Source organism: Lathyrus oleraceus, chromosome 1, assembly GCF_024323335.1.
Source record: "Lathyrus oleraceus cultivar Zhongwan6 chromosome 1, CAAS_Psat_ZW6_1.0, whole genome shotgun sequence".
Lineage (NCBI taxonomy): Eukaryota > Viridiplantae > Streptophyta > Magnoliopsida > Fabales > Fabaceae > Lathyrus > Lathyrus oleraceus.
Window position 1 is genome coordinate 90,175,939 of NC_066579.1, and position 72,089 is coordinate 90,248,027.

The window sequence follows — 72,089 nt, forward strand, 5'->3', positions numbered from 1 at the left end:
ATTCGGATATGTGTAATCAACGATAGCCCTTATTGGATCTTCAAAATTTGAAATTAATAATTCTTTTGGAATTTCTATATCAACCAATCCATCATTTGGTTCAGAAATCTTACCATCACCAACTTGCAATATCCATTTTGAGAATTTTGCTAGTTCATCAGAACTTGTATTATCCCTTCCATGTCGAAGTCTCATATTCTTTGTGAGCTTTAGAACCTGACAATATTCCCAAACATAGGATGAGCTAATAGATGCATGGACAATATCAGAACGACTTGCTCTAGGAACAACTGGAAGAATCTGTCGGAAATCTCCTCCGAAAACAACAACCTTTCCACCAAAAATTGCATTTTGGAAACCCTTTTTGCTCATGACATCTTTTAGGGTTTTATCCAATGCCTCAAAGCAGTGCCTATAAGACATAGGTGCTTCATCCCATATTATGACATCGGTGGCTTCAAGTAGTTGTGAATGATCAGTGTCTTTGTCGATATTGCAAGTTGAGTTGTCAAGTGTTGGCACGGGTATTTTGAACTTTGAATGTGCGGTTCTTCCACCTGGCAATAATAATGATGCTATCCCACTTGAAGCAACAATAAGAACAATTTTTTCCTGTGAACGAAGGGCACTTGATAGTGTTCTCCACATGAAAGTTTTGCCGGTTCCTCCGTAACCATGTAAAAAAAAAACACCTCCTCTTTTTTTGTTGACAACATCCATGATGGTATGATATATTGCAAGTTGTTCATCTTTAAATTATCAAGTTATAATTATAAGTAGAAAAAATATAAGATATTTTTAAATTCATAATAAAAATAAAATATGTCACCTGTAAGTGCATGAAAAAGCTCTTCGAAATTCTTTTGCTCTTTCTCAGCATTGTAATCAAGTTCGTCGTAAATCAGCCGGTTGCCAACATGCTTTGTGACATAGCTATCCGGATATGGCATACATGTAAATTCATGTAAACTTCTTCTATTTGATTGCATCATATTTTCAATCTCAATGAGTGTCAAATTCTTTAACTCAGTGTCTGATAGTTGCAGTTCTGTCAACATTTTATAAGCAGTTATATAGTAACAATTTGAATATATATCATAAAATACATATACAACCTGAAAGTGTATATCTAATATTATTACAAAAATTTCAACGGATAGCATTAGATAAGTAGTTAGATTCAGCTTAGAAACATTATTCTAAAATTTGAAGATCAAATTCAACACAAAATTGTATTTTAATTAGTTAGGAATATGAATGCATATAATGTTCCTGTAAGGAACAACATACTTACAAAATGTAGGATATATATGAATTGTTAGGTAATATTTAACAAATAGGTATTGTATGTATCTTAATCATGTCTGTCATTAGTTACTTAATAGTTAACGTATAATGTATGATGTAATATTAATCAAATTCTGTTTACACTTAGTTTTATGATGCGCAGAGCTAATTAATTAATATAAAACATATGGGTCAACACAAATTCATATATGAAAGATATAAAATATTTTGATAATTAGTAAAGACATTCTCTATAAAATAAAATAAGTTAAATAAATATTCAGACTATTGCATATAGTGCAGACCAAAACTATTTCTTCAAAGGAAAAACAAATAATGGAAATTTACCTCTTCTATTAGTATTCTGTCTCTGTTGATATAAAATACCGTCAGATAAAGTCCTCCAGGTTTGTTCCCAAACATGACGTGGCCTATTCACTGTACCGGATAGCAACATCGTAACAAATAACTTTCTCAAAAAATGTCCAGAACCCCAATCTTTTACTTCATTTATCGCTGCAACATATTCACTGTCATCGTTAAGAAATCCCATATGGAAGCATGCATCCCTAAAGCTATCTTGAACCTTTCCATCAACGAATTTTATATCTTCATAGCAAGTAGGGCCCTTGACAACTGTCAGCATCATTCTCAAATAATACAACTCACCGGTACTTGGAGGAACCCAAATTAGGCGGCCAATAGTATGACCCCTTTTTCGTGGTCTCCACCGTCTATATCTTCTATCATATACAAACTTCGTCAGAAATTGAGAGTAAGTTAAATTTTGTGCCTCAAAGTATATTTTGTTTGCTTCCATCCACGCCGTAAACATTGATTCTTTCACACTTGGTTTGTCAAGCACCTCATCAATCAATTCATAATCAGTATAGTAAACAGAATTATCTCCCTCAAGATGGAAGTACAACCTCTCAACTGCTGGTGACCTACAATGAATAGGAAATGAAAAAAGCCTCCAACACGCTTCACTTGGTGAGACATATCTACAATCAAGATATTGCTTGATTTCATCAACATTTCTTATGACCGAAGTTCCATCAGATTCAGTTTGGACAACCGCAGCAGTAATTCTATCATAACCTTTGTTAATATACTTGAATAAGTACTTAATAGAAGTACTCTGATTACACCACTCCATATTGACGTGTGCTTGATATTTTTTCAACAAATATGGATTATAAGGAACTACATACATGTTATCAAGTTGAACTTGTTTTTTCATAACCGTATTACCGGTTTCTCTTCTTCGGTACATAGGATATCCATCTTGATCAACAATGGTTTGGGGCTGAAACTTTTTGGGAAAGTATTTTGAGCACTTTCCATCTTTCATGCAGGGTGAAGACCTGTTTGCTATACCACATGGACCATGTATCATATGTGTCTTTACCAAATCATATAGTGGCTTATCATCTTGTTCTGTTGGTATCTCTGCTGAAATGATCTTGTCTATATCATCTGGAGTTGGATACTTGCTGGAGGGATGCAAGAATAGAAGGATATGGGAATGTGGTAAACCCCGCTTTTGAAATTCAATTGTGTATATATCTGCAATAAAATGAGTTTATCATTAAATATTCGGATAATACGTATATCATTAGATAAAATAATTAGAATTAAAACTTACATGCAACAACTCTCCCTAACACATGCTTTTTTGTTAGATCACACAACAACTCATCAAACTTAATCTTGAAGACTCTAGAAATGATATCCGGACGATCTTGAGAATTCAAGTTATTTTTGGCAACCAATCTCTGAATTTCAGGCCAGTTAGGATTGCAAGTAAATGTGATAAAAAGATCCGGAAAACCAAAGTGACTACAAATAGCCATGCCATCAAAATAAAGTTGTTCCATGAACCTTCGACTTCCAACATAAGTCGACGGTAAAACGACTCTTTTACCTTTGTTGGAACCTTGAGTGTTGGCATTCTGTTCTCCATCATTCAAATTGCCATATTTAGAAACACGCAACCTTTTTTGATGTTTTCTTATATAATTTAATCTTTGGGACTCCATCATCGTAAATCCATCAACCAAGAATTGTTGAAACAACCTTCTTGACAGTAATAGTGTTTGTGCTTCATTATTCCTAGATTGAATCCTAAAAGCAAGCCATTCTCTAATTGTAAGCTTATTCCTCTTCATTGGTTTTTTTGAATTAGTTTCCCTAAGAAGAACGCCAACTCTAAATCCATCTTCACCGTAAGGAAACAACAGTGGATACTGGTATGACAAATAACTTGGATGAAACTCACTTATTCTTTTCAGTTGTCCACTCTGTCTCTCAAGAAGAATGTCTCTTTTATAACCTGTATCAACATCACCAACGATAAGTGCGGCGACCTCTGAAACAGTTGGATGGTTGTAGATCCTGCCGTCTGTTGATCTGTCAGAGACTAATTTCAACTTAAGATCAGGTAAACTGCAATTTTTCAATCTATCTGCTGCCATCCTAAAAGACTTAGCATGTGTGTTGAACTTATCTAACATAAACTTCAATCTTTTAACAGTATCTGGAATAATATAGGGGTTGTTCCTGCATATTGATTTTCCAAAGGTTAGTCTATTCAAAATCTATTAATAGTATACTGTGATGGCATATTTTTTAGAATTATGGAATTTTTAATCATGAAGTAAATCGTATGAAGAATATAAACTCACCCTATTGCTTCAATTCTATTCTGAACCTCATTGTCGGTGTCGAAAATGTATAGTTGAGCAAACTTTGGAGATTCTCCAGGTAAAGGAAGCATGCTCCCAATCCGATAGCAGACTTGTCCATGTATTCTTAGATTAGGTGGTCCCCTTCCATCTTGAAATCTGTTGTCGACCTTCATACCCGATGATGTAAAAGCAAATATCATGTTGTACAATCGACAATATTGCTGATAATTTATACTTTCGCTTTCGCTATTATCAAACAATAAACGCCGAAGTAATAATGGTGGTGTTTTCAAAAGTGGCAAAACAACTTTTCCGTTTCCGCAACATAGTTGGAACTTAGGAACTGAACAATTCTTTCCTTTCTTTGTTTTTTCTTGATACCACATAAGTGCTCCACAATGTGTGCACTCAACCGTAGGATCACCAATATCAGAATAATCTATTTAAAAGAAAAGTTTTTGAATATTATAATGCATTTATTAAATTTGCTAAGTCTGTTAAATGAAAAGTTATAAGTAAAACAAATGTTAGAGTTAAACATACCAATATTGCAAGAATCAATTGATGAGGAATTGTATTGAAAGGCTTCGTCATCATCAAGACTGGAACTGGAATCATAATTTCCATCTGCAACATTAAATTCGCAAGAGCTGTCACTGATAGAATCATCAGTGGATGTATCATCAACAGAGTTATGCATAGCAATGTTAAAAATTTGGAACAGAATTGAAAGTAGATGCATCATGTACAGGAGAATTGGGTGTGGATGAAGAAGAGGGATCATGATTCTCATTGGCAAAATAATTTAAAAGTTTCACACTCGTGGATTGAATAGCACCCACATTCAGTTGTTTTTTGGATTTGTAAGCAGAAGTACTTAGTTGCGCACTCATGTTCAAGTTTCTTGCATTAGAATGTGGAGAAGTTATATTGGAAGGTGGTGTTACTAAATGAGTAAATGATGGAGTATTGATCCTGAAACTGAAGGAGAATTTGCGACCCAAAGCGCAGCGGAAATTAAAATTTCTCCTTTAGAGATCCTTACGAATGGTCATGATCAGTGATAGAATATTTACCTCTTGTGATGATCGAAACCTTTGGTGCAGATCTCTTGTGACGATCAAAACCTTTGATGCAGATCCACGAAACGATCACGAACGTTGAACGATGACAACGTCTCTACTCAGTCCACACGAACGGTTTCCTTCAATCTCAGTGCTAGCTGGTACGAATGAAGACTTTGAGTGAGAGTGAGAGAGTGAGAGAGAAAACGAAAATAATGCAACCGCAAATTTTTGCTTCTGCACAAGGGTTCTATTTATAGAACCACTTGTGTGGGCTTCAAGCTAAAAGCCCACTTAAGTGTATTTTGGCCCATATCTTATAATATGCCCAAAATCACTTAAGCCCATGGTACCTTACCATATTTCGTATTCTACTCAAGTACACAGTACCTTACGATGTTCTATAATCCACTTAAGGGCACCGTACCTTACGGTATTCCTTAGTTACTCTATCTCTCATCAATCCGTCCTTTGTGTGTGACCTTGTAGGTTTTCGTGACGTTGGCAATTATATTAAATCACACATTTAACATAATAAATAGTGAGCGGTATCTAGCAACACATCACTGCTACCCAAGACACGAAAATGTCATGTGATCTGACAATTCCTTCTGTGATAATACTTATGTGTATAATTACTGTTTTGCCCTTATGTCTATATTGAACACAAGGCATAGACCGTGTCATCCTTGTCCAGTTCAATATTGGGCCCATAGACATTTATCCTGTTATGCAGGATGGGCAAATTCCATCTAGGTCACTCATGTCCCTCAGCATGCTTTGTGGAGTACCCATCAACTGTCTTTATGGTTATCCAGTTACGGATAACGTTGGATCAGCAATAAAGCACTCGACTCTACATCTAGGATCCATAGTGGTTTCAGGTCGAAGAGTGGAATACACTATTATCACCATGAGAATAACTTATGACACCTTGCATAACTTTCTATATAGTATTCTCATAGCGGGTCAATTCGGTATAAATATTACTCTTAATATTCATACATATGTTTAAGACTTGATAACTCTTTATCCATGATCCATGAGATGTGATCATCAGTCTACAAACATAATAGTCTTAATGCTTTAATGTTATCCCACTTCACACTAAAGCTCGACTACGGATACTTTAGGAATAATGTCCTTATGTTTAATGTGTTCTCATGATTAAGTCACACTTAATACATTAAACGGACTATCTATTCCAGGGACTTTATTAATCAACCATAATAAAGAGAATGCCTTTTATTATTCGATACAAGTACCAAAATATATTGGCCTCTAGGGCTTACACCAACAGAAACAACTTGGAGAATTCTTGTCAAAGTTCTCATCATGAGATTGTGAGATTCTTCTTTGCAGAATTTGTTTTCTCCTTTCCCGTGCAAAAGCCGCAGCCTGTTTTGTAGAGACACTTTCAAAATTCTTCATTGAAATACCAGTGCCTGTTGCAATTCCAGGAGAATGTGAAAAAATATTTCTTTCATTAAGAACAGTTGAAGTTATATTAGACAGTGGTGTTCTGATGATTGGCCTCGATGGAGCGTAGTACATCTGAGAACTTAATTAAATAATTCTAATTATTATTATTCCAAAATAATAATAATAATAATAATAATAATAATAATCCAATAATCCAATTTATTTAATTAAATTAATAATTATATTATCAACTTAATTAAATAATTCTTTTTCTTTATTTGGGGTGTTACAACCCTCCCCCACTAAAAGAGTTTTCGTCCTCGAAAACATACCTCAAGCAAATAACTCTGGATAGGACTCTTTCATCTGACTCTCCAGCTCCCAAGTCACATTGCCACCTGCTGGTCCTCCCCAAGCTACCTACACTAAGGCAATCTCTTTACCCCGCAACTGCTTCAACTCTCGATCCTCAATCCTCATAGGCGATGTTTCAACAGTCAGGTTATCTCTCACCTGTACATCATCTACTTGGATCACATGCGACGGATCATGAATATACCTCCTCAACTGAGACACATGAAAAACCTCATGCAAATTCGCAAGTGACGGCGGTAAAGCGATACGATAGGCTACTCCTCCTATCCTCTCCAAAATCTGATAAGGACCAATAAATCGAGGTGTCAACTTCTTTGACTTCAAAGCTCGACCAACCCCAGTTATCGGAGTAACACGAAGAAACACGTGATCTCCCTCTCGGAACTCAAGTGACTTCCTCCTCTTATCATGATAACTCTTCTGACGACTCTGAGCAATTCTCATCTTCTCCTGAATCATCTTAATCTTTTCCGTAGTTTGTTGAACAATCTCCGGTCCAACTACAGCACTCTCACCGGACTCATACCAACACAAAGGTGTCCGACATCTCCTACCATACAAAGCTTCAAACGGCGCCATACCAATGCTCGAATGAAAACTATTGTTGTAGGTAAACTCAATCAAAGGTAAATAACAATCCCAAGCACCTCCCTTTTCCAAAACGCAAGCTCTCAAAAGATCCTCTAGTGACTGAATCGTCCTCTCAGTCTGACCATCAGTCTGCGGATGATATGCAGAGCTCAATCTCAGTTTAGTTCCCAAAGCCTTCTGCAAACCTTCCCAGAATTTCGATGTAAATCTAGGATCTCTGTCCGAAACAATACTCGACGGAATACCATGCAGACTTACAATCTTCTCAATATACAACTCAGCCAATTTCTCTAACGGATAATCCATTCTGATCGGAATGAAACGAGCCGACTTCGTCAATCTATCCACAATCACCCAAATAGCTTCAAAATTCTTACTTGTCCTCGGTAACCCAGAAACAAAATCCATACTGATACTATCCCACTTCCACTCTGGAATAGCCAACGGTTGCATTAGCCCAGACGGCTTCTGATGCTCAATCTTTGACTTCTGACAAGTCAAACAGGAATAAACAAAACTTGCAATTTCTTTCTTCATTCCCGGCCACCAAAATAACTTTTTCAAATCATGATACATCTTCGTAGCTCCAGGATGAATACTCAGGCCACTACGATGTCCTTCTTCAAGAATACTCTTCTTAAGCTCGGCAACATCCGGAATACACACCCGATTACCAAATTTCAAAACACCATTTTCATCAACTCTGAATTCACCACCTTGACCTTGATTCACTAGAGTCAACTTATCAACCAAAAGCATATCAGATTTCTGACCCTCTCTGATCTCATCCAGAATACCACTTGTCAACTTCAACATTCCCAATTTAACACTATTGTGAGTACTCTCACACACCAAACTCAAATCTCTAAACTGTTCAATTAAATCCAACTCCTTAACCATTAGCATAGACATATGCAATGATTTCCGACTCAACGCATCAGCCACTACATTTGCTTTACCCGGATGGTAATTCAAACCAAAGTCATAATCCTTCAGAAACTCTAACCATCTCCTCTGTCTCATATTCAGCTCTTTCTGATCAAACAAATACTTTAAACTTTTATGGTCACTGAAAACTTCAAATCTTGACCCATACAAGTAATGTCTCCATAACTTCAGGACAAACACCACAGCCGCCAACTCTAAATCGTGCGTCGGATAATTCCTCTCATGAATCCTCAGCTGTCTTGAAGCATAAGCTATAACCTGCTTATTCTGCATCAACACGCCACCCAAACCCAACAATGAAGCATCACAGTAAACTTCAAATGGTTCCGACGAACTCGATAATGTCAGAATAGGAGCAGTAGTCAACCTTCTCTTTAACTCTTGGAAACCTTCTTCACATTTTGAGTCCCAAACAAATGCTTGCCCCTTTCTAGTCAACATCGTCAATGGTAACGCCAACTTAGAAAATCCCTCAATGAACTTCCTATAATAACCAGCCAAACCAAGGAAACTTCGAATCTCAGCAACAGACTTCGGAGCTTCCCACTTAGATACCGCTTCTATCTTAGAAGGATCAACAACAACACCACCTCTTGAAATCACATGACCAAGAAAACTTACCTCTTCTAACCAAAATTCACACTTGGACAATTTAGCAAATAATTTCTTTTCTCGTAGAACTTCCAAAACCACTCTCAAATGCTCAGCATGCTCTTCTTCCGATTTCGAATACACCAAAATATCATCAATAAATACCACAACAAACTTGTCTAGGTACGGATGGAAAATCCTATTCATGTACTCCATAAATACTCCAGGCGCATTAGTCACACCAAAAGGCATTACGGAATACTCATAATGTCCATACCTTGTTCTGAAAGCAGTCTTCTGAATATCCTCGGTTTTCACACGGATCTGATGATACCCAGATCTCAAATCTATTTTGCTGAACACACTTGCACCAACCAACTGATCCATCAAATCATCAATCCTCGGCAAAGGATACCGATTCTTGATCGTCACTTTATTCAGTTGCCTGTAGTCCACACACAACCTCATAGTACCTTCCTTCTTCTTAACCAATAGCACTGGTGCACCCCACGGTGACACACTCGGACGAATAAATTTCTTATCCAACAGATCTTCCAACTGACTCTTCAATTCAGTTAACTCAACAGCAGACATACGGTACGGAGCCATCGATATCGGTCTAGTACCAGGTACCAAATCAATCGAGAACTCCACTTCGCGTTCTGGTGGTAATTCATTCACCTCTTCAGGAAACACGTCAGGAAAATCACGCACCACGGCTAGATCACAAATCACCATCTTATCCTTGGCCTCCAAAGTTGCTAACAGCATAAACAACTCTGCCCCATCAGCTACTTCTTCATTCACCTGCCTTGCTGATAGAAACAAACTCTTTCCTTCCTCAATCTCAGGAAAGACTACCGTCTTATCAAAACAATTGATAGAAACTCGGTTAAACACCAACCAGTTCATACCCAGAATAACATCAATCTGCACTAGTGGAAGACACACTAGGTCCATCCCAAAGTCTCTACCAAAAATACTCAAAGGACAATTTAAACAAACCGAAGTAGTAGTCACTGAACCCTTCGCAGGAGTATCAATTACCATACTTCCAAACATCTCAGATATCTCTAACTTAAGTTTCACAGCACAATCTAAAGATATAAAGGAATGAGTCGCACCTGTGTCAATAATAGCTACAAGAGGAAAGCCATTAATATAACACGTACCTCGGATCAAACGATCATCTGCAGAAGTCTCAGAACCCGATAAAGCAAAGACCTTGCCTCCTGACTGATTCCCTTTCTTCGGCTTCCGACACTGACTTCCAATATGCCCTTCTTCGCCACAATTAAAACAAATCACTTCCTTGTGCTTGCAATCAGCTATTGCATGCCCAGTCTTACCACAGCGAAAACACCGCTTCACTTCAGCAGTACATACATTACTCTTATGACCAGCCTGACCACATTTGAAGCAAACTATACCAGTAGGAGCACCTCCCCTACTAGTCCTCTGAGCCGGAGCAGCTACTTGTTTCCCTTTTCCAGCTGGAACATCATACGGCTTGCCACGGTTTTGATGTTGCTTGCCTCTGCGATCACTGACAATCTTGTAATGAGCATTATTGTCCTCTTCAAATATCCTGCAGCTATTAACCAATTCAGTGAAAATGCGTATCTTCTGATACCCAACAGCCTTCTTAATTTCAGAGCGCAATCCGTTCTCAAACTTGATGCACTTCGAAAATTCAGCACCACCACCAGTGTAATGAGGATAAAATTTGGACAACTCCACAAATTTCGCAGCATAATCAGTGACAGACATGTTTCCTTGCTTCAGCTCAAGGAACTCAATTTCCTTCTTACCACGGACATCTTCCGGATAATACTTTCTCAGGAATTCCCTACGGAATACATCCCAAGTAATGACTTCACCTGCCGCGGTCAATCTCTCGTGAGTCTCCAGCCACCAGTCATCAGCTTCGACTGCTAGCATGTGAGTACCATACCGAACCTTCTGAGCTGGAGTGCAATCCATAACACGGAAGATTCTCTCAATCTCTTTCAACCATCCCAAGGCTGCATCTGGATCATGCTTCCCTTTAAACACCGGCGGATTCTCTCTCTGAAAAGTCGCCAAGCTACGTGATCCAGCATCTCCACCAGCGTTTGGCAAGTTCTGCACAGCTTGTGCCATCGCTTGCATTGCGGCAGCCATCGCAGCGTCATTCCTTCCAGCCATTTCAACTTATCAATACAACACAACTTAACGTTAGATTGGTAACAATACACAATTGTTAGACAAAACGACACGACAACTGGCCGGACGGACCGACCTGCTCTGATACCACTAATGTAACACCCTTCTAAATACCCCAAATATTTAATTAAGACAACAACAAATAATTCATACATATCAGAGTAAATATTGCAACTCAAGGGTGTCACATAACAACTTCTTCACAAAAGTCAATATAAAATCAGTCATGCTCAATTTTATTCAACATAAAACTTCTTTAACAATACGCAGCGGATAGAATATTTCAACATCTGTAATTCATCAAAATTAACATTTATTCAACAATTCAAACATCCCGTCCCGATGTTACATCTATCAGAGCATGACCCTCTAACCACACTAGACTTCAAGCACTAGCTTCTATTCGACTCACTGCTCGTTACCTGAAAAATATAGCTGTAAAGGTGAGTTCCTCAATCGATATAACAAATATTATAATTTATCATGTTATGTTAAGTAATTCTACGCGTTAATCACCCTAATTATATCATGCATTAGGCAACGGCATAGTCAACTCAATTATCATATTCAAACACAACGTAAAGGCAACTCAATAACAACATAAAATGCAACTCAATGAGACTCGACTCTTCATGCATGTGGTACCATTTGGAGTAAAACTCCCAACTTAAAATCATTGCCAGTTTAGTGGGCATCAAGGCATAAGCCTTCAACTTTCAACTTAAAATTTTGCCAATCCAGGCCAACGTGGTGTGAGCAAAAGCCCCATATTTTTGCCAATCCAGGCCAACGTGGTGTGAGACGAAGCTCCGACTTAATGCATATGGATGTATATGACATGCACGACTTGAAACTTTAACAACATAATAGCAACAGCAACACAACAGCTTTTCAACAAAACAACTTAAATCAACTTTGGCTCATCAGCCTACAACTCAGTATTTTTCAACAAAGCAACTTAAAGTTTAACTTTTCAACATAATTGCATCAACATTTCACAACACAAACCCAACAATTTTTTATTCATCAATTTAACTGCAATAAGGCAACTACCAATTGCATTTACAACATAAAAATCAACTATTTTCCACACTGCAACAGTGTTATCAAGTTTCGCTGCTGACAAAAAAAACCATCATGCACGTCTACGAACAAAATTGAAGGCTTTGAGTCGACCGTAGGGGTCAGCTCAAAGTTCGCGGTCGGCGCAAAGGCTCTGCTCAACTGGAGGGAGTCGGCGCAAAGACCCCTTGCGTCGACGCATGGGGTCGACGCTTAACTCACGGGTCGGCGCCAAAATGCCTTGCGTCGACGCATGCAGTCGGCGCATGCCCCACGGGTCAGCGCACGCCGACCCTATGGTCGACCGCTCGCGCGCAGACTCAGATTTTTCTGAGTTGTTCCAAGTTCCGTCAGCTTCACGCAGCTCAGGTTTTCCGGCCGCTTCCGCATCTAAAACCCTTTCTAAGAAAACCTAATTTGTCTTTAATTTAGTAGTGCCGAATCAAGTTTTTAATTGTGATCCGTGCTATAGTCTAACATTTACGACTCACACAACTATCGATTCAATTTGCAGTTTTTAACACGGTTTATCCAACGTCAATTTCAGCATATACAGTCCCAATTAGGGTTAAATCAACGGCTTATCACTACCCATGACATGTTAATCTATAATACCCATTAACCGACGATAAACCCCCCTTACCTGAGATAATCCGGCAATTCTCTAAGCTTTAGCTTTTCCGTTCCTCAACCGTGCTTTTCGGCTCTTTGCCCTTTTTCCTCTTCTCTGCAGCTTCTCTGAGTTTCACGTGAAATTTCTTTGTTAAGAATGAAACCCTTTTCTTTATTCCCACTTATATATATATTCCAATTATTATTATTCCAAAATAATAATAATAATAATAATAATAATAATAATAATCCAATAATCCAATTTATTTAATTAAATTAATAATTATATTATCAACTTAATTAAATAATTCTTTTTCTTTATTTGGGGTGTTACAGTATTGGTTTTCTAATTATATATATAAGACATTATTATAATATAGAGTTATGATTAATGGTACATAGGTAGACTAAAAGACACACTTAAAAAGTAAAAAAAGTATGCATAACTCATTATAATCTTAGCATTGTAAAACGCAGAAGCATTGGAAAACATGAAAAGTTTTTGTGTGCATTAGAAGTAATATTGACACATGCAAAACCTTATAGTGACACTTATTTTATATTCTCATCATTCAATACTACAACATAGCTACACTACCTATAAGACACATTGTAATATCACATCAAACTTTCACTTTTTACAAACAATGGGCTAATCTACTTTAAATATCCAATAGAAGATTTAAAGACTAAACAAGTAAGATAAAAAATATATACTCCCTCTGACCTTATAAAAAAAATTAATTACTTATAAAAAAATTATTTTAAAATTTGCTAAAGTATAAAGAATATTTAAAAATATGTAAAGTTATACTAAAAAATTTAATTACTTATAAAAAAAATTATTTTAAAATTTGCTAAAGTATAAAGAATATTTAAAAATAATAATTTATTACTCTGTAGTTTTATAGACTATTAAATGTTGCTACAACAAAATACTGTTACAAAAGTGCTTCAATTATAAAACTTGATCCTAAAATGTGTCTCACATAAGAGATATATTATTTCCATGATGAGAATCAGGATTTAATCCAAACAACTATAACATTATTTTTGATATATTTGTTTGAAGAACCAAAAACATCATAATTGAAACGCATAAGATAGACAAAAAATCAACTTCCAAATAGTTTGGATTGTCTTGAAACATTTGTCGATTTAAAACTAAAATATAACAAAATCAAAACTATGAAATTCCATGAAATATTACAAATAACTCAATCATCATCTATCGACCATCTTCCTTTTTTACAGGTTTCATCGTCTTCGTAGAGGAAAGTTGAACACTTTCAACATCTTCTGACGCTTCAGGATTTATACGTTTACAGGGGGTCATCACAGAATTCGCAGCATTAGGGTCGAAATCAGCAGATACAGATAAAGGTTCCTGAAAATCATGTGTGTCTTCAATTAGATATTGAAAGCAGGAATATATGACAACTAATTCGATATAAGATATAAAATATAAAATATAACTTACCGATAAACTCTTCATATCATCTTGTGAGGAAGACAATGAAATTGGAATTTTCGATACATCATGCAGAGAGATAATGGAATTATTAGGGTATTTTTGTTAACTCAAATCAGAATTAAGATACAAATCAATGAGATTGAAACATTTGCCAATAATATGTTAATACATACCTCATGAGACTTGAAGGTGTCCTTAACTTTCTTACGTGAATCTTCATCGTCTTTAAAGCTAATAACCGAAAGACGATTAAATTTCGGTTGAAAAACAACTCTAATTGCCAACTCCTTCTTCAACATAGCATCAAGACCAAAAGGGAATTCTAACAGATTGTCTTCACCGGCCTAAATTTCAGCAAAAAATATACATATTAACAAAATATATTATTAGCAATTTCTTGTACAACATTTGAAGACACTCATATTACCTCCACTAATTCATTTTTCATCTGTAGAGCAGATTTTCCAATTAACTTGAAACAGTCACTATCCCAAAAGACGAAACGGGACTTGAATTTACCATCAACTCCCAACACTTCAAGCTTGTACCTATATATAAATCCCATTTAAATAGATTGAACCCAATTTATAACTCCCATTGAAACAGTTTCATAACACAACGATGAATGAATACCTTGGCACGGGTTCAGAACTTATGTGATTTGCATAGCACTTAAGTTTGCCATCTTTTACAGCGACGCTCTTGGTACATTCGGCACAACCATCGTAATACCAACCGGAATTACCAACTTCAAACTTCTCCAACTTCGCTATGGTGACACATGTTGTTTCCTGTAAAATGAATTTTCACTTATATTATATAAATAACATAAAGATTAAGAACAGATTAAAGTTTCATGTGCAGCCTGCATACTTGTTTAAGCATCGCGATCTCAGCCAAACTAATGACTTCGGCCTTCCATATAAATTTATCAAAATGGAATACTGTGAGGTTTGAGTTGTTTCAACTTGCAAACTTGATGAAGAAAGCTTTGGCAGTTCAGCATTTAGGCTGCGAGTCATTATATAAAAGAATCAATATAGAGTAAAATTCTATCACCATGTACGACATTGTACGAAAAAATCATAAGGGAAATCTGATACGCCAAGATGTTTGTGAAATACCTATCCTTTTCAGCTTCTTAATTTCAACATTACTAATATCATTAATGATCAGCTTTGTGCCACTCCAAGCATTGGATACATTTAAGGGAAAACCTCCTTCAACACCAACTAAATATCAGCATAATGAAGCAAATACATTGGGTATTTAAATTATCAACAGAACACGATAACGTTTACCTTGCGCAGCCTTTATCCTTGTGTTTTGTAATAGAACAACAATGTTCACATCTTCCCCATGGTTCTTGTAGTATTCATAAAATTGCAATGCAAAATTACCCCATAGTGTACACTGCACGACAATTTTGCTACCAATAAAAAAAACAAAGATGTTGTGGTTCAATTACACCACAACAAACAAAAGCAAAACACTTTATGATTTTTAACAGAATGGAAACCAACAAAAAGGAAATGAATACAATGTAAATAGTTTTTTGAGTATACGAACTCAAATGTTTTCATACCTCATGTCAGTGATCATAAACACAAACTTGCTTTTGTTGTTATCTGAGTTTATCTGAGTCTGCAGAATTCCAGTAACTCCTCCAACTACGTCTTCAAAAGTTTGATTAACAATGTAAGCATACATACAAGATAATCCAAATAAAATAGGTGAATAATATATATAAATATCAACGTACCAACCAATACATTAGGCTGGAATTTTCCATCAGCAATGGACGCCAAACCAAGAATGTTGAAATAATCTATAGGAATCTCCGGGAGCTCCGTTTTCTTAACATAAGTTGAACCACAAAATACCAACTTGTATCCATGAGTAGTAGACTTAAAGGAGAAATCATTGTTTGAGACTTTAAAGTTCTGCATGATATATGAAGCTCCTACGGCAAGATCGCCCACATATTTCGACACCAGATGGGATGGTACAATTGCTTGTATCATATCCAGCTTTTAATCATAAAAAATAAAAATGTGCCAAATTTGTTTCAGATAATCATTAACTATATAGAAATAAGTACGAAAATTAAAACATAAACAACTAACAGTGAAAATAATACCTTAGAATCAACCAAAATTAGTTCAAGGTGTTCTTTGTTTGACGAACTTCTCACAGTCCAGAGATGTCTACAACGAACAACAATCTTCCACAAATCTTTAGAATCGTTAATGTCCATCACGGATTCAATCGGTCGCGCCATCGTTGATGTAAATTCTGAAAAAATCTGAAACCTAATTAGTAGGTTACAATACGTTCAAAAAATAGAAGAAACATGATTATCAATGAAATTGTGGAAAGGTTATGGAGTTTACCGAATGGAAAAGTTGAAAGAGGAAGAAGAAAGAATTTGTGAATGAGTGACGAAAATAGGTTTTCAATTTGTGAATGAATTGAAAGGGGAAACAGAAAGATATCATGAATGAGTTGAAAGGGGAAGAAGAATGAATTTGTAAAGCCATGGTGTAGATAGGGTTTTCTAATTTCTAAAACAATTATAAATGAAACTCAATTTTCCAAATTGAATTGGAATTCAAAGAGGCATAAAATGAATTGGTGTCTGCGTATCCCAAAGCGTTCCTTGTGTATCCCATTTTGTATTTTGTATAAACCATATATGTGAGAATAAACTAAGAAATGACACCTCAGCAAAATTAATTGCCAAATCTCTAATAGTTCAGGAATTTTGAAAAAGTCAGTAATGCCCTTTTGTTTTAGTTAAAAATAGATTTGATCAAAAGGGTAAATTAGAGAGTAATTAGGGATTATTTTTATTAGTTAGATATTAGAAGTCTTCTAATTTTTTGGGCCTTAAATATAAACAAATGTCACCAAATCTATGTGCATTTAATACCTTTATTTCAAAAGTATCTCTGCATTAATTACTTAATAGTGTTAGTAGACGACAATTTAATTGAGGGTGTACTAGTAATGATATTGTCTCTCTCACATGAAATCAAGAAAATTAAATGCAGTTAACTATATTTCTTAATAAACGTGGAATTTGTCTTTTTTGCTTATAAAACAGGTCGGAGTAATATATTATAATGTTTTTGAATTGAATGATCAAATAAAAACCATAAATTAACTTGAGAGACTAAAAGATGAATTAAGCCTAATAATCTTGAAGACTTTGGTCAATAGTCTTTATAAGAAATTTGAAAAAAACTTTATAAGTCAATACTTCTTGCAGTTTGTCAAAGGTGGCGGCTTATAATATCCTCCGCCAATATCAATAGTGATGTTTTATAAGAAAAATTACAAAACTATATACTACAAGAATAATTCGAACAGGTTTTCTTAGGCTAGATAGTACAAATTTTCGGAGTTATAAAAGGACTTCAATATTGTTGTCTAGGTTCAGTCTTTTGTGCGGTGCGGGTTTTTTGGGACTAATTTAATTAATATATGTAGTATTTAATTTATTTATTTCAAATATATATATATATATATATATATATATATATATATATATATATATATATATATATATATATATATATATATATATATATATATATATATATATATATATATATATATATATATATATATATATATATATATATATATATATATATATATATTCTTAGTGTTTTTGCATGTCTAGGTTCAGACTCATGCTCTGAAATTTTATTCTTAGTGTTTTTAATTTCTCCTTCACTTCGAGCAACTTGAAACATACCAAAGGCAATGATATGACTAATTACTTATGAAGTAAATGGATGAACATAAAAAGCTATCAAATATTCAACCATTTATCGTATTCCTGAAATAGAGATGTACAAAAATAAGATAAACCTATACTCTAACTCAATTTACACGCACACAAATTACATGCAACGTCTTTATTCCTCAACTATTTTGAATCTTAAATCAATCACGTATCTATGTGTAATAATACAAGCTATAAAAAAATTCAACCAATATAAAACCATGTTCGAGGAATTATGTTGCTAGATGAAAGCAAATGAAATTCAAGGACGGCCTTTCTTAAGAGACATGAAATGAGCAGCAAAGGAGTCATAATCAGGTAACTTTGGATGAACGTGATCTACTTTCTGCTTAGATGGAGTGTCACTATCTTGTACATCTGTATTAGGAAGAGAAGGTTGCACCTTTGAAGATGAATTCACAACTTCCTCCTTCAAGGATCTATTTGGTTGTGAAATTGGTTTTGAAGCTTCACTATCTGCTAATCCAGGCTTAGATCCTCCCCGACTTTCAGAGCTCTCATCAGAAACCCTTGAAGATTTCCATCCAAGCCTTGAACCAGGAGTCACAGGAGCCTCAGATAAAGGAGCATGGTTAGAACTTAAACCTGTACCAGTTTTTGGAGAGGCTGATGTTCTTCGAGATACTCTACTAACAGGACGAGCAACATTAGCTGCATTCTGTTTATGACGTTCAGCCTCAGATTCACTATCATCGGAATCGAAGTAGGGAATTGGGGTTCGTGAGCCTGATTTCTTTGTTGCTTCACTTTGCTCATTCTGAATGCGAGGTGTAGGAGTACTGGTCACCTCTTGTGAGTCTGTAACCAGATCATAACTATCAGAATCAGAAGATCTGTTGTGTGCTTTTGAGCCCGCATTTCTACTTCCTCTGTTTTCGGTTGTATATTTGTCTTGAACAGGAGCATCAAAACTGGTTGAAGTCCTTACTGTAGGCAATCTTCTATTCTGGATTGAAATGTCTCCGAGTGAAGCTGAAACATCATCTGATGTCTTCTTATTATACGGTAGCCGAGTAAACCCTTTATTGCGAAAACCACCCTTCAATGTTCCATAGTTTAATTCTGTACCATTTTCTATATGAGAATTCTCCGAAGTTTCAGTATCATCAACATTATTAGGTGGCTGCAGTGTACAGATTTCCTCCTTGGAACCCAAACCCAGTGTAGAGTTTCTTCCGGTTGAAGATAGCTCACTAGTTGGCGAGTCATCATAACCATAACTTTTTCCGGACATATTAGTGACATGTACCTTTTTCAATGAATGCTCTTCCACATAATCTGAACCAACTGAAGATGGTGGTGACCAGGGATTTCTGTCAGTATCGAGATTCTTAACCTTTTCCAATGAGGATCCTAGAGTCCCATGGTTTGCAATCTGATCAAGGACAGAATTTTCTTCATCGAAGGTCCTAGAAACTTTAGACTTAACTAGATCTGTCTCAATATCTGAACCTGGGTCATCTGAATCATCAAAAGTGGCAGGCAAAGGGTCTTCATTTTCAAAAGAAACTTCAGACATCATCAATTTTTCAGAAAAAAGTGATTGCGTACCAGAACTTGTCTCTTTTACACTAGTGTTTTGACCATGGCTCCAAGAATTTGTATTTTCTAATGGATCAACTTGGTATTTGCTACTAGGAGATGAGAAGAACAACCCAGATCCACTGCCATTGTATTTTTTATCAGCATCAAATTTATAATCATCGTTGTCAGATTCCGAATCATCAAATACAACAGAAGTATCATTAAAAGAACTTAGTTTTGGGGTGTTTGTCTGTGTGTTTACTTCAGTACTAAAAAGGTCTTGTGCGGCCTTGTTCCCTATCGTCCAGTCATCTGAGTTCAAATTATCATTGTGATCATCACTTGGAATAAAGAGATGAGAAGAGGAAGACTGTCCAGATTGTGTATCTGTCTTTGCATGTACAAAGTCGTAGTTGTTTTCAGTATACGTATCATCATCAGAATGATGTTCAGTCCCAAAATCTTCATTAGCTCTACTTGCTTGCTTTTTTATACTTGTCGCATGTAAGTCATTACTCTCTTGCTTAAATGAGTTATTATGGTGATATGTATCAGCTATTTGAGAACCATGGGTAAATGGTTTATCATCACCAACAACACCACCTATAGTTGAAGCTGTCTGGGCATGTTTCACCACATTCTGATTACTATTCCTGTAATCTTCATTGCCCATTCCAACCAGATTATCTTGTTCGTTGCGCATCACAGAACTGTTTTTACGCATGGTACTATTAACAGAACCGGAAGAAAGATGTTTGTCATCATGAAAATCATAGGCTGTAGGTGCTTCACCTCTTGACCCCCTGCGAGGAGAGCTATGTAATCCACTTGAATACTGCCTATTTATATTTTCACGATTTGAAAATTCTGCAGCTGCTTTTGCAGCCATGGTTGCACGATCAGCAGATTCTGCAGCAGCCTGTGCAGCAGAGGCAGCATCCTTGAATTCCATGTTCCAATTCTGTCTCCCAGTAGGAAAGGAACTCCTGTTTTCAGAATACGAATCTCTAAAATCCATTTTTTGACTTCCATCCCCTGCAAAAAAGAATCCAAATATTCATATAATGGGCAGAAAAACAGAAGCCTAGAAATTCAATTGTAAATGACTTTCTTTCAAAAAAATACCTGAAGATTTGATATCTATGTTAGGCATGTCTGATGTTGTGGAGTTATTGCCACTAGACTTTCTAGCAGCAGCATTTACACTCTGCTCATATGAATTTGTATATGCATCATGCATTGGTGTAAGTTGCGAAGGACCACCAGAATTCGGAGGACCCTTTTTATCATGAACAGGTGGTGGAACATGGACTTGAAAAGGTTCCACATAAGGAGACTTCTCAGGAATACTTGGCCCAACCTTAACATAAAAATAGTACAAAAAAATAAACTACAGTAACAATTTTTTTAATCAAAAGAAACTATAGAAAATATAGAATAAACAACGCCTACCAGTAAGTCTTGAGAGGCCTTTGTATCATTGTCTCCAAATGACTTGGACTCCCATTTGATATTATGCTCCTCAGCTATTGCAGTCAGTATTTTTATCTTGGTTGGACCATCAGGGGCTTTAGCAGACAATTTCTCAACCAACTGAAAAGACAACACTAAATTAGAAAAAACAGGCACAAAATGATCTTCGACGTGATCCTATTCAACATCAAGTAGGTAAAGAAACTTGCCAAGCGATTTACACCACAATCAGGGCGTAATTCAACAGCTGCAGAGACAAATTCTTTTCCATACTTTGATGCCATATGCTTCTTCACATCAGCGAGCTCAGGTATGTCTGAACATCTTGGAGTTGCAAATATTACACTAGAAATTGCTTCCTTCAAATCAATGGGGCAATTTCTGAAAGTATTTAGGGGTGAAAAAGAACAAAAATGAGATCAATACAGTGAAAATACACAATCATGATGAACAAACTAATAGACTGCAAGATCAATCATTTCAGAAAGAAAAATGCAAATGCCTCTATTCCTTTAGATACACACAAGTAAGGTCAAAGCAGAAGCTACAATAAAGATGTAAGCTGTAAAGTTCAGGCATTATACATATTTACACAAATAAAAGAATACCAATTTAAACATGATTTTAACAGCGAAGTACCAAAAAACAGTAACTTGTGCATAAAATCATTAGGAATCCTCAAGTGACAAACATTTGGTTGACATGTACAAAATAATAAAATACAGGCAAACTCAGTGGTTCTGCCAAAACTACAGAATATAAACCTCTAGACACATCAATCTACAAACAGAAAAAATGATATTCCCCCTAAAATCATCAATGACTATACTGAGGTTTTAAGTCGTAGTCATGATTCGCCTTCTTCCATCCATGTATTTAGTACCCCATGTTTTTTTAAGTTAAAAAGTGTTTCAAATCCAATTAAACTAAGAAGTCCACTACAGATCAGAAATTATTTAAATAAAAGAAATTATTTATTTAGAAATTACGGAATTATTGAAATTTATATTATTTATTTTGTTATTTATAAATTATTTAAGTAATGCAAACAGATGATACAGTCGCAATACAGTCTCGGACATAAAAAACATTGAGTTATATATCGATGCAGCAAAAAACACATCAGAAACAACGTAGAGATGACACGTTCAGTGACATTAACTTAGTAGAGCTAGTAATGCAAGTAACATACAATACTAAAAAAAGAAAGAAAACAAAGTATGAGAGTTTATAAAATACTTTTGTGATTCAATCATAGGCAAACGAGCTGCCATAAGTTCACAGTATATCTCAACAAGCTCATATGCTGCCATTGTCTTCTCCTCCCTGACAACATGTTCAACCTAAACACAAAACACACAAAAAGTCAAACAAAAACAATTAGTTCATTCTTCATCAATAAAAGTGATTTTGCTAAATTGAATTGATTTTGCAAAAGTAATTTTAGTTAAAAGTGAGTTCAAGATAAATGATTTGTGTTTGAATATGTTCCGGTGAAACTCAGTTGAACAAATAAGTTTCAATGTAAAAAACACGTTTGAAATTGATTTTGATATGTGAGGTTGTTTTCTAATATAAATGATTTTGTCTCTGTAATTTATTCTAATTTGAAATTGAAACTAGAAATTAAAGCTTGAATCTAGATTTGAATTCCACACTAAAATTTATGGCTCAATTCATTGTTACATGAAAACATCTAATCATAAATCACTTTGAGTATGTTTGGTTTAGCTTTCGGAAGAGCCAAAAGCAATTCTAGAGCTGATAATTGATTTTGGAATGATGTTGAGGTGTTTGGTTCTTATAAAGTAGAATTGATTCCGCCTATATAATTGATTCTACTTGAAGTTAGAATTTGTAACTTTTGAGTTTAAACTTGACTTTTACATTAAAATTTATTATTCAATTCAATTTAACATAAAGTTATGCAAACATAAATCACTTTACATTCGACTCACTTTTTAACTAAAATCACCTTTACAAAATCAATTCATTCAAAATCAATTTTTTTCACCCCAAATCAATTCACTCAAAATCAATTTTTGTTATTGGTCAACCAATTCTAGAAACAAAATTAAACACATTAAAATCAATTTTAATTCTTCAGAATCACTTTTATCTCTCCAAGATCAAATGCAAACATGCACTAAGATATCACCTAAGATAAGAAGAACACAAACCTAAAAACCAAGTAACACAAAAATTAATGAAAAAAACTGTTAAATTAGAACTGTTTATACCCTAATTCTAGCAGTCTGATCTTGACCATTCTCAAGCAATTTAGCCAATTCTCTCTTGAGTTGCTTCACTTGCGCTTCTCTCTTATTCCTCAACAGCTTAATCCTCGAAACAGCGAGCTTCAATGCCGTTTTGCTGCATCAAACAAAACCAAATCAAAATCAAAACAACAAAATCGATTCATTCGCGTTAGGTTTAAATCCAAAGCGTTAAATTGAACCGAAATCGGAGGAAACACGTACCACTTGGCAGGCTTGAAGCTTCTGTGCAACATGCTCTGAGAAGTAGGATTGGCGAATTTATTTTAATCGATTATTAATAAGTGATTATTTTGAATGGAATTGGAAGAAGAAAATAGGTTTAGATTCGTTTTTGGAGGTGATGAAACAGTAATAACATGAGAAGAAGAGTTTTTGGTAGAAGAAGAAGAAGAATTGGATCTTGCGAATGAAGAAAGAGTACTAATTAATTAAATTATTTATTTATTTATTTATTTATTTTAATTTTAATTGTGATTGAAGTTTCGACGAAATATACGTGACAAACAAATACAGGCAGAAGAAACCTTTTTTCTATGAGTAGGTAACAGAATTAATTCTAATTATTAAAAATATTTTACTTTTTATAATAAAAAAAAACTTTAAATCTGATTCTAAACTGAATTAAACCGAATCAAAACCGCCTCAATTGTTTTTTCCGGTATCGATTTTATCTTATTTAATTTAAAACTAACCTAAAATCAAACAAAACCGTGATATTTACTTGTTTATGTTATTTACACTAATTTATGATTAAAATGATTTTTAATGAAACTAATTTAAATATAAAAACTTATTAATCGAATAATTAAATAATTAGTTATACGCGGTATTAATTTTCGCGTCAAGAACGAGTTATATGTGGAGGACAAGACACGTGTAAATGAATCATGTTACTTTCCTTGTCCCTCACCCTAACAACTTATATTATGTTTTTGGTAAAAATAACAAAGAAACTTCAAACTACAGTGCAACATAAAAGAACATTCAGGGGTCTAGTATTGTTTTTTTGGGTTGCTTCAGATCTTGGTATTCCATTTTATATACTATAGTTTATAGTTTAATTTAATACACACGTCTACTTAGTGACACTAACAAAAATCTATTAATGAGTGATCTACTTTGATGCCTACATTTTTAGTGTGTCGTCATTAAGATAATGACGTTTTATTTTGGTTGATAATAAAATAAAATAAAATAGTATTAATGTAGTATAGGTTTAATGTTTAATTTTGATTCTTCACTAATTTATATCAATTTAATGCGTAATTTTGATTCTTCACTTATTTTTACTTCAATTTTTAGTAGGGTTTGATAAGAGAAAAATAGAGGAGATGGAATTATTTTAAATTTTATTAACCGTCAATATCTAATTTATGGAATTATTTTATTGTCTTTACTCTATTCATGGAATTTTTTATTAACCGTCAATGTCTAATTCATGAAATTAAGATTTTTTACTCCAAGCATTGATGCATTTTCTTCTATCTTGCAACAACCCTAGTGTTTCACTGTCAATTGATTGTAGAAATCGCTCAAAGGAAAGTAGAATCATGTCTCGTCCGAGCAAGGCAATCTATGGATACATATCGGATGATTGTTGGTTAGATATGAGGTAAAAATTGCTAACTTTTCTTGCTTGAAATGTGTTGATATATAAATTATTTCGCCACTGTATTTTGTATTCGTTGATTTGCTACAATAAAATATGGATAGATTGAGTTGTATATGTTTGCAAAATTTTATTATACTAATGACAGATAACTTCCGGCAAGGATTTCAGTTTTTAAAGTTTGTTTTAGGTTCAAAATTTTGTCATATATTGTGTATATATATGTAGATCTGATATATTGATTCTTCATAATACTATTGGCGAAACAACTATGGAAATTATCAAGCGCATGGTGATGGAAGTTATTGAACCTTCTGCAAAGAAAAAATCTTCAAAGAAAAAATCTTCAAAGAAAAATAGAAATGTTAATTCAAGGCTTTCAACGATCGACAACACCATAGTGATTGCAAAAAATATGGAGATTGCAGCATCAAATGTGAAAAAAGGAAAGGTTGTTATGAAACCAATTGCCAAAATTGCGTGGGCTGACAGAACCGCCTAGTTTGCAAAATCAAACATTGAAAAAGGAAAGGCTGTTATGAAGCATATTAAGTTAGAAGATGACATTGATGTCGCTAACAATGTCTCAGAAAACATAAAGAAGAAATGTCAGAGAGAAAATGTGGTTAAAAAACTAGTTGGAGGTAATGTATTGGGTACCAAAAAGAGGAGACAAATTGTTTTTAACAATGCAGTTCTAATTAGAGTTTGTCAGGAAAATGAAATGGGTAACAAAATTTTTGTTTGGGAGATCATCATATTGGATGCAAAAAGTAAGGCAAGAAACGTACTGGTAAGCGTATATGTATAAATTATTTATATTTGTTAAAATTCATGTTTTGGTAATATTTTGCTATGTGGAATTGTCATATTTTGCAGCACTTTCCTAGGGTGGTAGCTAAGAAATTCCTTTGACGAAATCAGAAGGAGATAAAATTAGTTGATGTTGAAGCTGGTAAGACCTTCAAGTGTGTCGTTCACACAATCATACATAAAAATAAGTCTAACATATATGAGAAGTATATGGCGCAAGGATGGTATGAATATGCTGCAAGGAAAAAATTATGCGATGGAGATGCGTTGGTTTTAAAAATGGTAAGTTTTCCCCTTACTTGTATGCTACATTGAAGAGGGCTCGATGGATTTGATGTTTTTTTAAGTAAGTAGTTTTTGACATGTTGGGATCTGATATTTTTTGTGTGTTTTCAAAAGACAAATGAATAGAATCGTTCATGGATATGTAATTCAATTTATTTTGCAGATGATTTTGGTGTTTTTCTACTAAAAGTATGACTTGATGTATGACAATTTGTATTAGTCAATTTTATGCATGTAGTACAATTATGGAAAATTTAGCATCGTATTATATATTGTTGAGTTTATATATTCAGTTACCTTAGTTAGATATGCAATAATATATTCATAATTCAAATATGTGATTTATTCATCATGTAAAAATTGAAATAATATGTAGTATGATAATTTGGTAACCTTATGCAGTTTGCAAAGTCTGGGTCATTTGGACTATGCAGTATGTAGAATGCAGAGTTTGAAATATTATGTAGATGTGTTAATATTAAATATTATACAGTATAGAATGATTAGTATGGAGGTTGATTTTGCTGGTATAAAATCACTAATAAGGTTGAATTTGTTGGCGTATATTTTCTAATAAGCCTTTGTGAAAAAATTAAAACTGTTAATTTATATCAGTGATATAAAATTGAAGGATACATCCAATTGATTGAAAATTGATGTGCTTAATATATTACAGTATAAGAAAATGTATTGAAGTATAAAACGATTCATCAAGTTCTGGAAAATGAAATAACTATTTGCATTGAAAATCTACATAGTAAAGGCAAATCAGATATGCCATTAACTTATTAATGCATAAATTTGTCAAAGATAAGATTGGATTAATGTACATCATGATTATTATACAAAATATATTTCGATGAAATGATGTGATTAATGAGAGAGTTTATTTGATACAATGATGTGTTGGAAAAGAGTTACAATTGAATGACTTTGCAAGTATTTACTATTTGGTACAACATTGCAGGTATCAAAATAAATCTTCACCATAATTGCTGAATTTCCCCCCAATATTCTCAAGCAAAGTGACATGGTATGCATTTCAATGCTTTGCCATGTCATTTCATCTGTATAGGAAGTCTAACACAACACACAATAAATTAACCACCATATATAGAGGAGTGAGGCTTGACATATAGTCATTGTGTTAGTCAAAGTATCAAATTGAGCCCCATTGGAAATCAGATTGTCGATGGCTTCTTCCTCTATCAGGTTTTGCAGATCAAAACTCATATGTCCAACAAATTTCTTTTTATTTTTCTGTTTAACATATCATTTACTACTATGATTCAATGAAATGACAATATTTCTCTATTTGCAGTGTATCTTCAAAGGGGATGCCAGAAATCATGGAAATAAGTAGTGGGACTAGCACGGAGGTGAATCAACCACGACCTTAAAATGCATGTGACATTACTGATATGTTTCCTGAAATAAACAGGGCTGAAGAGAATACAGTGGATGAGCAAGGAGATCAGCATAACGATGTTGAAAGCATTGATTAACAGGTAAATGTAGTACATGATAACCCATCCCAGTAGAATGTGAATGTGCCAAAATTAGCATCAGACTTGTACTGGGAGAAAAGGATCATGAAGGCCTCGAAGGATGGAAAAAATGCCATGGTGATTTCTAAACCCAACGTATCTTTCATGGAATTTCCTCTTGACTTACTAGTCATTTTTTGTGATTTATTGACCTTAATATTATAAATTGACAAAACCTTTTAATTATATAGCATTTTCCAATTGACATTGTTAGGAGGGGACTTCGTATGGACCAGATTGAACTCACCATAGTGGACTTAGAAACCATGAGATTCTGGAACTATGACATTTTGAAGGCCAACGGACCAAACAGGTAGAACTAATCAAACATGGAGAAATACCTTACCTCTGGTAGGTATGAGTATGTTGCCTCAAAATAATTTAAGGTTGGCGATGTTCTACAGTTTCACTACCGATCTCGTCCACATATGTTATACGTGAGTATTGTCAGACGCTCTTGAAGGGCGAACTTTTAATGAAATGAATGATGGCTTACACCACTTAGTCTGTGTTTTGGATACATATAAAAGTTCAGATTAGTAGTTTTTGGAATATGGTGTGTTATGGTTGTGTTAGTTTGACTCTAAAAGTTTATGTTAATAGTTTTTGGAAAATGGTGTGTTGTGGTTATGTTAGTGTCGTTTTAAGTACGACTTTAAGTTAATATTTATCTTTCCCAATTATGTAATATAAGTATCATGAATAAAACATTGTTGTATGATATCTTTTTTTAAATCAAGTTATTGATAATTCAGTCCATTTAATTGCAAATAGCCATTACCTTATTTATTCGTAGTCGTTGTCATATGTATAAAATTATTAATATATGGTGTTGTAACTTGATTGCGCAGTCAGAATAATTAAACAAAACGACGTTGAGTTACCAAACAAAATACAATTGAACGCCTGATCTATATAATAAGGAAATTATATTGATTTTAAAAGACTACCAATTACAAACTATGAAAATAAAAAAAGATTGAATCATTATTAAATTATCAAAGTCTGTAGCTAATTTCCAATTCTATTCAGAAAAATATCCTGTTGAATATGTGTTCAAAATGAACTCAATGTAATTTGTAGAAGTTTCTTGATTCCACGATCAAATAAACCCACTTGAATGACCTATCAGAATAGACAACACAAATAAAATTTAATGTGTTCACCCAAATTAATGATGTCAATCGTTAACATATACAAATTAAATAGTAAAAGACTTTAACCATACTGTTCGTTTTAAACAGTGAAATAATTTATCAACATGGTCAAATTCATTTTGTAACTTACACTTTATATGTTTTCAAAAACTTCTTTGAAAATAACATTGGTCGTGGACTGCAATGCTTGATTTTCTCTGTCGTGGATTATTATTTTGAGACCCTTTTTGCTTTTTACTATAAATATCACAACATACAGTTGACCATGGCTAAAACACTATGTGACAAATATAATCCAACATAGCCCAAAGATTGACCCTGAGCTTTGTTAATTGTCATGACATATGATACACTAATGGAAATTGTCTTTTGTTTAGCTTAAACAAACATGGAGACTGTGTGGGAGAAATGTCCATTCTTTGAATATAAATTAAACCCTCGATATTCTTTCCAGATATACTCTTTACCTCTATGACATGGTTTGCCAATCTTGTAAAAATAAGTCTTGTTCTATTACAAAGTCCCTCTGACAGATCAATATTTTTTAGAAGCATTATCAGTGTGCCAATTTTCAATTTAATTATGTGATTAGGAAGACCTGTAGTTATAAGTGTGTTAAGAAACTCGATGGTTAAAACGTCGAAAGCTTCATTTCCATCTACTAATAGATAGATATAACTAATACTGTATTTATTTATTGCTTAATAGTAGTAGTTAGTTACCTATCTAATAGGAACTGTCTGTGGATTATTCATCCCTAGTCTCAAGGAAGAACTCCCTTAATATTTGGAGTTTCAGTTTCACCCCTGTATTATAAATAGCCATCACTTTGGCAATTAAAATACATAAAACAATCATCCCTTTTATGGTATCAGAGCAAATTAACTTAAAAGTTTTTTTTCTCTCGATCCTTCATTCACGGCATCACCAGATTCTGATGTTGAAACTCCCCAAGGGACACCCACTATGTCATCACCGGCTGACAAGTTAATTGTTTTGAATGCCGGATCTCAACTCTGCATCAAGCTTGATGGAGACAATTATCCCGCTTGGAGAATTCAGTTCATGGCTCTCTTAACAGGCTATGATCTCATGGGCTATGTTGATGGAAGTAAACCATGTCCATCAAAAGTGTTGGAGAATAATACTACGACTGTCAATCCAGTCTTTACACATTGGGTTCGACAAGATCAACTCATTCTACATAGCATCATTACCTATGTGGCTGCAACAGTGGTCACACACTTAGGCACTGTCAAAACCTCCAATCAAGCATGGGAGATTCTGAAAACCATGTATGCTGGCCGCTCACGTGTGCGTGTAATTACACTCAAACAAAAAATTTCCAATTTCAAAAAAGGAAATCAATCCATGGCTAAATACCTTCAAGGAATTAAAGCCATCTCAAATGAATTATCAATCATAGATCACCCCCTTGATGAAATTGATCTTGTGATTCACACGCTCAATGGCTTGACCGATGAGTATCGTGAAATTTTTGCTGCACTTAGAAGTAGAGAGTCTCCAATTGTCTTTGCTGAATTACATGAAAAGCTTATGGACTTTGAAACCATCCATCACCGTGCAACGCAAGAGGCAGTTGATATTGTTTCCACTGCTAATGTTGTCACAAGAAATAAAGCGGATCACTACAAGAACAACAACAACCGCGACTCCTCCCTCACTTAACGAACTGGTGAAAGCAAAATTGTATGTCAGTTTTGTGACAAGCCAGGCCATGTTGCGAAGAACTGCTACCGAATTAAGGGCTTTCCGAGAAGGCGTGGCATTAAACCGACTGCAAACCTGGCTCAGAATCAGACTGCCACCCAGAGTCCCAGCTGGATAATGGATATAAGAGCATCTCATCATATTTCACAAGATCTGCAACAACTTACGTTAGCAAATTCATATCCTGGAGCAGATCAGGTCGTTGTCGGTGATGGAACAGGTCTGGAAATTACTCATATTGGTAACTCTATCATTCACACCCCTGTTAAACCCCTTTATCTCAAACAAGTCTTGTGTGTTCCGAAAATCCAGTCTAATTTATTATCTGTTTCAAAACTATGTCAATCTAATACTTGTTCTGTTGAATTTTTTCCAAACCATTTTGTTGTCAAGGACTTGAATTCGGGTCAGGCTCTACTCCAAGGTCCTCTTAAACAAAATCTATATCATTTACCCGCGGCTATCATTCCTTTACGTACACCTCATGCATTGCATACAAACATCCATTCTGCATCTACATGGCATCATAAGTTAGGTCATCCTTCTTTCAAAATAATAAAGCATCTGATTGACGGTCATCATCTACCAATAAAGCTTCCAACATCTTATGAGTGTAGTTCATGTCATTGTGCCAAAAGTCACAAACTGCCTTTCTCAAATCATCATCTCACAAGTAGCAAACCATTGGAACTTTTGTACTCTGATGTTTGGGGACCGGCTCCTGTTAGAGTGTTAGATGGTTATTTGTACTATTTAATCATTGTAGATCATTTTTCCAAATATGTTTGGTTGTATCCAATGAAACATAAATCAGACGTATTCACCATTTTTGTTCAATTTAAGTCCATTGTTGAGAAAAAGTTTAACTTGCCTATTGTCTCTCTTTTCTCTGATAATGGTGGAGAATTTATCAAATTGAAATCTTTTCTGGCTAACAAAGGTATTTCTCACTTAACCACACCACCACACACACCCGAGGTAAATGGTACAGCTGAAAGGAGACACCGACATGTTGTTGAAATAGGTCGTGCTCTCTTGCATCATGCTAACCTACCACCTCAATTCTGGTCATTTGCATTCACTACTGCAGTTTACCTCATCAACAGAATGCCAAAACCAATCATTGAGATGAACTCTCCCTTTGAACTCTTGTTTCATCTAAAACCGGACTATAACAAACTTCACTCATTTGGATGCTTGTGCTATCCATGGTTAAAACCATACATGCAAAATAAACTCCAACCTAGGTCAAAACCTTGTATATTCCTAGGATACTCTATGTCTCAACATGCCTACATCTGCCTAGAACCATTGTCAAATAGGGTTTATGTCTCTAGGCATGTTAAGTTTGTGGAAAATTCATTTCCTTATCAATCAATAGTAACACCATCACCTGTCCAAACACTTCCAACATTTGATTCTCCCATTCACAGTATTATAAATGTTCCACGTGAACCCACAAATACTGCTCCAGTAACATCTCTACAAGATCAAGTTGGTTCAAGTCGCTCTGTTGTACCTGTTCCAACTCAAACTCCCACATGCTGTCAGCTCCCTGAGTCACCTGTATTGTTGTTGGAAAATGCTCTGAGTCCATTCCCCACACCTGCACCATCTATGCTTGAGTCACAATCACCAATCCAGTCATCTGTTCCTGAGTCAACTTCAGCGTCTGTACCGGTCAGTGAGCTTCCACAATTAGAGTCTAATTTACAAACATGTTCTATCACCAACAACAACTATGATGCACCTAATACGGAATGCATTAAACCTGCAGTTCGTGATCCTATTGTTACAAGGTCTCACCATAATATCTTCAAACCAAAGAAAACATTTGTTGCCACCAAACATGAGTTACAAGAAAATCTTGAACCGTCCACCGTCACTCAAGCTCTTAAAATATCACACTAGAGAGATGCACGCTCAGCAGAATTTAATGCACTAATGAATAATGGCACTTGGACCTTAGTTCCACGAGACACACATACCAATTTGGTCGGCTGCAAGTGGTTGTTCAGAATTAAAAGAAATCCGGATGGAAGTGTGGCACGATATAAGGCCAGGTTAGTAGCAAAGGGATTCACTCAAACTCCGGGTCTTGATTTCAAAGAAAACTTTGCACCCGTTGTAAAACCTCAAACAATTAAAGTAGTCCTCACAATCGCACTCGGACAAGGGTGGAGTTTACATCAAATGGATGTTAACAATGCGTTTTTGCAAGGGAAATTATCTGAAAATGTATACATGCAACAACCTCCTGGTTTCATCCATTCAGAATTTCCAAATCATGTTTGCAAACTTCAAAAAGCCATTTATGGTTTGAGACAAGCTCCTCGTGCGTGGCATGAATCACTTAAAAACTTTGTGATTTCAGTTGGTTTCTCCACAAGCTTAAGTGATCCCTCATTGTTCATCTACAATAAAGACGATTTCCGTGCTTTCTTACTCGTCTATGTTGATGATCTACTGCTGACAGGTAACAACACTTCATTCTTAAATCAGTTCATGACAGAGCTGTCGAAATTTTTTTCTCTCAAACAACTTGGGTTTCCACATTATTTTCTTGGCATAGAACTTATTCCAATCAAAATTGGCTTGTTTCTGTCACAACATGGTTACATCAGAGACCTATTGCATAAGTTTAATATGGCAGGAGCTAAAACTACAACAACTCCATTGTGTATGACTACACCCCTCAAGTTAGAGGATGGATCAGCTCCTGCTGACTCAAAAATGTTTCGTAGCATCATTGGAGCTCTTCAATACATCACATTAACCAGGCCAGATCTATCGTTTGCCGTAAATAAACTGTCACAATTCATGCATCAACCAACTGAATTGCATGTTCAGCAACTTAAAAGAGTATTACGGTATCTCAAGTTCATTATCAACCATGGCTTGAAACTTATGAAGCCAATTCATCTGAAATTACAAGCATATACCGATGCGGATTGGGGTGGTAATCACGATGACAAAACATCAACTTCAGCCTACATAATTTATCTCGGTGGTAATCTTGTTTCTTGGTTATCAAAACGACAACGAACAGTCACGAGATCCTCAACAGAAGCAGAATACAGGTCTGCTGCCAATTCTACAACATAAATTATGTGGCTCTCAAATCTTTTGGGTGAACTTGGCATACAATCTCAAATACCTACCATTTTCTGTGATAATATTGGTACAACTTACCTATGTTCTAATCCAGTTTTTCATTCAAGAATGAAGCACATCGCACTTGACTATCATTTTATGCGGCAACAAGTTTAAAATGGAAAACTTACAGTCTCTCACATCTCTACAAAGGACCAACTTGCAGATATTCTCACAAAACCATTACATCGTAGTCGGTTCACACATCTTAGAGACAAAATTGGAGTCGTTGACTGTGACCCAATTTTGCGGGGGCATAATAGATAGCTATAACTAATATTGTATTTATTTATTGCTTAATAGTAGTAATTAGTTACCTATCTAATAGGAACTGATTATGGATTATCCATCCCTAGTCTCAAGGAAGAACTCCCTTAATATTTGGAGTTTCAGTTTCACCCCTGTATTATAAATAGCCATCACTTTGGCAATTACAATACATAAAACAATCATCCCTTTTATCTACATCATAAATGTCCACCGTATCCGAGCTGAGATACTCATTTTCTTCTCTTATGTTATGAAATAACAAAGGTTAATACAATTGTATAACATATAAACGATATGTACATACCTATAAAAGTATGAAGCCCGTAAAGATATTAAACATGATATCAAACCTGAAACATATTGGTTGATAACATCGACTATGTCAATAATTCTTGCTAAAATTGCTCGACACTGCAAGAAATCTTCATTATGGTAGTTTTGCTTAAAGTTAGGATATGTGTGTTGAACTATGGGTTGGATGGGACCATCAAAATCAGTGATTAAGAATTCAATGGATATGTAAATTTCTACATATCCATCATTAGGTTCAACCAATTTTCCATCTCCAACTTTTAATATCCAATTTGAAAATTGTTCCAATTCATAATCAGTTGATTTCGTGTTGGGTTGTTGAAGTCTCATGTTCTTAGTAAGCCTTAGAATCTTGAAATGATCCCATACGTATGAGGAATTAAGAGCGACATGAATTATATCAGAACTACTATCCCTTGGTACAATTGGAAGAATTTGTCGAAAATCACCACCGAAGACAACAATCTTTCCTCCAAATATTATGTTTGAAGATTTTGATCCATACATAATATCTTTGAGTGTTTTATCCAATGCTTCAAAACAATATTTGTGAGCCATTAAAGCTTCGTCCCAAATGATTAACTTGGAAATATTTAGAAGCTTAGCACAATCACATTTTTGTTCTATGCCACATGTAGATGATTCCAACATTGGTATTGGAATTTTAAACATTGAATGTGTTGTTCGACCTCCTGGAAGTGATATCAATGCTATTTCAAACGAAGCAACTGTCAAGCAAATATGCTTTTGCAAATTTGTATACGAAGCTAAAGTATGTCGCATATATGTCTTACCGGTCTCTCCATATCCATATAAAAAAACCACCTCTTTGATTCTCCACGATATTGATGATTGATCTGAACACATCCCTCTGTTCATCTATATTTATGACAATGCTATTTTAATACTATTATAACAATGTATTATACATGTTTTTTATTATATTTAATACAGAAATATAAATCAAATTATTGAACAAAAACTCAACAAATTTAATTGAACATCGATATTATTAAAGGCATGTGTCAAACTTATAATACTTGTTAGATGTTGGTATAGATTATTGAATTCAGAACGTTGCTCGGCTGGATCGTAGTTACGTTGTTCATATATCATCTTTTTCCCCAACTATTCAAGTACATATCCAATTGGTTTAGGCAATCTGAGATAGTTAGATAAGCTTCTGCGATTCTTTTGAAGAAGTTTTTCAATTTTAATTAATGTTAAATTGGTAATTTCTTCATCAGATAAACTCAGTTCTGTAAATTATATCACATTGTGTTATGATTACAATTTCATAATATTTCTACATACAATAGCATAATTATAATGTTAAACTCATTAATTCATACCTCTGTTCCTTGTAAGTGTTTGTTGAGTGTAGAGAACCGTCAGACAATAAACGCCATGTTATCTTCCAAACATATATTGGTCTATTCATGCTACTTGACAACAACATATGGACAATTTTTTGTGTGCAGGAAATGACCTGATCCCCATTTGCTTGCCTCTGTAATTGCTGCAATGAATTCTTTATCATCTCCTATAAACCCCATAGCAAAACACACATCACGAAATGTGTCGTATTTGAAATTGTTAACAATTTTGATATCGTCATAAATGCGCGGACCTTTGACATGGTTTAAGATCATTCAAAGATAACACAATTTGCTGGTGACAGGGGAAACCAAATTAGCCTACCAATCGTGTAACCTTTTTGTCGGGGCTTCCATTTTTTTTACATATACAAACTTCGAAATAAATTTGTTGTATGTTAATTCTCTGGCCTTTGAATATTTGTTGCTTGCTGCAAACCATGTTGTAAAAATTGATTCCGTGACACTTGGCTTCTCTAGAACAGTATTAATATGATCATTGTCAGTATAATATACTGAATGCTCGCCCTCACAGTGAAAGTATAACCTTTCAATATATGGTTTCCTTCCATGTATAGGAAATGAGAAAATTCTCCAAGATGCTTCACTTGGAGATACATATCTACAATCAATGTATTACTTGATTTCATCAATACGCTGTTCTTCAGCAGAATTTCCATCTTCACTTGAAACAATGGCAACAGTAATTCTATCATAGCCTTTGTTAATATATTTGAATAAGTATTTGATAGATGTACTTTGATTGTACCACTCTATATTTATGTGAGCTTGAAACTTCTTCAACAATTTGGGATTGTATGGAACAACATGTTTATTATCTATAAGAATGCCATTCTTAAAAACATTGTTTCCATTGTTTCTTCTTTTGTAAACGGGAAACCATCTTGATCAACAATTGTATCTGTTTGAAAATCCTTTGGAAAATATTTTGAACATTTTCCATCTTTCATACACGGGGCTGATCGATACCCACTTCCACATGGACCATGTATCATATGGGATTTAACAAAATTATACAACTCTGGATCTGACTCTTGATTAGGAATTACGACTATGATGATGTGATCCATATCGTTTGGAGTCGGATACTTGTATGATGGGTGAAGGAAAATTAGAATATGGGCATGAGGTAAACCTCTTTTCTGAAATTCAATGGTATATATATATATATATATATATATATATGTGTGTGTGTGTGTGTGTGTGTGTGTGTGTGAAAATAATATGTCAATGAAGTAAGTGATACAATTACATTATGTAATAAATATATGAGGAATATAATCAACTATTTTGGTCCAATATTAATAGACTTACATGTAAGGACCTTGCCCATGACATCTTTTTTTGTCAGATCAGACAACAACTCGTCAAACTTTATTTTAAACACCCTGGTAATAAAATTATGCCGCTCATGAGGCTTTAAATGAGATGTCTGAAGCAACCTTTGAATCTCAGGCCAATTTGGATTACATGTGAATGTAATGAAAAGATCTGTAAATCCAACATGGCTGCATATTGTCATTCCATCAAAATGTAGTTGTTCTATATATCTGCGACTTCCAACATAAGACGAAGGTAATACAACCCTCTTTCCCAAACTTGATCCTTATGTGTTATCCTTACAAATTGATTCAATCAAATTCTGATACTTTTCAACTCTTAGATTCAATTGGTTTTTTCTAAGCCACCTAACCCTTTCAGACTCCATCATTATAGAACCATCAACCAAAAATTACTGGTACAGTCTTCTTGATCCCAATATTGTAGAGGGCTCATTGGGTATGGATTGAATTCTAAATGCCAACCACTCCTTGATTGTTAGGAGGTTTCTTTTTGTTGCTTGTTCCCATGGAACATCTTCATGCTAAATTTGTTCATGTTATGGATCTGGATCAATATCAAGGTTAGAAGATTTATCTTGATGCTTAACATTAGGTCTATATCCATCTTCGCCATACGGGAAAAGCAATGTATACTGATACCCTAAATAGCTCGTATGATACTCATCTATCCTTTTAAGTTTACCATACTGTCTTTGCAGGATAATATCTCTTTTTTCTACGGTATCAACATCCCCAACAATCAAAAGTAGCTACTTCTAAAACCGTTGGTTGGTTATATATCCTTCCATCCGTACTATGATCAGAAATCAGACGGAGTTTCAAATCAGAAACATTGCCTTCTTTCAATATATCAAACAACCAAGTTGTATCATCGCACGCATTAGAAGATGCATCGCACATGATGTACATGTTACACTCATATCACACACACAATAGTGCATGCGCTTGTTCTAGTAGATGTATCATTTTTGCTCCTTTATCCATCAGATTTTCACTAAGTATTTATTTCTTCATACTTATTAATTTTTTCATATTTATTTGGTCTTTATTCTTAATTTTTTCTCATCTTTGACGTGTTTTGCTATGTTTCTTCGATAAAAAAACATATAATGACAGAGTGTCATCAGCTTGCCAAAGTTTCAGTTGGCGTCGACCTTAAGAGATCATGTGTCGAACTACACATTTTATGTATCAACCTAAGAGCCTTGTGAGTCGACGCATAGAAGGCAACAACTTTGAATTAAAAGGCCTTTCGTATTTGTCAACCTCAAGAGATCATGTGTTGACCCATAACCTTGTTTTTCATATAAAACCATAATTTTGACTTCTAAAAACTTATCTAACCTGATTTTAAGTGTCCTAAGATGAAGATGCACAACTAGACTAGAGGATAAGGTCTAATGTACACAAATACTAAATGTCCTAATTTTGACATCATTCAAAACAATTATAAAAGGATAATGCACTCACAGTCTGGATAACCCGTTTTGACAATTATACCTTAAACCCTTAAATTATGGGAATTTCTTAATGCACCCGATATATTACTAAGGCACGATGTGAAATACTAAAATGCCCCCAGATTCCGGAGATGCATCTTCGGGAGCATCCAATTCTGACTTAACATTAAAATAATTCAGAGATGCATCTTCAAACTTATTTTGGAGATGCATCTCCCAAAGGTATTCGAACTTAAATCGCGCTAGAACCCTTATCCTTTCTCATTTCTAAAAAAACTCAAAACTTTATCAAACTCTCTCAAAAAAAATCCATTAACCAAGTCCAAAATCAAACAATCAAGCTCAAGGGATCTTCAATAAACATCAATGACATCGTAGACATCATCCAACACTAAAGCGAAGTCTAAATTTGTAATTTTTTTATGTTTTGATAAGTTTTTGTGTAAATGAGTATAAAATGATGATTTATGTAAGAAATGAGTAGGAAATGCAAAAATGTTAGCTTATACATAATGTAAAACAAGTTTGTTTGCTGACAATCATGATCAAACCATTATTTTAGGTTTGCATGTCTGTATTGGCTCCATTGAAGGACCTGAAGAGTTGTAGAAAATTTCGGAGATGCATCTCCGAAATCTCTTCATGTTTAGTTTCCCAGTAACCAGAGATGCATCTCCAGATATTCTCAGTTTGTTTTTTATTTATTTTCTTGCTTATAGTGTTGCTTGTACTAATTCCCTGGTTTAATTACATAAATTATGGTTGATAGACACGATAGGCTGAGGCACATAAGGATTACACAATATGCATCAGTACGACGGGAGAAGAGTCAGGTTTTCGAGGCTCCTTTTCACTTTGGCCATGCAAATACATCTACTTCTGAGACTCATGCTTCTCCATCTTCTTCTTCCCATAGGAGATGGGTTTCACCTACCAACTATTAGCTAAGAAATTCCAAAAGGGAATTTGACTAGGAAGCCAACTGGAATTTCTCCAAACATAAGGAAGGTCAAGTTATTTTTTGACTAAAAGAGTTGCCATGGGAATAATAGGAGTCGGGGTCGAAAAGTCTGGATGAGAACTTAGAAAAATGCCAAGAAGTTCAATAAGGCGTGAAGTTAGACAGGTCAAAGGGCTCGACTGAGAACAAATTCAAAATTCAAACTAAAGTAAATGCTTTTTGGTCTTATCCAAATTAGCAAGGACACATGGAAATCAAATCAAGCGCCAGTTAACATGCAACAATGATGTGTCAGAGGGAGGATCATTTAAACGTCGAAAGACAGTTAGTTTATAGCATTATAAATAGGGATTCTAATGTTAGGATTAAGGGTGGAAACATATTGTAAACTTCGATTACACTCAAAGTACCCACACATAAGAGAGAAACAAGTTTCTTGAAGAAAATGTACTTGTCTACCATTTTTACATTTATGCAATTACATATTTTTTCCATTTAAAGTTATTTTAGACTTATTTCTTTTAACATTCAAAGTCTAATTTCAACATAGTTAGAATCAGTTTTGTTAGTCATTTTTCATAACATAGCTATTTTATTGAAAACACCCAACATTCACCGCAAGAAATCCAACAAGATTGAGGGCACAATTTCCTTTCTTAGAAAATTAACACAAACTTTCCCTAGAATTTACTAGTTTGGTCCTTCAAGTAATTAACTCAAAACTAAATGATTGTTTACCAGAGGGGCCCAAGCTAGGTTTGAATTCCTGAAAAAGGTATATACAGATGAACTCCTTAGAGCAGAGCAGGCTAGAGGTGATGACGAGCAGGTGGGGCTCCATATAGCGTATGTTATGACACCATACCTGTTGTATTTAGTTGGCACTATGATTTTTATGGACAAAAGTGCCACTTATACAAATGTTGTATACCTACGGTACTTCGAGCGGATCCAGGAGTACAACTGGGCCCCACTTATTTGGTCAACTTGTACTCGAAGTTATTAGAGGGATGTAGGTGGAAGACGAAGCTGGTCATAAGCAAGATCATACTATTGACGGTAATATTTACTAGTCTTTTAATGTTTATGTGTCATTTTCATTTCATCTTTGCAACATCATTACTGATGATTCATGTGTTACAAGATTTTTCAAGCTTGGATCCTCTAACACATCCTGCGCATCTCTGGATGGGCGGGTGTACCGACTTACACTAAGGATATGTTGTGTGCTTATGCATTTTCCCCGCTCATAGGGAACTGGACGACAGTTCCGTTTAAAGTGTATCTTGATCGCTTGGTTGCCGAGATCATGCACTTCAATAACTATGTCAATCACCATGAGACGTAACTATTTGGAAACATTGTGTTATACACAGGATGGTTGACTTGTGGATCACGTCTCACTACTCCTCATTTGCCCGAGTGCATGATGCAGAAATTCGACTACACTCAGACCATTCCCAAACACCCTGTTGTTTATGCTCCTTCTACTTTGACACGTAAGCAGATGGAAGCCATGTTGATGATTATGAGAGTCATCTGGTACCGGAGGAGGCACATAGTACCATAATTGGAGTGATTGGAGCTACGTCGACGAGTACATCAGGTGGTTCTTGAAGGTGTCACATTCATATATGGTGCAGGCTGCTCTAGGAAATCCACCGAGGCCAGCTCATCAGGAGATATTAGAGGAGGAGCAGGACAATTATATCATACTCATGATGTCTTGCCTAGATGTCGTTGAATAATGGAGATTGCGTAGGCAGACATTGACAAAGGTATCTTCTCTGATGGGTCTGATGTGAGGCAGGTCCTAGATGTCATCATAACGGAGGCACGATAAACATTGATGTACTAGAGACAGCGCCGAAGGACGGGGGTATTAAAGGTCGAGGAGTCCGAGGAGGCAGATGAGGCTAATGAGGTAGAGAGTATGTAGTCTGACATACACAGTAATGCAATATTATATCGTAGTTATACTTGAGATTCATTGTGGATTGTATTTTATTTTCGCTTCATGTTATTTTATCGTGTATTTCAACTTTATTTATACATGTCATTTTTAGACCATCTAGATTTATATATGTCATTTTTTGCATATTGACTGTATGATTTAAATATCCTCACATAACATGGTACATAACGTTTATAATTCTTCATCTGAATAAACATAAACAAAACATAACATGCACTATTTTGATAGGTTATGAAGATGTATCTCTGTAAAATAAACGAAGATGCATCTCCAGAACAATAAGCATGTAAAATGTCTTTCAGAATGGATGCATGGTATATATTTTAAAATATTACGGAGATGCATCTTAGATCAGTTAACATTTTGATTTAAGAAAATGTGTATCCGAAGATGCATCTCCAAAATCTGAATGATATTTTGAGTTTTTTAGAGAGTATTTTTCCATCCCATAAGATGAGATAAGAAATCTCTTAAATTGAATCCTTAAATTGTTTAGACATGTAAGTCGAATTATAGGCTACTACAATAAAAAAATTGTTAGATCCAATCGACAGTGGAAGTAGAAATAGGATGTGGGTTAAACTAAAGTTTTAATGAGAAAAAAGACTATGCACTGAGAGTGTAAAATATGTTTACACTGTTACTCAATCAGAGACGTGTATCACACCAAATCACACGTTTAATTTTAAAATACTGGATGACATGTCATAACTTTATAATTCTAATGGATGATGGTGTAAAAATAGTTTACAGTGACAGTGCATTACCTTTAATCTATTTTTAATTAGTAAAATTTTGTGATAGAAATAGGATGGACTGAACTAGATTTTTAATTAGCCTAATTTTATCATCTTATAATATTCAAACTATATGCTTATTTTTAGAGCCATGCTATGTTTACACAATTTTACTACACCATATCAATTTACACAGGATACATACACTTGTTTTGTGCTGCACATATATCAAAGTGGAATAATTTAAAAAACAAAAATGAAAAGTATATATCCATGATATAAATTACGATGTAAGTGTACAATTTCATTGTCATAGAAGCATTTCTCTATTTTTAAGATAGAATCTCACTTTTTTCAAACGTGTATTTAAAAATTTATTATATTTGAATATATATATATATATATATATATATATATATATATATATATATATATATATATATATATATATATATATAAATAAGTATATTAATAATTAAAAAATTAATAAGATATTTCTTTGGATTGATTTCATCTAAATTTATATAAAAATAACATAAATTTTGTGAAACTATTTATACGAAGAAATTATGAAAATACATTATGACATTATTTCCAAATTTTTTAAATTTATTTTAATAAGTTCTTCAAAAATAATTAAACTTTATTTTTTATTTTTAATTCAAAGTACAAATTACATAATATTAATAATAATAAAATTATTTATATTTATTTAAATAGACAGTATGACTGACTGAAAAAAATCTTTTTTTAATATGTGACCAATGTTTTAATTAAATAGGCTAATAAAAAACATAAGTTTTCTATTAAAAAAATCTAAAACGAGACCTATGTAGGCTAGGTCCTAGGCTAGGTAGTAGGTCTCATACATATTCCCACAGCTCGATCCAATTCCCTCTCCCAAATTACTAATCAAACTATGAATATGTATATGACAGCATTACGAGGGTTGATTCCATTATCATGTGAAAAACAGTTGTCATTAATTCCTTCCTATAATATGGCAGGATCTTGCACAGAAACACGATTGGATTCTTTTGGGACATCAAAAATTGAATCACAATATGGTGACTAGAACAAAAAGATTGAGAAACGCATTCCTAAATCAAAAGAAGTTTATAAATGAGATATGACCTATTATATCAATGGGGTTAGAATGTTTTTACAGTTCATGAGCATTGTCACTAAATTGGCTCAGCATAATGGCTAAGTCCATGCCTCTTATCATGGTAGGCACAACTGTGCTGATCGGACACTTTTTCGAAAATCCAACTTTCCCAGATTTCTGTACTTTGGTTAAGCACTTTTTAAACTTGTTATGGCATTTCACATTAGTCATTCCTGTAAAAAAATGTTAAGTCAGTTTTAAGCAATAGGCCTCAAGGTAATAGAAAAGGTAAAGGAGAATAAAAAAAATAATCATTTTAATATGGCATGTCCCTGTTTACATGCAGCTACTAGCTAGCTAGCTAATGTCTATTTTGTTCCTCAATTCCTTCCATGACATTTGAAACTTCTTAGTTCCCACACTACATTAGTACCAAGATGTTTTACTTCTAAGTAATTTTCTGTTGGGTGTCTGCCAAAAACTATCCCTCTACATTCTTTTGGGTTTGTAACAGGTAAGATAAATTTAAATTACACAACAAAAACATAAACTTCATAGCAGCATATTTTATTCAGGAACAAAAAGCAAATGACATAACATTTCTCCTAGTATAGTGTAGAGGTAAATACTAGAGTGATAAGAATGTAGAGGGTTTGATTCTCACCTCAAAGAGTATACTAACAATACTAAATATTGATGGTTCAAAGCAAAAACAAAAATTGTATTCTCTAGAATGATGCATTCACACAATCACATATATTTTGGTCGCACATGAGATCATTAGATCATATTCCACGTTGTATTTTAAAGCCGATTTGATGAAGTTTAAGTACAAGCCATTCAATTTTTATCTAGCAGTTGAGATATCTTGATTACGCGATTGTGTGATTCTCATAAACAATGCCAATCAAAGCTAGAATTCCAGTCCTCAAAAACTTGATTTTTTTATAAGCTAGGATTTCAGCTAGCCCACCTCTTAAACTAATGAAAATCAGATCACTCAAACCATCCATGGATGACAGAGGAAAACGGTAAAGAACAAAATTGTGATGATAATAGATCATAGAACATCCTATACCAAACAGCAAAATTTTGATAACAGAGCAACCAACAAGCTTTCAAGTTTCTAGCATCCAATGATACACACACAAACATTATCTTCTCATTAGAATAATTTACAGAATTGGATTCAACCAAAACACAACACCTACATATATATTCTGTCGAGTTTGACGTATATACCGCTTGTAACACTAAAATCCTAATTCATTGAAGTAATACTACACATTACAACTGCTCGAAAGTGAAAGACGTAGAGACACTTGACCTAACTAAGTAAACAAATATTGTGTTTGTTTATGTATTTATTTAATCTCTAGTTATTAGTATCTGTTCTAAAATATTCCAAATACATAAATATCTACCTACATTAAATTCTCAAGAAGAATTCATTCAACAATTAAAAACCAAAGCAATAATTTGAAAATGCAAGCAATCACACATAAATACAAGATTAAGCAGCTACACAATTAGTGCAACTAATAGAAAAAAATGCAGAAAAGAATAGAATGGGAATGTACCGAATTCGCCAACACAATCATCATGAACCATGCAACAGGCATCAACATCATCACACGGTTTCTCGCCGGCACAGCCCGAATAACCTACCCCGCAATACTTTCCGTATTTGATTCCCATCGCTATAGTTATTCATCATCGTAACAAACAGCATTAACAATTGAAATAATCATGTAATTAAGATTGAAACAAATAATAATAACAATGATGAAATGTAATTGAATTGAATGAATCTTACTGTCACATTGCTCTGCGATGCATTTCGTGCTACAAATTCCCTGTGATCGAATCATAACAATATAATTTGGTCAACGTTTTCGATGCAATTGCTCTAAATCTAATTAAGTAATAATTTAGCCACAAAATAATTACAATTAATGAATTCTAATTTGTGATTATGAAGAATGAGAGAGAACATACATCGGCGGCGGAGAAGCGGAATACGGCGGAGAGGAGGAGAGAGACGAACGCAAATGAGGCGGTGGCGCGTGAAGTCATTTTTTGGATTTTAGGCGCAAAGCGGAAAGAGTCGTGATTTGGTCTTCTCTTGTTTTATCATTGGTGTGGTTGTCTGGTTTGAAAGAGAAGGTATGTTGAATTTACCAAAGTGTCCTTTTGATATTTGCAACGTGATTGGCTAAAACGTGATTCTCTGTTGGAGCAAATGTTATTTTTTTAATTCTCTTCTCATTCGATTTTTGATATATTTTTAAGAGAAAATAAAATATGAATCAGTATAAAATAACTAAATCACATTTTTATTTTAAAATTATTTTGATGACATAATATATATATTGTAAGTTTTTTATTGGACAATAATATAAATCTATTTTAAATTATTAATGGATGTTTATTAACCATTGAGTAGAATTGGTTATATTTTTGAAAATTAATTAATTTAAAATTAAAGTTTAAACTATATCTTTTTCAAAATAATGTTAATGAGTGATACACGACATTAATTAAGGATTAAAAATATAAATTAAATATTTTTTAAGAAATTAAAAGTAAATTAAAAATACATATATTTAATGAACTGAAAACATAAATAATTAACTTTTTTTTAAATATTATTTATATTGAATGCATTGAACATATAATATAATTTTTTTATTGAAATTCTTAATCAATATTCTGGGACATCAGTTAACTTGATCCATATGATTTTTAAAGTTATAAATTATTTTATTTTTAATTTACTTTTAAATGTAATAAATTTTGCAGGATCATTTTTTCACCATTCAATCAAATAGTGAAGCAGAATCCTTTTTTTCACCATTCAATCAAATACCTACACTATGTGGTTATAAAAAATAAAAACAAAAACTACGGTATGTATTTATGAACCACAACAAAAGGTGTAATTATTGAATTATTCTATGAGAAGCAAATTTTTGATATACATGCTCCTATAATATGAGAGAACATGGGCAATAACACTACTGGTTTCTTCTGTTACATAACAAACAAAATCACTACATGAAATCATTGAGATCAACCTTCCCAAATCTAGATAAGTTTATAAATGGGATAGGACCTATCTACAATGGATCAAGTATAATTTATAATGTTTCTATATACCAGGAACAGCTTCGCCCAATTGGCTGAGCAAGATGGCCATGTCCATGCCTCTTATCATGGTAGACACAGCGGAAGTGATCGGACAATCTTTCGAAAATCCAACTTTCCCAGATTTTTGTACCCTAGTTAAGCAGTTCCTTAACCTTATATGACATTTCACATGACTCATTCCTGTAAAACAATAACTAAAAAGATGAGTATAACATAATACAACTTCCGATAATCAGAGTCGTCTTAAATTTTTATAGACTCTGTCATGTCCGGTAACTCGTCTCTGTATGAAAAAATGGAGAGAATAGAATGTACCGAATTTGCCAACACATTCGTCATGACCCATGCAACAGGCATCGGCATCGTCACACGGTTTCTCACCGGCACAACCCCAATAATCTATCCCGCAATACTTTCCGTATTTGATTCCCATCGCTACATTTTTCATCAACATAACCAACATTAACAATTGAATTAATCATATAATTAAGATTGAAACAAATAATAATAACAATGAAATTGAATTGAATGAATCTTACTGCCACACAGCTCTACATTGCATGTTGTGCTACAATTTCCCTGTGATCGAATCACAACAATACATTACAGTCAACATATTTTCAATCAATTGCTCAAAATTAATACACCAAATTGTAATTTGCGATTATGGGGAAATGAGAAAACGTACTTCCGCGACGGAGTAGCAGAATACGGTGCAGAGAAGAAGAGAGACGAGGGCAAATGTGGGGGTGGCGCGTGAGAAATTGGTGTGAGAAGCCATTTTTTGATTTGTGGGAAAGAGTCATGAGCTCGTCTTCTTCTCTTCTTATATGTTTCTAATTAGCGTGTGTGTTTGGGATGGAAAGAGAAGGCATGCTAAATTTACCAAAGCATCCTTCTTATTGTTACAATGTGATTGGCTAAAAAGTGATTATAGTTGGATGGAGCAAAATGCAGTTTAATTTATATATTTAGGACTTTTTTAAATTAAAATTGGGGTAACTTAAAATAAAATGTTTATAAATAAATCTCTCAAGTTATCTTGGAGAAGGATAATAGAATAGTAACTTCTAATCAATCATTTATTCTTGATTTTTAATTTAATTGCAAAAATGTCATTTATTCTTTATTTTAACATTTAAAATGCAAGAAACTACGTTGATTCTCAATGTCACGATCACAAATTTGTCTTATTGAAAATTGTGATATTAAAATAACTTTTACTTTTTACTTAGGACACCATTATCGGCGACTTTTTACCATTCTTACCCTACTATTACCAAATACATTCTCTAAGGTTTTTTTTTGTTGATATTTATGTGTCCATGACCGTTCTTTTGTTTAAGAACGTGACCATAGTTAAGTACGCTATTTACATATAGATTAGATGAAAAAGTAATAAATAATTAAAAGTATGCTAATCAACATCAGATTGGATTGGCCGGTTCAACATGTCAAATCGGGAACCGAAACTCTAACCAATATGTTTTGACCTGAAAACTGACATGTATAACCCTAAAAATCGGTCGAGTACCAGTCAAAAATCGGAAAACCAGAGGTTTTGATGACTTTTAAGGTCAAACTGGATTTTGCTTTTAATTAATAAAAACATGTTAAAGGGTTTCCTTTTGAATCAAAATAGTTTGATTTAACTTCACTCTTCCTTCTTCGATCACTTTAGGACACATTAGCGTAGAAAAACTAAATACAAAAATCAAAGTAAAAATTGTTAGTTGTAATTCAGATTCGTTTCAGTTGCATTTAGAGTTAATTTGTATTACATTTCAGAGGTTCTGATAGTATATAAATTGTGTTTAGTTTAGCTTGTAATAGATTTTGATTGTAATAACTTTTCATCTGAAAGTTAGTTACAAAATTCAGTTACAGTTTTCTCTTTCTCTTCCATCATCTTCTTTATCTTCAACCTCGTGCTCCAACAATTGATATCTAGAGCTTTGATTCAGATTCAGATCAAGAAACACGAGTGTACGTAGGCGTGTGTGATTGATTTTGTTTATGAAATTCACAGTGAATTGAAGTTCAAAATCGAAACAGAATCACATTTCTTGATTATGAGGGATTGGGAAACACGGGTGCTAGTGAGATTTGAGTGAATTTGCACAAAAGCGAAGATGGACGATGAAAATGATAGCTTGAACACAAAGCTTCCAGTCTTTGATTGAAAGAATTGAAATCGACGATGATTCAGATGCGTGTGTTGTTTGACACTCAAGATGTTCTTGATCTCGTCAATGACGGTTATGCAACGGTTACAGCAGATGCAACTGAAGCTCAAAGAAGCACACATAGAGAAACGAGGAAGAAGGATCAGAAGGCTTTGTTATATATCCATCAGTGTGTGAATATGAATGTGTTTGAAAAGATAGTCGATTCAACGACGGCGAAAGCTGCGTGAGACACACTAGTACGATGTTATGGTGGTGATGCATCAGTGAAGAAGGTGAAGTTTCAGTCTCTATGTAAGCAGTGCGAGAATCTCTACATGAAGAACAATGAAAAGGTACCTGATTACATCTCTAGAGTGATTCTGATCACAAATGAGATGAAATCTTATGGACAGACTCTCTTTGAATAAGTAATCATTGAAAAGGTATTGAGATCACTTATTCCTCAGTTTGATTACATTGTTGTAGCAACTGAACATTCTAAGGACCTCAACACCATAAGAATTTAAGAGCTACAAGATAGTCTAGAGGTACAAGAGTTGTGTCTAACTGAGAGAAACTCTGAAAGAGAGGTAGAGCAGGCTCTAAAAGCATCTTCTAGTAAGAAGAATCAGAAACAGTCTTGGTAAGAGGCCAAGAAGAGACATGTTGGTGGTTATTAGAAGTCAGAAGCCTCCAACTCTGATGAAAAGAAATATTATAAGGGAAATGAGAAGTTTGATAAGAAGATGGTTTAATGCTACTATTGTAAGAAGTTTGACCACTTTATTATTGACTGATGGTCAAACAAGGAAAGGAAATCAGAAGAAGCAAACATAGCTAGACGAGAGTCTAATGATGAACCTATGTTATTGATGGTTTCTGAATCTGATGGTGGATATTTGGTAGATTGGTGGTATATGGACATTGGCTCCTCAAATTATCTAACTGGAAACAAACAGTGACTACTTAATTTTTACTCTAGAAAGAGCATAAAGATTAGATGCGCTGATGATAAGTATCTAAATGTTGAAGGAATGAGAAATGTCAAGGTCAAAGTGAAGAATGGAAAAATTATTCTGATCAAGGATGTTTGGTACGTTCCTGGAATGAAAAGCAATATGATGAGTGTATGTCAGCTAATTGAGAAAGTGATAAGTGCTAAATTGTGGTAACTTTGTCTGTGAATAATTGGCACTTATTGACTTGTTTCAATTGATTTTCATTCATAAACCTTAACTTGTATGTAAATATTATGTAGTTTTTAATATTATCATGTAAATAAATTTTGTTTGATCATTTTTATGCAAATTTATAGGTTTCAAAGCCTATTGGAAGCATGAGAAACCTAAAGGCACCAAGCAAGACCCAAAGTAACATTTTTGAAGATTCCATGTTTTCCAGAGCGGGCTAAGCATGGTCTTGACGCACTTAGAATAATAGAAGTAGTGGGGAATTGAGAAATTCGTGCTAGGAGTGCGCTAGGAGCGCGCTTAGCGCGAATCAAGGCGATTTAAGTTTATTTTTTCTGATTGCGCTAAGTGAGCTCTGCTCGGGCTTAGTGCGATTCCACTTTTTCAACACCTATTTATTCATTTGTGCATAATTTTTAGGGTATGATTTTGGGAACTTTTAACCTCATTTCCATCAACATAATTCTTTAGAGATAGAGGCTTATAAAACAACATTAGAGAGTGCTTCTTGAAGATACGGAGTTGGGTTTGCTTCTATCGTTGGGAAAATCATGGTGGATGCTTATTCATCTTCACTCTTCTCCTTGTAATCTCTTTCTTGTTAGGGATTGTATGTAAGTTTACTGTAAAAGTATGTACTTTTATTGATCATCGTGTTGTATGCGGTCTATTTTATGGATCTATATCAATGTCATCTTTATTTACTTGTTTTACATATTGATTTGAACCGCTATTGAGAAATACTCTTCAGATCTTGATCTAAGATGAACATCTGTTAGATTCTAAACTCTAGACATATATTTAGATCTAACATTCACTGTGGGTATCGATTCTTAATGCTCCGTATTATTTAATAGACTGAAAGATCGTCAATTAAACAATAGGGTAGAACTCTCGTCAGCGCTTCAGACATGAACACTGATGTGAGCGATACATGATGATATTGATGAATGTTTTAGGTTGTGTACAACTGATTCGTAGATTTACGTATTCGATTGGTGAATGAAATATAATCCTGAAAAGTTCTCTCGTCTCTTAGATACTTTATTTTATTTATTTATTCGTTTTACTTTCAAACACCCTCAGAAACATCAAGCTTAAAAACACACAGACCGTTGAATGATATTTGATGTCGCATTAATCCCTGTGGAGACGATAAAACAAAATACTGACTTTTTCTTGTTGCTTTACCGCAACCAACAAAATGGCGTCGTTGTCGGGGATTGGTGTTTAGATATTAAAAAGCATCGCAATAATTTCTATCTTTTTAAGCTTTATACATATTTTCTATATTGTATATATTTTTGTTTCCCTTCACGTTTGCTCAAGTGTTGGTTAGGGGTAGCCGTTGGTGAACAACTAACAAAGTAAAAAAGCACTAAGAAGGAGCATATACAAGATAAATGCGTCGAGCTAACGACTTAAACCAAGTGTTTGTTGGGAGGCAACCCAACTTTTTTTGTGTGTTTTTGTTTGACATTATAGCTAGGTTTGGATTTAATTAGGCCAGGATGCAATTTGGTGGCCAAAGTTAAGAAATAATGTTTCTCTACTACCGCTTAGCGCGGTCAGGGTATGCTTAGCGCGCTGCCGCTTGTGTTATTTTTCATTTAGTAGTATAGGTATTAAAGAGTGAGAGTGGGTGGAAAACTTGAAAATTTTCCATTTTTGAAAAACCATGTTGCAACTCTGCTCGCTAAGCGCTACCAGAAGGCGCTTAGCATGCTCTGTTGCACATGTAAAAATATCTCAGCCCACTTATCCATTTTCACTTAGGTCTTTTGACCCATTTTGAACTTATTTTGTTTTATGTTTAGCAATTTAGTTTAATATTAAGTTATTAAGTTGTTAGAGATTTGTTTTGTGTTTGTCCAAAAAATTTGTCTTTGATTGGCTTGAGGAAACATGGTGATTGTTTCAAGTTTGAGTGTATCAATAAGAAAATGCTTTGGTAATAATAAAAAGTTTGAAAGGATGGTAGTTACATGTTTAATGCTTTCTACAATATAGCATGAATATGAAACTTGTGCTTTGTACAAATATCATGTCATTCATTCTTTTGCAATACTTGTGCATGTTTGAATCATTTTAGATCATAGTCAAATGTGAGTTGTTCACTATATGCACAGCAAACCAACAACTATTGTTTTAACTCATTTGAGTTATGTTTAATCTTGTATTCGTATTGATTTGTATGAAGGCACTAAAATGATCAAGGCATTTTGTTTGGTTTTGAGCACAACCACTTGACCAAAAAATAGCCTATCTTGTGAGTGAGTGAGTGAGAATTTGCTTACCCCCTTTGAGCCTTGTATCAGGATCCATTTTGATGTTAACTTATGGAACTTGTACATAAATAATTAGTTCATTGTTGATTTTAGATTGGATTCTAAATTTTTTTCTTGAACCCTCAACCATAAATTGTGATTTGAATTTTTACCCTTGCCTTAGAAAGTCCGAGAATATTCATATTACAATGGTTGGTTGCATTCAAGTTGGAGAGAAAATGTTGGTTGCTAAGAGGTTGAGGAAGAAAAGGAAAATTTTGGAAAAAGAAAGAAAAGAAGAAAAAAAAAGCATTAAAAAAATAGCAAATAAATTGTGCTAATAAGTTGTGTGCAATGGTGTAACAATTGGTAAAAGAGAAAAAGGTGAATGGATTTGTGAATGCTTGAGATTGTGAGAAGTGATCACTCTCATTTGATTAGGAAAGTTTTGTTTCAATTACATTGAGATATAACCCTTCTTTGTTAACCAAGCCACATTACGACCCTTGAAAGTCCTTTGTGGTTTATGCCTTTATACTTTCAATATGAGTTTTTTTAAGATTAATGCATAATTTGATCATGATGTTAGAAAGATTGTTGAGTGCGAGTTAAGTCCCTCATGTTTGTTTTTCATCCCTTGATGAATTTGTGTGTTAGGTGTGATTCTTTCTTGAATATGTATTGCTTTAGAATTTTTGACATGTGTTTTGTGCTTAGAATTTGTTTCATAGTCATGGCGTCGTTGTAGTATAGTAGTAAGCATTGCTTTGCTTGTACTTTTGAAATTTGAACCATGCATTTGTTTCAGTTTGTAAAAACTTATTGATCATGATTGCTTGGTGATTGCTTTTGTTTTCTTTAGGGTAATTCATTCTTGTTTGAGGACAAACAAGTTCTAAGTTGGGGAGAGTTTGATAAGTCCTAAATTGTGGTGATTTGTGTGCGAATAATTGGTACTTATTGACTTGTTTTAATTGATTTTCATGCATAAACCTCAACTTGTATGTAAATGTTATGTAGTTTTTAACATTATCGTGTAAATAACTTTTGTTTGATAATTTTGGTGCAAATGTGTAGGTTTCAAAGCCTATTGGAAGCATGAGACACCTAAAGGCAGCAAGCAAGACCCAAAGTAACATTTTTAAGATTCCTAGTTTTCCAAAGCGGGCTAAACGTGGTCCTAGAGCGCTTAGAGAAATAACATCAGTGGGGAATTGGGAAATTCGTGATAGGCGTACGCTAGGAGCATGCTTAACGTGAATCATGGTGGTTTAAGTTTATTTTTTCTGATAACGCTAAGCTAGCTCTGCTCGGGCTTAGCACGATTCCACATTACCAACTCCTATTTTTATTCATTTGTGCATAGATTTTTAGGGCATGATTTTAGGAACTTTTAACCTCAATTCCATCAACATAATTCTTTAGAGATAAAGACTTAGAAAATAACATTAGAGGGTGCTTCTTGAAGATCCTGAGTTGGGTTTGCTTATATCGTTGGGAAATCATGATGTATGCTTGTTCATCTTTATTCTTCTTCTTGTAATCTCTTTCTTGTTAGGGATTGTATGTAAGTTTACTATAAAAGTATGTATTTTTATTGATCATGGTATTGTATACGATCTATTTTATGAATCTATGTCGATGTCATCTTTGTTTACTTGTTTTACATATTGATTTGAACCGCTATTAAAAAATACTCTTCAGATCTTGATCTAAGATGAACATCTGTTAGATTCTAAACTCTAGACATAGATTTAGATCTAACATTCACCATGAGCATCGATTCTTAATGCTCCGTATTGTTTAATAGACTGAGAGATCGTCGATTAAACAATAGGGTAAAACTCTCGTCAGTGCTTCAAACATGAACACTGATATGAGCGATACATGATGATATTGATGAATATTTTAGGTTGTGTACAACTGATTGGTAGATTTGCATATTTGATTAGTGAATGGAATCTATCCTGACAAATTCTCTCGTCTCTCAGATACTTTATTTTATTTACTTATTCGTTTTACTTTCAAACACCCTCTGAAACATCAAGCTTAAAAACGTAGAGACCGTTAAACGGAATTTGATATCGCACTAATCTATGTGGAGACGATGCTGCTTTACCGCAACCAACAAAATGACGTTGTTGCTGAGGATTGGTGTTTAGATATCAAAAAGCATCGCAATAGTTTCTATCTTTTTAAGCTTTGTACATATTTTCTATATTATATGTATTTTTGTTTCCTTCACGTTTTTGCTCAAGTGTTGGTTAGGGGTAGCCGTCGGTGAACAACTAGCCAAATAAAGAAACACTGAGAAGGGGCGTCCATTTCAAATTGTCTTAGCTATTCTCTCCCTCTAACACATGCCTCGTCGATGTCTTGGCTCCGCCATGTTGGAGGCATGAGAGCGGTCCAAAATAGCCAATCACCACCAACAATGTGTTCGTTTTGATGTCTTCTTTCTCATATACGCTCCAATTCATCCTCAAACTCAGTAAAACTTCCAAACCGAATAAAAAACTTCAAGAACCCTAAACAATTCTAATGAAATTAAATGGGGATGGTAGCTTGGATGGAACCCAAACCTTAGGGGTTTGGTTCCTCTATTGCAAAGCTACATCGTGGCAACCAAAATTAAGCAGGAGGAAGAGGAAATGAGAGCCAACCTTCAAGGAGAAGGCTTCCCCGATGTGTGCTGACACTGAAGAAGATGAAGTTGAAGAATCAATAATACCATAGGAACTTCTAAGAGGTAATCACTCGAATTTCCTTCTGACACTGTGATTTTCTTCTTCTTATTTGAACCTTTAGTCCATAGGTGTTGAAACTTTTGATGCTCTATGATTGATGGCGTGTGATAGAGTAAAGTGATAGGAATAAAATGATTGAGGGAGAGACTCAGAGAAAAACAGAGAGAATTGATTAAGAGTGGGGGTGAGAATTGAGAGTAGTAGTGTGATTTCTGGGATTTTCAAGGTTAAAAAAGAATGAAAAGTGTGATGAAGATTATATAGAGGTTAAGTGGTGTAACATGATTGGGAAGTTTGGGCAGGGGGTTGTTCACAATTAGGGCAGAGGTTAACGGAGTTAAAATTCTTAGTTCAAGTTTGTTAAATTGATGACATTGTTAGATTGGTTCTGTTAATGTCAGTTAAAATTGAATTAGTTAGTTCAGTTAAATGTAGTTAGAAGTTATGTTCAATTTATGTTAATTTGCCCTGGTATTATGAATGTTAGTGATTAAGATTTTGTTAGTTATTGAACAGAGTTAATGATCTGTTAGCATAAAGTTAGTTGGTTAGGATTTGGATAATGTTAGTTTTCTGCTAAAACCATGTTAGAGGTTATAGGTTAGCTGCAGTTAGTAAGGAATTTGTTTTGAAAGTGAAAATTAGTGACTGTTGGATTGAATATTATGTTATGTATGATGTCAATTGGTTTTTTGGTGTTGAACATATGGTTAATTGATATGTTAATTGGAACTGTTGTGACTGCAGGATGCTTTGGATTGGGGTTGAGCTAGCTTGTTTGTAGTGGTGAAGTGAGCTATTTGCAATCCATTTAGTAGGGCTATCAAGTTGAACCTGAGCTGAGTTGGTGAATGGTGCAATTGGTCTAAACTACAACAGGTTTTTATGGTTAGTTTTGTCTACCCATATAGTTATGAACTGGGATGCTTGAAATTAAAATGTGCTTTAGGTTAATAACAAGAATGTATTGATGTTAATAATGAATTGGCTCTATTCTAGCTGATATGTATGCTATGTGGACCACTGAACTATTGAATCATTTGTAAGATTTTATTCCTACTGCTATTGTATTAGATTAGTGAACAAATTTGTTGAACTTGATTGCTACTGTTTTGGAGTTAATCTTGAATTGTTTTAAGTTTGTTTGGTTGTGATTGAATGTGGCACTGTGTATGTTGAATGTATATTGTGGCTATTAACATGGTTTTGGATTACACTTGTATATTTTTGGCTTTTTAACTTGGAAGCATGAACTAGGTTGGTTTGGTGAAGGAAAAATGAATGAGTTAGTTAATGGTTTGTGTTATACCTTGAAGGGTTAATGTTATGACTGCTAGAACTTGATTGTGAAAATTATCCTAGAGACAGGGACAGAGGTATTAAGAAAAAAGGGTGGGCCCATGCCCCCACCACATTCTTCTTTGATTAATATTTAATAATATAAATAATATGTTAATAATTTAATGTCCTACAAATTAGGAAGAAAAGTTAATAATGCCCCCACTTACTAAAATGATTTGGAATATCACACACATCCATATGCATTTAAAATAAATTAAATTCTTTAAATAAAATTAAAAAATTTAACTCCTATTTTTTTTTTCCATATTCCTATTAATTCTCTTTTACTCTTTCCAAATAGAAAGAAACCACTTTTCATATTCTTCTTTCTCCCACTCCCTATTCTCTCACTACAAAGTGTCTTTCTATTTCTAGCTTCTTCTCCATTGTTTATCTTTTTAAAAGGTAAATTTTTTAATTATAATCTTTATGAATTTATAATTTATTTTTATTATTGTAGTAAGAGTAAAAAATATATTATTACTTTATTAAGCTTGGGATTGTGTTAATGGCAGAAAATGGTTGGGATTCTTTGTTGAATGATGTTTCATTATTTTGTGAGCATAATGATATTGACATTCCAGATATGGATGACACTTTTCAACCAACACAAAAAAAGCCAAAGAGAAAAATGGAGAAAGTATCTAATTTACACCATTTTCAAGTTGGATTGTTTTATGAAGTGATTGATCGATAACTTCAAGAGTTGAACAATCGTTTTACATAAGTGAATACTGAGTTTCTCCTTGGTGTAACTTGTTTAAGTTCAAGAGATTCATTTTTTGCATTTGATAAGGAGAGGTTGATTCGTTTAGCTCAATTTTATCCTTCAGAGTTTTCTCAAGTTGAATTATTGACACTAGATTGTCAGTTTGAAAACTATTTCTTAGATGTATTCTGTGACAGTGAATTTTCAGAATTAGAGGGGATTGGTGATCTTTCTATCAAACTCGAAGAGACCAAAAAACATGTTGTGTACCCTTTGGTATATTTGCTTTTAAAGTTATCTCTGATATTACCGGTGACAACTGCAACAGCTGAAAGAGTTTTCTCTGCTATGAATATTATCAAGAATCGAATGCGAAATCGCATGGGTGACGATTGGTTAAATGATTGCTTAGTTACTTACATTGAGAGAGATATTTTTGTTGATGTTGAAAATAAGAAAATCATTCAACGTTTTCAAAGCATGAAAAATCGTAGAGAACAATTATGATTTATATTTATATTTTTGAAAATGAAATGTTATATTTATATTGACCCCACTACTCAAAATTTCTGGCTCCGTCCCTGCCTACAAGTTATGTTTGATTAATTTGGATGTTTTGGTGTATTTGTGCTATTTGGGCATTGTGGTTGTATTGAAGGTTTAATCTAATTGAGGATTATGGACAAGGCCATGGGTAATTAGACTTTTTGAAAGATCAAGTTTTATGGAGGGTTTTAGGTTTAGGAGTCGACTTTGGTCAACTGGTTGACCAAAAAGTCAACATTTGGTTAGAGTCAACTATAAGCCAAAACTTGTAATTTTTGTGTAGAGTTTGTAACTTGGATTTTGAATGATGTAATGAATGACTTGATGATTTGTAATGTTTGAAAGTTTGTAATGAAATGATGTAACTTATTTTTCAAGAAACAAATATCCCTCCAAATCACTTTTGAAAAGTTTGAACTTGAATTGTACTTGAATTACCACGAAATGAATTGAATGTGTTTCCCTCTTCAAAATCCAAACATTGAACATTTGAAAATGAATGAACCTTGAACAAAAGTGGAGTTTGAAACTTAATCCCTGGATCACCTAAATGAAGTGTCATGCCATGACCCAAACAAGACCAACCAGGGGACTAGTCTATTGAAAAAGATCCATAAAAAGATTAATCAGTCAAATGCAATCTTCCACGGTTGACCAAGTAAACAAAAAAATTAATCCAAAACCAATATGCAAACCCTATGATCCATAAGGGTAAAAAATCAAGAATCAAGGTTTCATGATCAAATTAAATACCATGATGCAATCCACATAAACCAAGATCTCAAGCACTAAGGATTAGGATTTCAAAAGACCTAGTCTAAATGATAATCCTTCCCACTTAGATGCACCATCAAAGCTCCATTAGTTTGATTCCATATGAGTCATAAATAATAAAAGACCTTAGAACTTATGGTGCTTGTTTGAGAATGCAGTTGTAAATGGATGTGTTATGATGGATGATTAGGGCATGTGGATATGTAGATGAAATGAGTCATGAGCTAGATGAAATGAAAAAGAAATAGGGAAAATTTTGGGGTATGACACCTAACTAACCAAAACTCTTCATTACTAACCACCTACTTCCATTATTCTCACTTTTGACCCCAACTCCTCATATTCTCTCAAATTCTAATAATTTAATTAATTTAATTCTCACAAAACTAATTAAATTAGCACAAAACACCACAAATGTCGACACCAGCCAACATGTCATAATTCAAACAAAATATGTATTTAAATAATTTCGTCAATTAAGTCAAAGAAATAATTAAATAAATGAAGAATAAAAATCAGGGTGTTACAGCAGGGACGTGAACCCTACCTTTGGTCGAGGATGATTGCTAGTGACGCTGAAGAATGATGTCAACTCTTCCAGATTGGAGCTATTAATGGAAAAAATTATATGTTTCTCTAAATCACCTTGATCAGTACTAAAAAGCCGATGGTCACCCCAAATGTCATCGCGTTATCGGCAACAAGGTGACAAATGAAATCAAAGGTTCAAAGATGATAATCAAGCTTCAGTACGACGAGTGCAAAAGCCATCAATTAGTCATGACGAGTCGGGAGATCAAAAAGAAATAAAGTAAAACACATCATGCACAAGAATAGAACTAAAGGCGCAAAAAAAAGGTAAATATATAAATATTATTATTTTTGTAAAGGTACAAGGCCTTCTAACATTGTTGATAAGAAGAATAAAAAAAAAAGTCAAGCCTATTCGCTCTGAGAAGTTGCACCATGGTTATCCATCAAAGCCTTATCCCGGGAAGTTTTGAAGGGGTCTAACTCTGAGTGGGAAAGGTAAGTGCCCGAGCAAAGTTTCTCCACCTACTAAACAGTATGATCAAAATCCCCGTACACTCTCGTCAGATTCTACTGGAGAGACTCATCAACCTTCTTCCTCAACTTAGCCATCCGTTCGGTGTAAGCCTTTAGATCTCAAGATCGGGATTCCTTCTCATCCCAAAGAGAATTGGAAGCCTCATTTGCACAAGATTTTACCTCTACGGAAGTAACAGTTATTTCCGTTTGACGATTCTTCTCATCTTCTAAGGAAGACTCAAGCTCAACAATTCTGGTAACTATAGAAGAAGGAGAGCCATGAATCTTCTCCTCCTCTTGAAGAGCCTCGACACAACTAACCTTTTCCTAAAGGAAAGACATCTCCTCCTAAAGCTTGGATCATTTCTGCTTCATAGCCAAACATTTTCATTTCCATGTATCTCTATAATTGGAAGGATTGCACATGGCCAAACCATCTCCCCAACCAATAACATCAAAAGAGAATAAAGAAGTCTTCTGGTAGGTATAGAAGGGTGCTTAAAAAAGTTCCATTTTATCCTCCTCTAGAATATTTTTAAGGTATATCATGGCCTCCTCAGACAAAGCAACAACAACTTTATTGGGAGTGCAGGGAATCCGGGTAAGTAAGATGGCGAGCAACTTCAAAAGAGAGGTGGATGACTCTAAAGCACCACCCCCAGATAGCCAAGCCCGTTTAGGTGAATCCTCCTCCAAGAGAGGATTTTTGTATTGATTCTGATCCCTTTTATTTGGGAAATAGGGGACCAATGTTGATCCCTAAAAACAACAATATCAGCAGACAAAAGTTGATCAGATCTAACATCAGCCATAAAAGCTTTGACATTAGTAGTGGAGACAAAAGAAGTAGGAGGTGGGGTAATGGCTCAGTTTAAAGGAGCAATCTTAGCACCAAAAATAGCTCGCTTAGTGACAATACCATAGACCTTTTTCCAATAGTCCATAGTATCTGCAAGTACAAGCACACACGTTAAGAAAAAGTTTGAAGAGGACTTCATCCTCACCAAAGATCTATTTCCTCTATGGGAAACCGGTTGCACTCATAATGACACAGGTATTAATGGATCTCTTCCTCTGATATGAAGATGACACTTCAGTAGGGCCATACCCCTCCTCATATCCAAGCCCTAAGTAGAGAGACTCCAAATCCTTCTTCATTATAATTTCTTTGTAAGTAAGAGAATCCAATGTTACAGCATATGAGTGAGGTTCAGGATGGAAGTGGGGCCAAGTCCAATATTTATGAAACCCACCCTTACAAGGGCAGGGAGATTCCATAGGTTCGGAACATAATGCATAGTGCATTTCCCAAGTGCAGGGACTCACCAACACGAGGCACCCCAGGAAATCGCTCAGTCTTCAGAAAGAGGGTCGAACATGGGACCATGTTGGCGTAACTCGGCGAGTCCTTGATCATGGAAATTATACCTATAAGTATGTATTATAGTAAAAAAATTGATGAACATTCGGTAGGAAGGTGTCGAAGAGAGAAGAACATGGGGATGGATGTTTTGGTACAATTTTTCTGACGACAAGGCAAGTTTTGGAGCTCTTAAGCGAAGGTTTTCATCACCGGAAGCCAAATTCTAACTAGAAGCTCGTGTATTGTCTCTTTATTTCTTCAGTTATGACTATTATCAATATGAGTAGCTGAATTTCTGTTGATTAAGATTTTCTAAATGAATAGGTATGAACTTATCGAATCATATGTTTGCGTATTATCTTATTGACACTTTTGATTAATTCAGTATCATTATTTGGTTAATTTCATGTTTATTGCTTTATATGTGTTGGCGAATTCATATATCACACTTAGACACATATCAATTACTGGCTATAACTATACGAGTCTGATCTAAATTAACTGTTCAACTTAGTAATTGATTAGGGATAACAAATTATAAGTTGTGACTTAGAGTTTAATGTATTGAAAATTTTATGTGTTAACTATCCAGTTGACCTAAGGGATTAATGAGTTGTACTGTAGAATTGTGAGTTATACACTAAGGGATTAGGTATAACCTCTAAGTTAAACTATCATAATCACAAAGGAATCAACATAGGGAAAATAGACACCATCATCGATAATGACATACATGGGATTTGAAGCAAAGCCTAGTCGTGTTTAATCTGATTAATTTTCCAACAAGATTACTTTAGCAATTGTTCTTTCAAACCAAACATTTAAAAACCTCAAATTTTACTTTCAATAGCACTTTAATCGTCTTGTTAAGATAAAATAATCCATGTGGATTCAAATTTATTTTATTACTTCGATAACATTTAATACACTTCGATAACATTTATTTCTAATCCTGTTACTTTTGACATCAAAAACGTTGTTCTTGCAAGTTTGAGAGATAACCAGATTAATGGAATTTTTATTAGAGATCCATGAGAGCATCTGATTTATTTTTACGAGACTGGTTCTCTATGCAATCCAGATGGAGTAATTGAGAGTCAGATCAAACTAATAATTTTCGGGTTTTCATTAATTGAAAGAGCAAAAGATTTGTTGCAATGTCTAACAACTGGTACGATTCAGACATGGACAGAGTTAGAAGATAAGTTTCTAGATATTTTTCTCCAATGCTCAGTTTGTTGAAAAAAGGGTCAAATTTTCAAATTTCTCAAAGGAAATTTAGAATCACTTTATGACGCATGAGGAAGATTCAAGTCGTTGCTCAGAAGGTGTATGAATCATAACATCGATAACATGGAGCATATGCAAAATTTCACAATAGGTCTAAAATCTCAAGCAAGAAAGCTTTGGGATGCCTCTGTTGGAGGTACAATTAGAACAAAGAATAAAGACAATGTGAAAATTTTGATAGAAAAAATGTGTCAGAATGAATGTCGGTCTCAAAGTGAAAGAGGAGTGAAGAGTGAAGAAATTAAAAAGGTTACTAGACCTAGATGCTCACACAACTTTGTTAGCTCAATTAGAGGTTCTGGCTAAGCACTTAGTGGGCACCACTATCATTCCAACCAATGTCAGTCAAGTTCAACTGTTATAGTGTGAATTTTGTGATGGAGGATATGCTAATGGAAACTGTGTACCCGATGGACATACATAGAAGCTCAAGTTGCTGGAATTTTTTGAAGAGGTAACCCTTATTCTAATAATTATAATGCAGGTTGGAGTGATCATCTGAACTTCAAGTGGAGTAACAACTAGAGTTTGAATGCAAACTAAGGAGCTCCCTAAGTCCTTCAATTTCCTAATCATCCACCACAAGAGAAGCCATCTCAATTAGAAGAAGCCATGGATACATTTATAAAGACGACTCAAGCTATGACCAATAATCAAGAGACTATGAGTAGGCACACTGAAGCATCCATAAAAAATATAGAAAATTAGCATAGACAATCCGAAGAATGAGAATTGTAATGTTATTGAGATAGAGACATGATGGTTTCCTAGTAATAGATCCTACGAGTGAGAAGAAAAATCGAGTGGAGGAAATAGTAGACGAGGGAGTAGTTGAAAAAGAGAAAAGTAAAAAATTAGAGGGAGAAAAAATGAGGAAAATGAAGAAGACCAAGGAGAGGATACACAAGTGACGAACTAATTGATAGAAACTCACCTTTAAGAATAACCAGTAAGAAAATTCTCAATGAACCAAATCCTGAACTCCCCTATTCTATTAAAGCAAATTATCCTATCTCTTGAAGAAAAATTCTAAGAAAGAAAAGGAAAATGTTCAACTTAAGAAGTTTATGGAGAATGTCAACAAGCATTAAGTCAACATCACTTATGGTGAAGCTATAGAGGAAATATCATTTTATGAAAACATTGTGACATTTTTATTGATCAGAGAGCATAAGCCAAGGTTTTATGATAATATAGCTTTGACAGAAGAGTGTAGCGCAATCACCCAAAGGAAAATTCCACCAAAGCTCAAAGATCCAGGGAAATTTACCATTTTGTGCACTATTATCCAGCTAAAGATAGAGTAGGCACTCTATGGTTTAGGGGAAAACATCAACTTAATACTTTTTTCAATGTTAAATAAAGTTGATTATGGTGATGTAAGCCAACTCAGATGACCCTCACATTGGCAAATCGATCCATTTCTTCTCCTTATGGTGTGCTTAAAGATGTGTAGCTAAAGCGGATGATTTTCTATTCCCAAATGATTTTATTATTCGAGACTACCTGATCTAACTCACACTCCTTTATATGGTTTGAAGAAGGAAAAGCTTAAAAGACTATTAAGAAAGAATGAGGGATCACATAGATGGAATACACTTGATTTAAGGGGGAGAAAACCGATTAACTATATGCATAATATCAAGCTTGTTTTCAAACTAATTGGATACATTGATATCGTTTGAATGAAGCACTCAATTAGGGAACCAAACAATCAAGCTATGGATCTTAAATGACAGATGCATGGGAGGCAGATTGGTGTCATTTATTTTTCTTTTGTTTTATCTTTTTATGCTTTCTCGTTTTGTGAACTAGAATGTTCTTTATTTAATTAACGAGTTTGTTTTTGTTATTTTCTTTAATTCAGAGTATGATGTTTCATCAATGAAAAAAAGAATGAAAGACATAAGAAAGGAAAAATAAAAGAAAAGAGAAAGCATAGTTATTACAGAAGTTCCAAGTACGGATTGACAAAGTATGACGAAGAGTAATATTCAGCATTCTTGTAATCAATCACCAGATACATCAACAAGTAAGGTTTGAGTTAAATATTCCACTATTTACCTTCTTTATTTATAGGGTTGTTCATCTATTAGGATGTGCTTTATTTCTAAATTTTTGTATGTATGTTTGATTACACGCTGAGGCAAGTTGCTTATTTTTAACTAGAACCATTCTTAGGTGAACCTTAATTTTTTTTATCTGTTGTTAAACTCTTTGATCCTGAACCATATCTTTCGGTGACTTAGCCATTCCTCGGAGTTAGGTAGGTTTCTTTTTCTTTTCTAAATCATGCAAAAAGGTAAGTTTGAGGATTCTTCTGGAATGAGAGACAATTTAAATTTGGGGTTGGGGTACTACAATCCCTAGAATCGAAAAAAAAGGAGATGAAAAAGAAAAAGTAAAATTAGATAGAAGATAGAAAAATATTTATCACGTGTAAAGTTAAAGCTTCTAAAAAATGTGTTAAAAAGAAAATTGATTCAGAAATCTTGTGCCCATAAGTCAAAACAAAAATAAGAATATGTAAGATTAATGTGAAAATGGGAAGTAGATGTTACTTAACTTCAAGGAATTAAACTTAATGGTCAAATATATCCTACCTGACATAAGACACATTACAACCTATAAAAGACCTCAAAAACATGATTTTGGATAGAAAGTGACAAAGTTTTTATAAATCTTGAAAATTCATATGTTTGATGTAATTGTATGTGAATGGGTATTTACCATATAGTTTCAATAAGGATGAATAGTGAGATTGAGAGAAGGTTGAGTACATAGAAAGTTGAAGATTTTTTTTTTGAATTATGATGGATTGAAGTAAGGAATTAAAGTGATAACTATGCTATACTGGTGTCTATCACTGGTATGGTAAGTACACAGTTCGTAGAAAGATCGCAATTATGAATGAGTTTTCTGAGGACAAGTAACATGATAAGTTTGGGGTTCTGATGACAATTTGTCATCATGTAATTTTTATAAGCTTTTGCTTGTGTTTTAAAGCAATTTTATGTGATTTAGTTAAGTTTGATTAAGAAATAAAAATAAAATGAAAAAGTGAAAAACTTAGGCAAAAAGAAGAAAAAGAAAGAGAATTGTGAGCAAAAAGAGCAAAATGCCCCTGAAAAAATTACTCACACATCGTGGCGAGATGGACATCCTAGCGCGACATGATGACTCCCCTTTTTAACCACACGTTTATTGTTATAAATAGGAGAAAGAAAGGACAAAATGGGGTGGACGTTTTGGTACAAATTTTATGACGACAAGACAAGTTTTGGAGCTCTGGAGCGAATATTTTTATCATCGAAAGTCAAATTCTAACTGAAGATTCATGTATTGTCTCTTTATTTCTTCAATTATGATTACTACCAGTATGAGTAACTACATTTCTATTGATTAGGGCTTGTTAGATGGACTTGTATAAACCTATCGAATCATATGTTTTTGTATTGTACTATTGACATTTTTGATTAATTCAGTATTATTATTCAGTTAATTTCATGTTTATTGTTTTGTATGTGTTGGCGAATTCATATATCGAACTTAGACGCATATGAATTATTGACCATAACTATGCGATTCTGATCTAAATTAGCCGTTCAACTTTGTAATTGATCAGGGATAAAAAATTATAAGTTTTGACTTATGGTTTAACATACAAAATATTGCTTGTTTTAACTATACAATTGACCTAAGAGATTATGGAGTTGTAGTGTAGAATAATGAGTTATACATCAAGGGATTGAGTATAATCGCTAAGTCAAACCGTCGTAACCATTGAGAAATCAACATAGGACAAATAGACACCATCATGCTGACATACAAGAGATTTGAAACAAGGCCCAACCGTCTTTAATCTAATTAATTTTTCAACAAATTTATTTCCGTAATTGTTCTTTCAAATCAAACATTTAAAAACCCTTAATTTTATTATCTATAACACCTTAATCGTCTTGTTAAGATAAAACAATAATTATGGACTCAAGTGTATTTTATTACTTCAATAATATTTAGTCTTGTTAAGATAAAACAATCATTATGGACTCAAATGTATTTTATTACTTCAATAAGATTGAGTACATTTGCTAAAAATCTATTAGCATGGTGCAAAATTTATTATGATTAAACTTTAGTTAAAAATAACTCCTATTTATTTTTCAACAGTTGACATGTGATTAACTTACACATAACATAAAAAAAAAAAACCCTTTCGCCCTCCATCTCAACTTACTACTATTATTCTATTTTGTTCTTTCAAATCTTAGATCTAGTCTTCCAAACATAAAAATATGAATATGAATGTTTCTACAAGAAATATTCCAAGGAATCAGCCCGAAGTGCCTATACAACTTTGTTTTCTTTTCGTTTCTATGTAATTTCAACTATGATAATGTTTGGTATTTTTGTATTGTGGGTGTTTTTGTAGTGGTGTGTGTTTCTTTCTTAACTAATCAAAATAACAATGATCTAGTAGATATATAAATTAGGAACAAGTGTGGTACTTAAAGTTTTTCTTTTAGATTTCATTAATTCTTTTTGAATGAATGAAATATTAAAACCATAAAAATAAAATAAAAAATGCTAAAAAATGTAAGGAAATTACTTCTTAAAAAACTCAACACAATGACAGGAAAAAAATATCTTAGCCATGCCAAAAAACAATGTCAACTTGATGATGTTGATATTTTATTTTTTGCTGTTGAGGAATTTATGATGTTGACCATATTGATCTACTACATCAATTATTTTATGTATCACTATTTTTTTTGGGTCAACATTTTATAATTATACAGTAAATTGCAGGCTTGTAACGGTTTTCTTTTCAATTGTTATGTTATTGCAGGCTTCATAAAAAAAAAGACGATGGAGTGTACTAAATTTGAAACAATTGTTAATTGTACCCCTACATAACTCAGATTCTTAGGTTTCATTTGATGAGCACAATAAAAAATAAAATATGATAATGGTATTATATTCTGTTTTAAATTTGAAACAATTGTTAATTGCACCCTTATATTTTGTTTTATTTTTTCACAAATTAAATTTTATAAATTAAACATAATGTATATTTTACTATGTTACTATTAAGTGTTTATTAAATATGTAACATAATAAAATATAATAACATATTTCTTATTATATTTTTATCAATTTTTTTATTATATATATTTTTTATAATATATACTCTGTCTCAAGGAATCTTCACAATTTTTTAAAGGAATTTGGACACTATTTTCACCAAAAATATTAAGATGTTTATTAAATATATGAACCAAAAATAATTTTTAATGCAATGTAATTAATTTGATTTATAATACTATATCCCATTCCTAACCTTGGGTATCTATAATCTAAGTTCTCAATTAAAATGGGCCGGCTAACTAAATAGTAAAACAAATATTAATGTACCTATAGTAACAAGTCATAAGTGTTAAAAAAAACTAATTAAAAAAATACCTTCACTCCACATACCTTTGGAAAGTTATATTCAATAGAATTTTAAAACATTATCGAATTATTCGCCATCACTTTCCATCAGAAATAAAAATATTGCTAATATTTAGATATTACACCTCTATTTCAAACTAACTTATCTATCTATAAAAAAATGTCATAAAAACTAACCCTTTCAATCTTCAATAATAATAGCTATTTTCTCAATGATACTTATAATCAATCTTCAATAATAATAGCTATTTTCTCAATAATACTTATAATTATAATGTATAGTATTTGTTGTTAAAAAACGAGAAGGTACTTCATGAATCTACTTAAATTACAAAAGTCTATAGAATAAGGATTATATATATATATATATATATATATATATATATATATATATATATATATATATATATATATATATATATATATATATATAATATATATATATATATATATATATATATATATATATATATATATATATTATATATATATATATAGATATATAGAGAGAGAGAGAGAGAGAGAGAGAGAGAGGAGAGAGAGAGAGAGAGAGAAGAGAGAGAGAGAGAGAGAGAGAGAGAGAGAGAGAGAGAGAGAGAGAGAGAGAGAGAGAGGAGAGAGAGAGAGAGAGAGAGAGAGAGAGAGAGAGAGAGAGAGAGAGAGAGAGAGAGAGAGAGAGAGAGAGAGAGAGAGAGAGAGAGAGGAGAGAGAGAGAGAGAGAGAGAGAGAGAGAGAGAGAGAAGAGAGAGAGAGAGAGAGAGAGAGAGACTAAATTATTTTTATTAATATGTAATAATATTATTATCTAATATCTTCTCTTAAACTCATAATACGTTAACATCAAGCATCGAGAGTTTGTCGATTAAGAAATAAAAGTATTTGATGGAACGTGTCTTCGTAAACAAAATAGCAATTTGCAAATGGGAAGGGACGAACGGTAGAGTAATTGTTTTATGTTAAAGATGATGACGAGTGATGTGATAATCAATCTTAATGTGCTTAGTACGTTCATGAAACACTGAATTCTGAGCAATTTGAATGACACTTTTGTTATCACGATACATGAGAGTTGGTTCAAAAAGAGTGACACCCATATCTAAAAGTAACCAACACAACTAAAATATTTAAATAATGGTGGATGTCGTAACACGATACTCAGCTTCTGTAGAATAACGGAATACAATATATTATTTCTTACTTTTCCAAGAAATAAGAGAGTCTCCAAAAAAGATATTAAAACCCATGGTAGATGCCATACCTTCAAATTTTCCATACCCATATCATCTTCTTAAGCTTTAAAACTCAAGCATACATCTCATACATATCATCTCATATGCATTTGTACTTAATGATCACAATAATCCAAAAGCTCAGGGCATGAGATTCATCTGCAAAGCCCCAAGATCCTCTAATCATGTTGAGGTGTGCCGAAGCAACCTTAACCCTAAGTTCATCCTCAAGCATCCCATAAATCTTGAAGGATCACCCAAGACATCTCATTCACTCCCCAAGTCCAATTTGGGTGGTGAGTCCCCTTTGAAGAAGCTTCAAAATTCATCTGGTCACCCAAGGACCAAACCCTAGCTCTTAACCCTCCTTTTGGCTTATACAAGTCATGATTCACCATGGATCTTGACCATGCCATTAAGGACCCCTCAAATTTAAAGTCTGTTCATGCCCCATACTCTTTAAACACCTCAATTTAATCCCCACATCTCAAACCATAATTCATCTGACCATGGTTCTTGATGAAACTTATGGCTCAAGAAACCCTAGTTTGAGGATCTTTTGATCATTGACTTTTCTCATTTTTGGCCATCTAATCACCATACCAATCATTCAACATCATTTCATGTCCATTGCAATCATAGTCAACCATTTAAACATCCATTCAATCCATTTTACAAGTAGTTGGTTCATACTTGATTTTCCAACTTTCCATGACTTGATCCACCCACCAATTTGACCTAAAATAATTGCACAAAGGTCTAAACTTCATTCCCCATCATGATATGATCATATGAATAAAAACCATTCATCATTGTGCCTTGGAAATCAAGAAATCACAAAATCACCAAATTAGGTCATATTGGTTGGTCACATTTTGGCATAATGGCCTATGGAAAGATCCAAAGGCCATAAATCTCTCATTTTTCAAGACTTTTAAATTCCACTTCAATTCAAATGTCCTAAATAACTTCCTCTACAACTTTGTTTCAAGGTCAAAAACCTAATTCATTGAGGAAGAAGTTCAATTTTGTTATTGGCCAAGTTGGTCCAACATGCCCACCATGCCCAAACCACAAACCCTTTTTACCTGGTTCTTTTTGCATTCAATCAAGTTCATAGCAAATAATAAATGGCCCAAAATTGAAGCAAAATTCACGAACCAATTTTACTTGGCTTTGATTCAAAGTTGTTGACTTGCCATGGTGCATAAGCCAGAGGCACATCAGTTAGAATTTGCAATTCAACACTCCAAGTCCTCAAACTCATTCCTTCTGATCCCAATGACCCACAAACACTTTGTAAATGGTATTTTGGTAGGTTTGTAAGTAAACTTGCACTTGGAAACATCTCCAAACAGAAAACCCGATGCCATGTGCAAAAATCAGCTTTCGCCCAAAATGGCAAAAAGAAGATTTTGCAGCAGGCTTCCTCATTTCTCTTGGTTGCTCCAATTTCATGATAGGGATAAAAAAAATTCCTGTAGTGCAAACAACTACAGAAGGTAGTCGTTTCAGTGTTCCCTAAGTCAACACCAAACATGTTCCAACTCACATGCCAATTCTGTTCAAACTCATTCAAACTCCCCCCAAAATCATCCAGACACTTTCCCTATAAATAGGTGAAGGTGTTCCAATGTCAAACCATGCTGAAAAAGGCTCCAAACACCATCTGAACATTTTCACTAAATCGCCAGTTCACTCGCTATACCGAAAACCCTGGTGGCGACAGTTGGCAACTTTGTTAGGGACTCGGTTTTCCCTAAATGAGTCTAGTCTAATTTGGGTTGTTTCTCTTTTTACTTATATGGGGATTTGTTTGTCATTTATTTTTTCTGTATATATTATTTTATTGCTAACATGTGTTTACTTTCTTTGTTTGTCCGTTGGTCTGTAACTTAGGTCTTGTGATGAAGAAAGTTTTGGAAGCAATAATGATTGCAAAGAAAACCATGCGTGAAAGACTCTCCACCCGAGTCTGAGAGCTTGCTTGAGATAGGAGAGGTTGAGTAGTACTGGTCTGCAAGGTGCCTTCCTCGTTAGGATCGTACGAGAACCTTACTTAGTGGTAGATTCTCTTAAGGGGATTGATGACCATCGTGCTTTCGGTGTAAGCATCCTTTCCTTTACTAGAGTACGTGACCCTAAGACCTCCTTTTAGAAGATTTAACTATGGCCAGCCTAGACCGATGGTCGCATAGTATAGGCCACTGAGGTGCCTTCCTCGTAAGGGTCGATACGAAGATATCACTTAGAGCAGATGACCTTGATGGAGCAGTCGTCTGGCAAGTAAATTGACATAAGCGGTTGATAATCAAGGAAGTCCATGACTCTAGGGGAAATGTCTTACACCCAATTTCTCAAAAGCCCTAGATCATACAAAGCGATAACCTTGGTTTTCAAAGCAGTCATTAATAAACTCCATGCTTCGTCACGATGGTCCGAAAATTTGAACCCATGCCTAAGTTTCATGGAAATAAATAAAATCAATCATTTGTTCATACATTCATTTATCATCAAACTAATCATCAAAGCTTTTAAGATTTTCGTTTGTTCAAACGCAAAATTACAAGACCTTTTACCGACACAATCATGGATACTTCAACAAGGAAAAGCACTTCTACCTTTCGATTCAAGAGTCCTGACATCATCTCATTAAAGGTCCTTAGCTCAAAGGTAACAACCCTTAAGAACAACAAGTTTAGAGCCAATTTTGGGAACATCATAGATCTTATGACCCGAGAAAGTTGATTATGGTGCTATCATTACAATGGCCCAATACTACGATGTACCTTTGAGATGCTTCACCTTCCCCGACTTCCAAATCTCTCCAACCTTGGAAGACCTTGAGAGACTCCTCAACCATCAATCAAAGAATACAATCCCTTTCCCAAATTGGAAGAAGGTTTCTGCTTGACCGAGCTAACAAGCTAGTGGAACCAAGCTAGAAACCTTCTTCCAAGCATGAGCTATCAAGGCTAACAAGCTAGTGGCCAATTGAGGCATTAAAGGATCCGTCAGGGGTTTAACCCAAAAGTTCCTCAAAGCGCATCCTTAGGGGATGTTAAAGGAAGAAATACTCGACTTCTATAGTGCAACCTTAACACTCTTGATTCATGAAATTGTTCTCTTCCTAAATATGGACAAGTTCATGGATCATTTGGCGGTTGAAGTCTTCCTAACAAAGAATCAGGTGCCTTTCCTACTTGCCGACTTCTATCATACCTTTCATACAAGGCATCAGAGGAAAGGAGAAACTTTCCTATGTTGTACTCCTCTGTTTCATCTGTGGATGAGGCCCCGCATGCCTCAACGTGGAACTTTTGCTTAAATCCATCTAACATGGCCTCAAAAGTTCGCATCTCTCTCCTCTAGTTAAATCATTTGGTACAATAGAGAATGGGATACAAAATAAGTCATTGCAAGATGCGGAGGGTTCCCAGGCGTACCCTTAATAGGAACGCAAGGTTGTATTAACTACAACCCCGCTTTACTCAAAAGAAAATTAGGGTACGCCATGTTGAGTCCTCCCGAGGAAAGAGACT

General features: G+C 34.1%; 6 protein-coding genes and 1 long non-coding RNA gene across 8 annotated transcripts in view; 1 reads left to right on the plus strand and 6 right to left on the minus strand.

Moving 5' to 3' along the window:
* LOC127093069 (uncharacterized) overlaps window positions 1–4,677 on the minus strand; it is a 5,470-nt gene extending 793 nt beyond the window's left edge. Inside the window, exons 1-6 of the mRNA XM_051031971.1 lie at window positions 4,521–4,677; window positions 3,975–4,416; window positions 2,936–3,849; window positions 1,636–2,856; window positions 830–1,048; window positions 1–749 (exon numbers count right to left, since the gene is read on the minus strand). The exon at window positions 1–749 is cut by the window's left edge and continues 109 nt beyond it. Coding sequence (XP_050887928.1) covers window positions 1–749; window positions 830–1,048; window positions 1,636–2,856; window positions 2,936–3,849; window positions 3,975–4,416; window positions 4,521–4,677 — 3,702 coding nt within the window. The remainder of the gene's footprint in view (window positions 750–829; window positions 1,049–1,635; window positions 2,857–2,935; window positions 3,850–3,974; window positions 4,417–4,520) is intronic.
* A 10,650-nt stretch (window positions 4,678–15,327) lies between these two features.
* LOC127093079 (uncharacterized) lies at window positions 15,328–16,846 on the minus strand. Its single transcript, XM_051031981.1, has 7 exons — window positions 16,715–16,846; window positions 16,462–16,616; window positions 16,084–16,351; window positions 15,907–15,997; window positions 15,623–15,750; window positions 15,446–15,541; window positions 15,328–15,332 (listed from the first exon to the last, which is right to left on the minus strand). Exons 2-7 carry the CDS (start codon window positions 16,600–16,602, stop codon window positions 15,328–15,330), a joined length of 729 nt encoding a protein of 242 aa, XP_050887938.1. The 5' UTR covers window positions 16,603–16,616; window positions 16,715–16,846.
* Window positions 16,847–18,139: 1,293 nt separating this feature from the next.
* On the minus strand, window positions 18,140–23,820 carry LOC127118189 (uncharacterized). The gene is made up of 7 exons (XM_051048349.1): window positions 23,613–23,820; window positions 23,373–23,505; window positions 22,372–22,475; window positions 21,342–21,513; window positions 21,112–21,252; window positions 20,785–21,019; window positions 18,140–20,694 (listed from the first exon to the last, which is right to left on the minus strand). Exons 1-7 carry the CDS (start codon window positions 23,642–23,644, stop codon window positions 18,377–18,379), a joined length of 3,135 nt encoding a protein of 1,044 aa, XP_050904306.1. The 5' UTR covers window positions 23,645–23,820; the 3' UTR covers window positions 18,140–18,376.
* A 10,244-nt stretch (window positions 23,821–34,064) lies between these two features.
* On the minus strand, window positions 34,065–37,393 carry LOC127093115 (uncharacterized). The gene is made up of 7 exons (XM_051032017.1): window positions 37,309–37,393; window positions 36,305–36,503; window positions 36,037–36,140; window positions 35,778–35,918; window positions 35,429–35,547; window positions 34,281–35,167; window positions 34,065–34,107 (listed from the first exon to the last, which is right to left on the minus strand). Exons 1-7 carry the CDS (start codon window positions 37,391–37,393, stop codon window positions 34,065–34,067), a joined length of 1,578 nt encoding a protein of 525 aa, XP_050887974.1.
* Window positions 37,394–43,262: 5,869 nt separating this feature from the next.
* Window positions 43,263–45,486, minus strand: LOC127118199 (probable phospholipase A2 homolog 1). Its single transcript, XM_051048358.1, has 4 exons — window positions 45,268–45,486; window positions 45,086–45,125; window positions 44,850–44,969; window positions 43,263–43,502 (listed from the first exon to the last, which is right to left on the minus strand). The coding sequence occupies exons 1-4, from the start codon at window positions 45,343–45,345 to the stop codon at window positions 43,324–43,326; spliced, it is 417 nt and encodes a 138-aa protein (XP_050904315.1). The 5' UTR covers window positions 45,346–45,486; the 3' UTR covers window positions 43,263–43,323.
* A 697-nt stretch (window positions 45,487–46,183) lies between these two features.
* On the minus strand, window positions 46,184–47,304 carry LOC127118210 (probable phospholipase A2 homolog 1). The gene is made up of 4 exons (XM_051048370.1): window positions 47,108–47,304; window positions 46,959–46,998; window positions 46,735–46,854; window positions 46,184–46,599 (listed from the first exon to the last, which is right to left on the minus strand). The coding sequence occupies exons 1-4, from the start codon at window positions 47,198–47,200 to the stop codon at window positions 46,421–46,423; spliced, it is 432 nt and encodes a 143-aa protein (XP_050904327.1). The 5' UTR covers window positions 47,201–47,304; the 3' UTR covers window positions 46,184–46,420.
* Window positions 47,305–54,177: 6,873 nt separating this feature from the next.
* On the plus strand, window positions 54,178–57,768 carry LOC127118220 (uncharacterized). 2 transcript variants are annotated; one of them, XR_007802126.1, is made up of 3 exons: window positions 54,233–54,793; window positions 55,539–55,679; window positions 56,717–57,768. It is a non-coding gene; the product is annotated as an uncharacterized LOC127118220 (long non-coding RNA). The 2 variants fall into 2 exon arrangements; XR_007802125.1 differs by lacking the exon at window positions 56,717–57,768 and having other exon boundaries at window positions 54,178–54,793; window positions 55,539–55,950.
* The last annotated feature ends 14,321 nt before the right edge of the window (window positions 57,769–72,089 follow it).

Coding starts and splice junctions, on each gene's coding strand:
- LOC127093079 (XM_051031981.1), bottom strand. CDS start 16,602: ATGGCGCGACCGATTGAATCCGTGATGGACATTAACGATTCTAAAGAT. Junction 16,352..16,461: donor TAATTTTGGTTGATTCTAAG/GTATTATTTTCA, acceptor TATGATTAAAAG/CTGGATATGATACAAGCAAT. Junction 15,542..15,622: donor AAGGATAAAGGCTGCGCAAG/GTAAACGTTATC, acceptor TTGGTGTTGAAG/GAGGTTTTCCCTTAAATGTA.
- LOC127118189 (XM_051048349.1), bottom strand. CDS start 23,644: ATGTTGCACAGAAGCTTCAAGCCTGCCAAGTG. Junction 23,506..23,612: donor AGCTTCAAGCCTGCCAAGTG/GTACGTGTTTCC, acceptor TGTTTGATGCAG/CAAAACGGCATTGAAGCTCG. Junction 21,253..21,341: donor ATTGTGGTGTAAATCGCTTG/GCAAGTTTCTTT, acceptor TTGTCTTTTCAG/TTGGTTGAGAAATTGTCTGC.
- LOC127093115 (XM_051032017.1), bottom strand. CDS start 37,393: ATGGAGTCTGAAAGGGTTAGGTGGCTTAGAAAAAACCAATTGAATCTA. Junction 35,548..35,777: donor GGCAAGCAAATGGGGATCAG/GTCATTTCCTGC, acceptor TATAATTTACAG/AACTGAGTTTATCTGATGAA. Junction 35,168..35,428: donor TGCCTAAACCAATTGGATAT/GTACTTGAATAG, acceptor TCATAAATATAG/ATGAACAGAGGGATGTGTTC.
- LOC127118199 (XM_051048358.1), bottom strand. CDS start 45,345: ATGACTTCACGCGCCACCGCCTCATTTGCGTTCGTCTCTCTCCTCCTC. Junction 44,970..45,085: donor CATCGCAGAGCAATGTGACA/GTAAGATTCATT, acceptor GAATAACTATAG/CGATGGGAATCAAATACGGA. Junction 43,503..44,849: donor TGATTGTGTTGGCGAATTCG/GTACATTCCCAT, acceptor ATTTTTTTACAG/GAATGACTAATGTGAAATGC.
- LOC127118210 (XM_051048370.1), bottom strand. CDS start 47,200: ATGGCTTCTCACACCAATTTCTCACGCGCCACCCCCACATTTGCCCTC. Junction 46,855..46,958: donor CAATGTAGAGCTGTGTGGCA/GTAAGATTCATT, acceptor TGAAAAATGTAG/CGATGGGAATCAAATACGGA. Junction 46,600..46,734: donor CGAATGTGTTGGCAAATTCG/GTACATTCTATT, acceptor ATTGTTTTACAG/GAATGAGTCATGTGAAATGT.